The sequence below is a fragment of the Chiloscyllium plagiosum genome, unplaced genomic scaffold (genome assembly GCF_037043375.1).
Source record: "Chiloscyllium plagiosum isolate Xiang-an unplaced genomic scaffold, Cpla_swu_hap1 HiC_scaffold_35, whole genome shotgun sequence".
Taxonomy (NCBI): domain Eukaryota; kingdom Metazoa; phylum Chordata; class Chondrichthyes; order Orectolobiformes; family Hemiscylliidae; genus Chiloscyllium; species Chiloscyllium plagiosum.
Genome location: NW_028270173.1, coordinates 64710199 through 64779593, shown reverse-complemented (window position 1 = coordinate 64779593; position 69395 = coordinate 64710199). Strand labels below are relative to the sequence as shown.

Sequence of the window (69395 nt, the reverse complement as noted above, 5' to 3'; positions counted from 1 at the left end):
TGGCAATGAATTCCACAGGCCCACCACTCTCTGGCTGAAGAAATGTCTCTGCATTTCTGTTCTGAATTTACTCCCTCTAATTCTAAGGCTGTGCCCACGGGTCCTAGTCTCCTCACCTAACGGAAACAATTTCCTAACGTCCACCCTCTCCAAGCCATGTATTATCTTGTAAGTTTCTATTAGATCTCCCCTTAATCTTCTAAACTCCAATGAATACAATCCCAGGATCCTCAGCCATTCCTCGTATGTTAGACCTACCATTCCAGGGATCATCCGTGTGAATCTCCGCTGGACACGCTCCAGTGTCAGTATGTCCTTCCTGAGGTGTGGGGACCAAAACTGGACACAATACTCCAAATGGGGCCTAACCAGAGCTTTATAAAGTCTCAGTAGCACAACAGTGCTTTTATATTCCAACCCCCTTGAGATAATTCGCTTTCTTAATCACGGACTCAACCTGCATGTTTACCTTTAGAGAATCCTCAACTAGCACTCCCAGATCCCACACAGAATGTGCAAACTTCACACAGATAGTCACCCAAGGCAGGAAGGGAACCTGGGTCCCTGGCACTGTGAGGCAGCAGTGCTAACCACTGAGCCATCGTGCCATCCGTAAGTTCTTTATGCTGAGGGTGTTGGGTGCCTGGAATGCGTAGCCAACGGAGTTGGCAGAGGTGAGCACGATAGCACCATTTAAGATGTATCTAGACAGATACATGAATGGGCAGGGAGCAGAGGGATACAGACCCTTAGAAATTTGGCGACAGTTTCAGATAGAGGATCTGGATTGGCGCAGGCTTGGAGGGCTGAAGGGCTAGTTCCTGTGCTATAATTTTCTTTGCTCTTTGTCAGGTAGCTAGTAGGGCAGGATCATAGGATACAGGATCCTGCCCCACAGCTACCTAACGAAGGAGCGGTGCTCTGAAAGCTAGTGCTTCCAAATAAACCTGTTGGACTATAACCTGGTGTTGTGTGATTTTTAACATTGTCCACCTCTGTCCAACACTCGTACCTCCACACTGAGATATACTGATCCCCTGCTCTCTCTCCCTTTCGAGGGGTTGGTGTTTTGGGGTTCTTGTCCTGATCTCACTTACTGTCTTCCATTTCCCCCACTTTCTTGGTGGGGCTGACATATTAGGGTTTGACTATGGGTCTGGATGGGGAAGGGGACTGGTAATAGGGTGCGGGTGAATACAGAAGGATGGTTTTGATTCTTGTGTGCATGAGCGGTGAGGGAGAATCAGTTTAATTGTTGAAAACCTCATGCTGATCTTTGAGGTGGTTCAGATCTCAGGACCCACTCAAACCCTGACACAACAGGACCTCTCTCCCTGCCTTGACACTGTCCACTTTGTCACCCATTTCTGCTCAAAATAAGGGACAGAGCATTTTCATACAGGATAGTTCACCTCTCTTCCCTCCCTCAATCTCTCCTCTGTTGCCCCTCTCTCTGCCCTTTTCACTCTGGACAATTTTAGGTTCTGTCATCCTCTCACCACTCCGATCCCCCTTCCCTGAGCCCAAATCTCCGAACCCTGTCCCGATTTCTACTTGTGGGAGAATCCAGAATCAGGGGTCACTGTTTAAAACTCAAGGATTGCCCCCATTTAATAGGTTTGCAGATGGTATCAAAATAGACGAGCAGTGGACAGGGAAGAAGGTTCAACAGGGACCAGATCAGATGGGTCAGTGGGCCAAGGAGAGGCAGATGGAGCTTAATTTGGATAAATGTGAGGTGTTGCATGTTGGTAAGGCGAGTCATTATACACTTAGCAGTAGGTTCCTGGTCTTGCTGAGCAAAGAAACCTAATGGTGCAGAATCACAGAATAGAATCCCTCTTGTGCAGAAGCAGAACCATTTGGCCCATCAAGTCCACACTGAACCTCTGCAAAGCATCCCACCCATACCCACCCTCTCTACCCCATCCCTGTAACCCTGGCTAATCCACCTAACCTGCACACCCCGAGACACTATGGGCAATTTAGCATGAGCAATCCAACTAAACTCCCCGGACAGACATGGGGAGAATGTGCAAGACCACACAGACAGTCGCCCGAGGGTAGAATCGAACCCAGGTCCCTGGTGCTGTGAGGCGGCAGCTGTAACTACTGAGCCACCATGCCACCCATGAAGTTTCATAGTTCCTTGAAAGTGGAGATATTGTTGGGCAGGACACTAAAGAAGGGCTTATACCCGAAACGTCGATTCTCCTGCTCCTCGGATGCTGCCTGGCTTGCTGTGTTTTTCCAGCACCACATTTTTCAACTCTGGTCTCCAGCATCTGCAGTCCTCACTTTCTCCGGGCAGGATAGTGAAGAAGGCATTTGGTATGCTTACCTTTATTGGTCAGTGCATTGTGTACAGGAGTTGGGAGGTTATGTTGCAGCTGTACAGGATATTGGTTAGGCCACCTTTGGAATATTGTGTTCAGTTCTGGTCTCCCTGCTGTAGGAAGGATGTTATTCAACTTGAAAGAGCTCAGAAAAGATTTACAAGGAGGCACCAGAATTTGAGTTTTAGGGACAGGCTGAATAGGCTGGGGTTATTTTCCCTGGTGTGTTAGAGGCTGAGGGGTGTCCTTACAGAGGTTTATAAAATGAAGGGCATGGATAGGATAAACAGACAAGGTCTTTTCACTGGGGTGGGGGAATCTAGAACTTGTAAGCATAGGTTTAACGTGAGAGGGGAAAGATTTACAAGGGACCTAGTCGGTAACTTTTTCACATAGAGGGTGGTGCGTGTGTCGAATGAGCTGCCAGAGGAAGCGGTGGAGGCTGGTACAATTACAACTTTTAAAAGACATCTGGGTGGATACATGAACAGGAAGGGTTTAGGGGGATATGGGCCAAGTGCCAGCAAATGGGATGAGGTCACATTGGGATGACTGGTCAGCACTGATGAATTAGACCAAAAGATCTGTGTCTGTGCTATGTAACTGTACGAATCTAAGACAATATTTCAAACAGAGCTGGGGAGAAATCTGAAACAAATGCAGAAATTGCGGACAATACTCAGTAGATCTGGCAGCATCCATGACCTGCCCAGTTTCCCCAGTAATCTGTGTCTCTGTTTCAGATCTGCACCATCCTGCAGTTGGTCATTGATCCTGGGGACAGATCTGTTCTCTCACAGGGTCATGTGTCTTTACAGCTCTCCCTGTGCAGAGTCTTTCAGTCCTGTTTAAGACCAAGGTGAATTGATTCTTATTGAGGGATGGTTAAAAAGAGGTCTCCACCCTCTCTCCTCAATTTCAGGGATTCCGGGAAAATGCCGAACCCTCACTGGAACGGGGTGGGAACATATTGTGGTTCAGAGACCAATCGGATTAAGGAGCCAATTTCTGACGTCATGTGTTGCCGGGTAAAGTTCGTGATTTCAGGTTTGTTTCCAGTCTTCGAGCAGACGGCCAGGTTCTGCCGCCCCCTGTGGACAAAGGGGGATTTGCAGGTGGGCTCCTCACTGGAGAATGAGGAGGGGAGAGAAAGGGGGCAGGATTGAGGCCAGTGTCCTCTCAGGGAGGGTCACTAGTGGCACGGGGTTGGCGGGGAAGGGGAGACAAAGCACAGGGACAGATAAAAGTTTCTCCATTCTGAATCTACAAGGGAACCAGGAGCAATGCTACACTCAGTTATCTTTTACGACAAACATGCAGGCAAAAGATTCAAACTCCTAATTCCCTCTCTGAACGTCTCTCAAAGTTTTCTGCTAAATCCCCCTCTCTCTAATAAGGTGCCTCACAGCGCATCATCCATCGTCATTTCCGCCACCTCCAAACGGACCCCACCACCAAGGATATATTTCCCTCCCCTCCCCTATCAGCATTCCGTAAAAACCACTCCCTCCGTGACTCCCTCGTCAGATCCACACTCCCCACCAACCCAACCTCCACTCCCAGCACCTTCCCCTGCAACCGCAGGAGGTGCAAGAATTGCGCCCACACCTCCCCCCTCACCTCCCTACAAGGCCCCAAAGGAAACTTCCATATCCGCCACAGATTCACCTGCACCTCCACACACATCATCTATTGCATCCTTTGCACCCGATGTAGCCTCCTCTATATTGGGGAGACAGGCCGGCTACTTGCAGAGCGTTTCAGAGAACACCTCTGGGACACCCGGACCAACCAACCCAATCATCCTGTGGCTCAAAACTTCAACTCCCCCTCCCACTCCACCAAGGATATGCAGGTCTTTGGACTCCTCCATCGCCAGACCACAACAACATGACGGTTGGAGGAAGAGCGCCTCATCTTCCGCCTAGGAACCCTCCAACCACAGGGGATGAACTCGGATTTCACCAGTTTCCTCATTCCCGCTCCCCCCACCTTGTCTCAGTCAAATCCATCGAACTCAGCACTGCCTTCCTAACCTGCAATCTTCTTCCTGACCTCTCCGCCCCCACCCCAGTCTGACCTATCACCCTCACCTTGACCTCTTTCCACCTATCACATTTCCGACGCCCCTCCCCCAAGTCCCTCCTCCCTACCTTTTATCTTAGCCTGCTGGACAAACTTTCCTCATTCCTGAAGAAGGGCTTATGCCCGAAACGTCGATTCTCCTGTTCCCTGGATGCTGCCTGACCTGCTGCGCTTTTCCAGCAACACATTTTCAGCTCCATGGGACAAGGGGCAAGGAATGGGTACAGGATTGGTTGATTGGCAGAAGGCAGAGAGTGGGGATATTATTTAGGGAGACAGCCAATGACTCGTGAAGTCCTGCAGGGGTCAGTGTTGGCATCACAACAATGCATGATGTAAATAAACAATCCAGACAAAGGAACTGAGGGCATTGCTGCTAAGTTTGCAGATGACGCAAATATAGGTGAAGGAGCTGGGAGGTAAGGTTTGTGAAGGTTTGTAGCTCAGGTTGAGGTTTAGGGTGTAAGTTTGCTCACTGAGCTGTAGGTTTGATATCCAGACGTTTCATTACCTGGCTACGTAACATCATTGGTGGCGACCTCCAAGTGAAGCTAGCCAGGTAATGAAACGTTTGGATATCAAACCTACAGCTCAGCAAGCAAACCTACACTCTGGACTGGGAGGTAGCTGGAAGGCTGCACAAACACTTGGACAGGCTAGAGGAGTGATTAAATTGAATATAATGTGGCAAAGTATGAGGCTATGCATTTCAGTCAGTAGAATAGAGGCATAGACGATTTTCTAAATAGAGAAATGCTTTGGAAATCTGAAGCAAAAAGGGACTTGGGAGTCCTAATTCAAAATTCTCTTAAGGTTATCATGCAGATTCAGCTGGTGGTTAGGAAGGCAAATGCAATGTTAGCGTTCATTTCAAGAGGGCTAGAAAACAACAGCAGAGGTGGACTGCTGAGGCTGCAAGGGTCTGGTCAGATCGCATTTAGAATATTGAGAATAGTTTTAGGCCCTGTATCGAAGGAAGGATGTGCTGTCATGGGATGGGGTCCAGAGGAGGGTGACAAGAATGATCCCAGCCATAAAGGGCTTTCCATAGTTGGACTGCTGAGGACTCTGGGTCTGTAGTCAATGGGGTTCAGAAGGATGAGGGGGTATCTAACTGAGGCCTAAATAGTGTGGTTGTGGAGAAGATGTTTCAAGCCTGCACTGTACTTCAATGTCTCAACATGTTATAAATCTAATCCTTTCAGTACTTCAGTGATCTAACTTCCACAACTCTCAGAATTCCAGCTGTTCACTACTGTGTGGGAAAAGAAATTCCTTTGTTTCCTTTAAATAATTAGAGTCATAGAGATGTACAGCATGGAAACAGACCCTTCGGTCCAACCCGTCCACGCCGACCAGATATCCCAACCCAATCTAGTCCCACCTGACAGCACCCAGCCCATATCCCTCCAAACCCTTCCTATTCATATACCCATCCAAATGCCTCTTAAATGTTGCAATTGCACCAGCCTCCACCACATCCTCTGGCAGTTCATTCCATACACATACCATCCTCTGCGTGAAAAAGTTGCCCTTTAGGTCACTTTTATATCTTTCCCCTCTCATCCTAAATCTATGCCCTCTAGTTCTGGACTCCCCGACCCCAGGGAAAAGACTTTGCCTATTTATCCTATCCATGCCCCTCATAATTTTGTAACCTCTATAAGGTCACCCCTCAGCCTCCGACACTCCAGGGAAAACAGCCCCAGCCTGTTCAGCCTCTCCCTATAGTTCAAATCCTCCAACCCTGGCAACATCCTTGTAAATCGTTTCTGAACCCTTTCACATTTCACAACATCTTTCCGATAGGAAGGAGACCAGAATTGCACGCAATATTCCAACAGTGGCCTAACCAATGTCCTGTACAGCCACAGCATGACCTCCCAACTCCTGTACTCAATACTCTGACCAATAAAGGAAAGCATACCAAACGCCTTCTTCACTATCCTAACTACTGCGACTCCACTTTCAAGGAGCTATGAACTTGCACTCCCAGGTCTCTTTGTTCAGCAACACTCCCTAGGACCTTACCATTAAGTGTATAAGTCCTGCTAAGATTTGCTTTCCCATTTATCTCGCATTTATCTGAATTAAACTCCATCTGCCACCTCTCAGCCCATTGGCCCATCTGGTCCAGATCCTGTTGTAATCTGAGGTAACCCTCTTCGCTGTCCACTACACCTCAGGAATGAGGAAAGTGTGTCCAAGAGGCTAAAATAAAAGAAAGGGGGAAGGGACCTGGGGGAGGGGCGTTGGAAATGCAATAGATGGAAGGAGGTCAAGGTGAGGGTGATAGGTGGAAGTGGGGAGGGGTGGGGCGGAGAGGTCAGGAAGAAGATTGCAGGTTAGGAAGGCGGTGCTGAGTTCGAGGGATTTGACTGAGACAAGGTGGGGGGAGGGGAAATGAGGAAACTGGAGAAATCTGAGTTCATCCCTTGTGGTTGCAGGGTTCCTAGGCGGAAGATGCATGTCCTTGGTGGAGTGGGAGGGGGAGTTGAAGTGTTGAGCCACGGGGTGGTTGGGTTGGTTGGTCCGGGTGTCCCAGAGGTGTTCTCTGAAACGTTCCATTTCTATTCCCCTTCCCACTCCCTCTTCAACATATCCATCCTCTGTCTCTTCCACTGCCATAGTGAATAGCCTGCAAATTGGAGGAATACCTCCTCATTTTCTGCCTGGGTAGCCTACAGCCTGGAGGACTCAACATTAACTTCTTCAATTTCAAATAACCTCCCCACCCATCCTCCAACTCCCTTTCCAGGTCTGCACTCTCCCCCCACCCCACCCCAATCCCTCTAACTGATCATTCCTTCCAGCTACTACCTGCATTCATCCCTCCCATTGACCAACCAGGTCATACCCTTTACCCTGTGTTCACCTATCCCCACACCACTCCCCCCCCCCCCCTCCACCTTTATCTACAGCTCCCCCTACACCCACCCTGAGTCCTGAAGAAGGGTTACACTGGAAACATCCATTTCTCCACCTCCTGATGCTGCCTGGCTTGCTATGTTTGGATTAGATTAGATTAGGTTAGATTAGATTACTTACAGTGTGGAAACAGGCCCTTCGGCCCAACAAGTCCACACCGACCCGCCGAAGCGTTCCCACCCAGACCCATTCCCCTACATTTATCCCTTCACCTAACACTACGGGCAATTTAGCATGGCCAATTCACCTAACCTGCACATTTTTGGATTGTGGGAGGAAACCGGAGCACCCGGAGGAAACCCACGCAGACACTGGGAGAATGTGCAAACTCCACACAGAGAATCGCCTGAGGCGAGAATTGAACCCGGGTCTCTGGCGCTGTGAGGCAGCAGTGCTAACCACTGTGCCACCGTGCCGCCCATGTTCTTCCAGCCTCCTGCCTGTCTACCTTGGATTCCAGCTTCTGCAGCTTTTTTGTCTCTCACAAACATCCTGGCAAGCTACAGCAAGACATCCCAACTCCTATACTCAGCGCTAGCATGCCAAAAGTCTTATTCACAGCCCAGTATACTTGTTATAACCCTGTTCCCAATCAATCTCTTTATTCTATAACCCTCCCCAGGGCCACACCATTGACTGTGTAAATCCTGCCCTGGTTTGCTTTACTGAAATAAAGGACTTTGCATTTATGTCTGTAAACTCTGTTTGCCATTCCTCAGCTCATTGCCCAGTTGATCAAGATTTTGCTGCATTGGCAGGAAACCTTCACTGTCCACTATTCACCCACTCTTTGTGTCTTCCACAAATTTACTAGGAGGAGAAAATGAGGTCTGCAGATGCTGGAGATCAGAGCTGAAAATGTGCTGCGCTTTTCCAGCAACACATTTTCACCACAAATTTACTAACCATACCTCCTATATTCTCATCCAAATCATTTATAAAAATAACAAATAATAGTGGACCCAGCACCTAGCCATGTGGCACACAGGCCTCCGGTGTGAAAAACAAACTCTCCACCATCACCATCAATCTTCTATTGTCAAGCCAATCTTGTATCCAATTGGCTAGTTCTCCCTGGCTCCAGTGAGATTTAATCTTACTCAATAAGCTACCATGCAGTATCTTGTCAAAGGCTTTTCTAAAGTGCATGCAGACATCGTCTACCGCACTGCCTTCACCCAGCTGCTTGGTCACCCCTTCCAGTGATTCCTGGGGTAAAAAAAAGTAATCAAACAAAAATGGCTGTCCTTGACTCTGTCCCCACCAAAGACTCTTGGAATGGAGGTAATAATGGTCAGAATGCAGAATAAACATTCCTTGACTCCGTCCAACACAAAAGGAAACAAATAATAAAATCCCCTCAGTTCCATCCACCTTGAACATTCCTAGGATAGAACCAAAAATGGTCTAAACATCAGAGGGAAAGGTTCCTCCACCCATTGCAGATGAAAATAAAGTTCCCCTTAGACCAACCCCATCAAGCACTTCTGGGACAACGAACACTTGGGGTTAAAATAAAAGTCCCCTTGGCTCTTTCAAGGGGTCCAATGTTGGTACGAAGGGAAAATAAAACAGCTCTCTTCCTAGAGCATAGAACAATACTGCACAGTACAGGCCCTTCAACCCACAATGCTGAGCCGAGCGTTTGTCTTAAATTAACGTCAACTAACCAACACACCCCTCACTCAATGTATTGCCATCCATGTGCTTATTCCTCCAACATTGCCAAGAATCCTGTCTTTAACCCTGTATTCAGTATTCAAATTTGAACTTCCAAAATGAATCGTTCCATAATTATCTGTGTTGAACTCCATATCCACTTCTCAGCCCAGCTTTGCATCCTGTCAATGTCATTTTGTAGCCTGCAACAGCCCTCGACACTATCTACAACACACTGACCTTGGTGTCATCGGCAAACTTACTAACCCACCCTTCCACTTCTTCATCCGAGTCATTTATAAAAACTACAAAGAGCAGAGACCCAAGAACAGATCCCTGTGGCACACCACTGGTCACCGATCTCCAGGCAGAATATTTTCCATCCACTGCCACTCTCTTCCTTTTTTCAGCCAGTCAGTTCTGTATCCAGACATCCAAATTTCCCTCTATCGCATGCCTCCTTACTTTCTGAATGAGCCGACCTTATCAAAAGCCTTGCTGAAATCCATATACGCCACATCCATTACTTGACCTTTGTCAACTTGTCTCATGACATCCTCAAAGAACTCAATAAGGCTTGTGAGGCATGACCTGCCCCTCACAAAGGCAAAAGTGAGGACTGCAGATGCTGGAAACCAGAGTCTAGATTAGTGTGGTGCTGGAAAAGCACAGCAGATCAGGCAGCATCCGAGGAGCAGGAAAATCGCGATTCGGGCAAAATTCCTGATGAAGGGCTTTTGCCCGAAATGTCTATTTTCCTGCACTTTGGATGCTGCCTGACCTGCTGTGCTTTTCCAGCACCACTCTAATCTAGTCTCTACCCCTCACAAAACCATGCTGACTATCTTTAATCAGACTATGTTTTTCCGTGATTCGGAGATGCCGGTGTTGGACTGGGGTGTACAAAGTTAAAAATCACACAACACCAGGTTATAGTCCAACAGGTTTAATTGGAAGCACTAGCTTTCGGAGCGACGCTCCTTCATCACAATCACCTGATGAAGGAGCGTCGCTCCGAAAGCTAGTGTGCTTCCAATTAAACCTGTTGGACTATAACCTGGTGTTGTGTGATTTTTAACTATGTTTTTCCAAATAGTCATCAATCCTATCTCTCAGAATCCTTTCCAGTATCTTGCTTACCATTGAAGTAAGACTGACTGGTCTGTAATTCCCAGGGACTTCCCTGTTCCATTTCTTGAACAGAGGTACAACTTCTGTCCAATCATCCAGTACTACCCCCGTGGAGAGTGAGGATGCAAAGATCATCACCAGAGGTGCAGCAATCTCATTGCTCGCTTCCCATAGTATCATTGGATATATCTGGTCCGGCCCTGGGGCCTTATCTAACTGATGCTTCCCAGAATTTCCAGCACATCCACTCCCTTAATATTAATCTGCTCAAGCCTACTATCCTGGTCCACGTTCCTATCAACAAAGGTCCCTCTTTCTAGTGAAATACTGAAGCAAAAAACTCATTTAGGGCCTCCCCTACCTCTTTAGACTCCCGGCACAAGTTCCTTCCACTATCCCTGATCGGCCCTACCCTCTCTCTGATTATTCTATTATTTGTTGTGGTTCTGTTTGCCGAGCTGGGAATTTGTGTTGCAGACGTTTCATCGCCTGTCTAGGTGACATCCTCAGTGCTTGGGAGCCTCCTGTGAAGCGCTTCTGTGATCTTTCCTCCGGCATTTATAGTGGTTTGTCTCTGCCGCTTCCGGTTGTCAGTTCCAGCGGTCTGCTGCAGTGGCCGGTATATTGGGTCCAGGTCGATGATTTATTGATTGAATCTGTGGATGAGTGCCATGCGGAACTGCTGGAACTGACCACAACATCATAGCCCCAAGTACTGATCCATGCTCTAAGTTCATCACTCATATTTCTGACATTGCATTGAAACAGATGCACTTTAACCCATCCCTTTGCCCTAACAACTGCGTATCTTTCCTGACAGACTCTCCACATTCTACATCTGCCTGTTCAACAACTATCCTCTCCACTGATCTGTAGCTCTGGTTCCCATCCCCCCGCTGAGGGGGCATAATTTTAAGGTGATTGGAGGAAGGTTTCAAGATGATGTCAGAGGTAGGTTCTTTTGATAGAGAGTAATGGGTGTGTGGAATGCAGTGCCAGGGTGGTAGTAGAGACAGAGAGATTAGGGGCATTTAAGCGACATGGACTAGCACATGGATGGCAGTAAACTGAGGGGTGTGTAGGTTGATCTTAGATTAAGATAAATGCTCGGCACAACATCGAGGACCGAAGGGCCTGGATGGTGCTGTTCTATGTTCTAACATCAGTTTTTGCATTGGACCCCACATACCTGCCAGGGTCAGTCTTACTGAACTCATATATAGAAGTTTGATTATTGTTAATGTCAGTGACAAACTCTGGTGGACAGTAGGAGATTATTTGGAAAAATACGTCACTGGTATTGAACTGCTCCCAGAAAGATTACAACACAACTGGCTATCGCACAAAATTTTCGTTGCTGCAACAGATAGAAAAAGGCATTAACAAAATTGAAGTCTTTGGTGGGACTCAGATTTTGGAATTGGGGCACTAAGATAAAAACCCAGCATTGGCTATGTCTCCTCTGACACCTCGTAGTATTGTTCATTTTACTTGGTTTAATGAATATAATTGTCTTAGCAACGAAAGGTTTTAAGTGGAAACAGGAACTCACTTGAATGATACTGAGCAGGCGTGAGCACAGGCTCCTGGTCAGCCAACAGAGGTACCGTAATTTATCGTGTATAAGATCCCGCACAACTTGTAAATTATTTGATTACCACTGCTGTATGTAGAGTTATTTGTCCAATATTGAATAATTGACGAATGAATATTTTCTTTATTTCTTTTCCATTGCTATTTTATTCTTGATCGGTTAGCATTAGGTGTTTGAACCCATCACATGAAAACCTGTTTAATGGCTTGGGAAGTGTTGGGATCCAACTCACCTGATGCTTGCCCAATGAACAGGAGGGAATGTGGTATGGTGATTCATGACCTCCAGGATTTTTACACAAGTATTGACTTTTTGTTCATGAGCCTGATTTAAAAACTCGAAATGTGGAAGCTAAGTTGAAACCTTGCATGTCTGTGGAATTTGCAAACTACAAAGCTAATGTCCCTGCAATGTTCCAGCAGCCAGGCCTTCAACAATTGCATTCCCATCACAAACAGGCAACATATTGTCTAGCTATCACCATTGTTAACAGCTAACCTGGGAATGCAACTTTAAAAAAAAGTTTTGTGATTTACACATGAAAGAAGTGAAACTATCACTGTATTCTAACAGATGAAAGGCTTAACAGACAATCAATTTTTCAATGTATAATTTCAGTTACATCACACTAAATTTTTGCTATAAATTCTGTGTTACGATCAAGCCCTCCAGTATCACCTGATGAAGGAGCGTCGCTCCGAAAGCTAGTGTGCTTCCAATTAAACCTGTTGGACTATAACCTGGTGTTGTGTGATATTTAACTTTAGACAGGTCTGAAATTGCTTGGCCTGGAGCTAACAGCCATGTTGTTTCCACCTCCAGTGAACCTGCTTTGTGTGAAGAATGTTACACTGACCTGGTGGCACACAGCTCTTCAGGGGTCCAAGACACAGTATGACAGGGACAGCAATTGACATTTGAAGGTTCAAATCCATGTTCTGTTTTGATTTGCAGAAATGAAAAGTAGTCACCTCATTGGATCTTCCTGCTCCTGTCTGATGCTAGCATTAGGTATAGGCCACAGAATCTTTAAGAATCATTTAAAAATCTGTAAGAATCATGGGGGTAATAAAGTAGCAACCTGAAACTCCAGCTCTCTACCTTTATCACCTTCTTTAATGGCATCCAACGGGGACACCACCTCGGTGAGACAACCCAAACACCGGGAGCAGCCCGAGATGAGAAAAGAAGCTCAAATCAATGACTGCAGATCCTGAAATATCAGCCAAACCTCAAAGATTGAGGAACGGCCTGGTCCTAGTCTTATTGATCAGGTGTTGCAGTTCTTTCAGATGAGCAGTTCAAATCCAGTTGTAGGGACCTATGGATAGGGTGGAGTGAATCCTCAGACATGTGTGCCAGAAGTCAACAGCTAATGCAGATGGAGTCATAGAGATGTGCAGCATGGAAACAGACCCTTCGATCCAAACCGTCCATGCCAACCAGATATCCCAACCCAATCTAGTCCCACCTGCCAGCACCCAGCCCATATCCCTCCAAACCCTTCCTATTCATATACCCATCCAAATGCCTCTTAAATGTTGCAATTGTACCAGCCTCCACCACATCCTCTGGCAGCTCATTCCATACACGTACCACCCTCTGCGTGAAAAAGTTGCCCCTTAGGTCTCTTTTATATTTTTCCCCTCTCACCCTTAACCTATGCCCTCTAGTTCTGGACTCTCCGACCCCAGGGAAAAACTTTGCCTATTTATCCTATCAATGCCCCTCACAATTTTGTAAACCTCTATATGTTCACCTCAGCCTCCGATGCTCCAGGGAAAACAGCCCCAGCCTGTTCAGCCTCTCCCTGTAGCTCATATCCTCCAATACTGGCAACATGCTTATAAATCTTTTCTGAACCCTTTCAAGTTTTACAACATCTTTCCAATAGGAAGGAGACCAGAATTGCACTTAATATTCCAACAATGGTCTGACCAATGGCCTGTACAGCCACAACATGACCTCCCAACTCCTGTACTCAATACTCTGACCAATAAAGGAAAGCATACCAAATGCCTTCTTCACTATCCTAACGACCTGCGACTCCACTTTCACGGAGCTATGAACCTGCACTCCAAGGTCTCTTTGTTCAGCAACACTCCCTAGGATCTTATCATTAAGTGTATAAGTCCTGCTAAGATTTGCTTTCCCAAAATGCAACACCTCATATTTATCTGAATTTGAGACTGTTTGGAAATTTAAGACTGTTCACTGAAGAGATTGATAGAGTTTGACAGAGATTAATTGAAGTACAATAATAGAGTCTGATAAATGTTTTTTTCCCTAATAAAGTGTTTAATAAAGATGTGTTGGACCTTCCCCGACTCTTCTTTTGTTTGACTCTCTCACTGCATATTATGCCTGAGCCAATAAGGGTTACTGCAAACTGGTCAGGGTTAGTCAGGTACATTTAGTCACCTTTCACTTTACAATAAAATTGTTAATGTGACCAGTAAGGTGACAGCATTACTTTTAAATCAACAAAGTGATGACACTTACTCCTTAGAGAAACTGACCTCAACATAATTAGGATATTGTTAAACATTTTGATACCTGCTAACATGAGAAAAGATAAAGAAAGGAGGAACATTTGGATTGAAACAACCAAGGGATTTAGAATAGATATGCTTTGTAAGGTACAGATGGATGCAGATTGAGCGCTGGAGAATCTTTGTGACGTTATTTTGTGATCTGTGAGTGGGGAATTTGAGAATAACAATGAAATTAAGGAGCATAATTCTGAGTTGATATAATTCAGTTTATGGATAATAGAACATAAGCTGTTGAACAGATTATGGAAGTAGATTGACTGAAAGAAAATACAATGTAGACAATATGGATGCATCATCGCACTCAACAATTAAAAGATGAGTGAAAAAGTACAATTATAAGGCAAGAATAAAATATTAAAGAGAACATTCTCTAAAAGCTTAAGATTCCAAGGAAGTTTCTTTTCAATGACTCATTTAAGCTCCAAATAATATTTATAGCTCAGGAAATGATTGAATTGTTTCTATGATGTTAGGATGAGACACTTGTCTAATAGTTATGATAACACCAGTGAAGTAATAGAATATGTGATAGAGAACTAATATGAAAAATACTTAAAGTATAATCAGTGGGACCAAACTGAAATGTTCTGCATCAGTCCCCCCAATTTTAATTGAATAGAAAGCATGGGAATACGTGGAATCAGAGTCAGCCATTATCAGGGAACAGAACTTGTGTTTTAAGTCAATTTAGAAAATTCAAATAGAAGACAAAATGTTGGGAAGTGAAGGTTGAAATTACAGCACAAGACTGAGATACTGCATTTATTTGACCTTCCAAGGTCAAATAAGAGAAACCATATTCTCAAACTTATCATTTTATCAAAAAATTAAGGTGTGGTAATTGACAAAATATCATATTGGAATTGATGTGGAAGACTTGACAACAGTCTGTAGAATTTAAAATTCTTGCTGATCTTTTTATTATAGCAGACAAAGAATATAAACTGTTTTATAGAGTGCGTAGAGCAGAATCAAACCAGTCAAAGACAAACTATTTGTGAAAGGAATGACTAATTTAATGGAAACTTCAATAGTTCAGTTAGGATTGAGAAATAAGCTCAAGACATCAATCATTGAGTCCAGACCAAAAAGAAGCAAAACATTTATCTGAGCAAAGTCACAATAACAAATGTGTCAAGATGGATGGACCCATTGATAATTGACAAATTGAGGAACCTGTCGGGAAATTGTGGGACGTGACTTTGGTGATTGTCCATCACCCTTAATTCATGTTCGGCTCAGGCCAATCAGAATGTAATTATGTAGTTGATTATACTGGAGGTTATGGCTTGGCAAGAATTAATAAACAATGGCTTTCGGTGACCAAGATACTCCCGGTGAGAGAGATTAAAGTCATCCCATTTCCAACGGTGAAACGAAAGCCCTCAAGGTGTCAAAGCTGTATTTGGCCTATTGGACATTTGCCAAGGGCCAATAGGAGGCACTGAAAGGTAAAATAGATAGTACAGATAATAGGAGGGACTGTTAGGGAGAGAAAAATCACCAGTTCGTTGATGGTATATCACACAATTAGGCAATCCAGAAATGTGGCTGGTGCATTTTTCTTACCAAATGGCATGACTTTAAATTAGCATCATCCTTTCGGTGTCATGAAAGTCAAAATTATCTTCGCTGTTTCGGATAAAGATACCTGCCAGTATCCACTGAGTAAGTCCAACTTAGAAATTGAAGTTGCTTGCCTCACCTCTCAATAAAGTCTTCCAAATGTGGAATCAGACATGAATTAGACTTTGTAATTTTATTGACTTTGAGATAGTGCACACTAATTGTTGTGTACCATCTGGTTTTGGCACCATTACTATGGGTGAGCTCCAGTCACTGTTTTGGCACCATTACTATGGGTGAGCTCCAGTCACTGTAACTAACTTGGTTTATGTCATCTTTGAGTACATGTTCAATCTCCTTTTGAGTGCGTTTTGAGAAGATTTGTAGCTCAGGTTGAGGTTCTGGATATAGGTTTGCTCGCTGAGCTGGAAGGTTCATTTCCAGACGTTTCGACACCCTACTAGGTAACATCTTCAGTGGGCCTCAGGCGAAACACTGCTGAAAATTCCTGCTTTCTATTTACCTATATATGTTTGGGTTTCTTTGTGTTGGTGATGCCATTTCCTGTAGTTATGTCATTTCCCATGGTGCCATTCCACTGGAAATTACATCACTGCAGGAAATGACATCACCAACCCAAAGAAACTCAAATATATAAATAGAAAGCTAGAATTATCAGCAGTGCTTTGCCTGAGGCCAACTGAAGATGTTACCTAGTAGGGTGATGAAACATCTGGAAATGGACCTTCCAGCTCGGCGAGCAAACCTACATCCATCTCCTTTTGAATCTGTGCCAAATTTCGAGAATTAAGTCTATAAGAATGTTGCTTAATTGGAACAACATTTCCTATATCAACATCATGTGATTAGTACTTCTCAGCTTATTCCCATATATCTCCCTATGAGATAGCAATAGCTTTTTCAGGTTATTTCAATGCCCCTCTGGAATGGAACTCAGTAATTTATCCCAATTTTTCTGAATTTTCTCATTATTCAATTTATTTTGAGGTATGTCCAATTCAGAATCCTCTGAATGTGGTTCTTCACTCTGTGTTGTAACCAGTAATACATTCTCCTTTTGCTTTCCTTCCCTGTCAAAATACCTACTGAGCATATTCACATGACACACTCTGTGATATTTCTTTCTGTCTGGAGTCCTTATCAAATAGTTCACCTTACTCAATTTTCTTTTAATTTGATAAAGTTCACTAAAGGAGAAAGTGAGGACTGCAGATGCTGGAGATCAGAGCTGAAAATGTGTTGCTGGAAAAGCGCAGCAGGTCAGGCAGCATCCAAGGAACAGGAGAATCGATGTTTCGGGCATAAGCCCTTCTTCAGGGCTTTCCTAAAGAAGGGCTTATGCCCGAAACGTCGATTCTCCTGTTCCTTGGATGCTGCCTGACCTGCTGCGCTTTTCCAGGAACACATTTTCAGCTCAGTAAAGTTCACTAAACCCTATTTTTAAAGGTTCACCTATCACTGGAAGTAACACTAATACTTTATCTCCATTAGCAAACTTACAAATTGTTGATTTCTTATCTGCTGTGATACTTTTAAATGCTGTCTAGCCAACTAACCTGCTTTATTTGATCTTTCCCTGAAATTTGACACATAATCCAAACGTATGGTCTCTGAGTTCTGACTCACTAAGTTCTGCTTAATTAATTTCAGTGGTCCTCTCACCTCACACCAAAAACGAATTCAAGTAGACTGAATTTGGTCAATTTATTTGGTGCATCCCTAGAACTTGACAAGTTTCTGTTCATTTCTCATCTGCCTGAATATGTGATGATATCCATTTCCTCAACAAGACATACTTTTTAAAGCAATAACACTCTGAGATACAGTCAGATTATTGTAAGCTTTTCAATGGCAACTGCTTCAATTTTTCATCTTTCTGTTGTAACTCAGTTAATTTCTCTGAACTAAAATTACCTTTGCCCTCCACTTTCAATCATTCGAGCGAATATGGTCTCTGATAATTCTACTTCAACCTCCTTATCTATATTCTTTGATTTCTCCTCCTGCTTCAAACTATGATGTTGTGGCTTTGTTATCAAGAAAGGTCACGGATATATTTCCTGTAATATCTCAGTTGCCTGATTCTCCACTGGCTTTTCAACCATAGTAGGCAACACTCCAAACCTGTGACCCAGCAAATCATTACAAAGGACAAATTGTGTCCCTGGAGCTAAAATTTCTTTTGGTACTCCTACTATCATTTCTCCAGTTTTCACCGGACACTCCAAACTCACTTTCCATAATGGAGAATTTCTCATCTCATGATTAATTTCATATATGACCATGTTTTCTGGCAAAACTTCATGTGAATTATACGTCTCCTCATCTCTCATCAGCAAAGATTGACCTGCTCCTCTATCTATTAAAATTTTAATTTTTTTAACATGCTCCTCCTGATATGTATGAGTAAACCTTACCCTCAGAAGTAAATTGTTTCAGGAGATCTGACACTTCCTTCTCAACCAACCTCCAACCAGGTTGTATAGACTTTTAGCTTCTACTGTGCTTTTCTTTACCACTCCAACAAAAATCACTAGCTTATCCTGTTTTCCGACATCTATCTTCCCAGGGCTCCTTCTAACCCACCAAAACCTGAGTATTTTCTGACTTCTCTTTCCCCTTCATGGGTTTCCTTTTTACCCTGTGGCAACTATCTTTGTTATCTTCAATAAGCTCTCCTTTCCCCTTACCACCTGAGAATTTCTCCATTCCCCAGTTTCTACCCCTCAATTGACATTGGCAGCCAAACTTTGATTTATGAACGAACTCATAATCATCAGCCATTTCAGCTGCTAACCTTGCAGTTTAAACTGTCCATTCTTCTACATGAGTTCGCACTACTTCAGGATGTGAATTTTTGAATTTCTCCAAAAAAATCATCTCTCTAAGAGCATCGTAGGTTTGCCCTACTTTTAATGCCCTTATCCACCGAACAAAATTACTTTGTTTGATCTTTTCAAACTCAATGTAGGTTTGACCAGGGTCCCTCCTTAGAGTCCTGAAACATTGTGCGTAGGCTTCTGGCATAAGCTGATGTGCATTTAAGATGGTTGTCTTCACCTCCTCATACTCCCCAGGTACCTCTCTGATAGTGATACGTATACTTCACTAGCTCTACCTACCAGCTTTGTTTAGATCAGTAAAACCCACATGGTCACCAGTCACTTCATTTGTTTAGCCACGTTCTGTAATGAAACAAAACACCTTTTACATCCTTCTCATCGAATTTAGGCAATGCTTGCATATTTTGGGGGAGGTGATGGCCTAGTGGTATTATCACTGGACTGTTAATTCAGAGACCCAGATAATATTCTGGGGATCGGGATGTGAACCCCACCATGGCAGATGGTGGAATTTGAATGTAATAACTATCTGGAATCCAAGAATCTAATAGAACATGGAACAGTATGGCACAGTACATGCCCTTTGGCCCACAATGTTGTGCTGACATATTATCCTACAGTAAGATCAGACTAACCTACATACCCTTCATTGTACTATCTTCCATGTGCCTATCCAAGAGTCGCTTAAATGTCTCTAATGTATCTGACTCTACTACCACCGCTGGCAGTCCATTCCACACACCCACCACTCTCTGTGTAAAGAACCTATCTCTGACATGTCCCCTAAACCTTCCTCCAACTACCTTCAAATTATGTTCCCTCGTGATAGCCATTTCTGCCCTGGGAAAAAAAATCTCTGGCTATCCACTCTGTCTGTGCCTCTCAACATCTTGTACAGTTCTATCAAATCACATCTCATCCTTCTTCGCTCCAATGAGAAACCCTAGATCCTAAACCTTTCTTCATAAGACATGCCCTCCAGTCCAGGCAGCATCCTGGTAAATCTCCTCTGCACCCTCTCTAAAGCTTCCACATCTTTCCTATAATGAGGCAACCAGAACTGAACATAATATTCCAAGTGTGGTCAAACTATGATTCTATAGAGTTGTAGCATAACTTCACCATTCTTAAGCTCACTCTCCCTGCTAATGAAAGCCAACACACCATACACCTTCTTGACAACCTTATCAACTTGAGTGGCAACACTGACCCCAAAATCTCTCTATTCCTCCATACTGTGAAGACTCCTGTCTTTAAACCTGTATTCTGCATTCAAATTTGACCTTCCAAAGTGAATCACTTCACACTTTTCCACATTGAAATTCATCTGCCCAGCTCTGCATCCTTTCAATGTCTCATTGCAATTTACAACAGCTCTCCACACCAACCACAACTCTACCAACTGTCATGTCAGTGGCTAACTTACTAACCCACCCTTCCACTTCCTCATACAAGTTATTTATAAAAATCACAAAGAGCAGAGGTCCCAGAACTGATCCCTATGGAACACCATGAGTCACTGAGCTCCAGGCTGAATACTTTCCATCTATTACCACCTTCTATGGGCCAGCTAATTCAGTATCCAAACAATCAGGTTTCCCTGTATCTCATGCCTCCTTACTTTCTAAATGAGCCTACCATGAGGAACCTTATCAATTGTCTTGCTAAAATCTATGTACACTACATCCTCAAAGAATTCAGTCAGGTTTGTGAGGCATGACCTGTCCCTCACAAAGCCATGCTGACTATCTCTAATCAAACTATAGCTTTCCAAAGAATCATAAATCCTGTCTCTCAGAATCCTCTCCAATACTTTGCCCACCATAGATGTATGACCGACTGGTCTGTAATTCCCAGGATTATCCCTATTCCCTTTCTTGAACAAGTGAATAACATTTGCCACCCTCCAATCATCTGGCACTACTCTAGTGGACGGTGAAGTCGCAAAGATCATTGCCAAAGGCACAGCAATCTCTTCCCTCACTTCCTGTAGTTACCTAGGATATATTCTGTCTGGCCCAGGGGATTTATCTATCCTCATGATTTTCAAAACTTTCAGCACATCCTCCTTCTGAACATCCACCTGCTCTAGCATCTCAATCTTTTTATCGCAGTCCTTAGAAACGTCAAGGTCCCTCTCAGGAGTGAATATCGAAGCATTCATTAAGGACCCCCCTACCACCTCTCACTCCAGGAAAAAGTCCCCTCCACTATCCCTGATCAGCCCTACCCTCACTCTGACCATCCTCTTGTTCCTCACATAAGTGTAGAATGCCTTAGGGTTTTCCTTAATCCTACCCGCCAAGGTTTTCTCACACCCACTTCTAGCTCTCCAAAGTCCATTAGACTTCCTACAGTTTGGAACTGGGCCCTTCAGGCCAACAAGTCCACACTGACCCTCCAAAGCATAACCCACCCAGACTCGTTCACCTACCCTATATTTACCCGTGACTAATGCACCTAACACTTTGGGGAATTTAACATGGCCAATCCACCTGTCCTACACATCGTTGGACTGTAGGAGGAAACTGGACCACCTGGAGGATATGCAAATTCCACACAGACAATCACCCAAGGTTGGAATCAAACCTGGGTCCCTGGTGCTGTGAGGCAGCCATGCTAACCACTGAGCCATTGTACCACCCCCATTCTTCAATTCCTTCCTAGTTACCTTGTCACCCTCTAGAGGGTTTGATCCTTGCCTCCTCAACATTAAGTAAGCTTCCTTCTTCCTCTTGAATAGATGTTTATATCCCTTGCCAACCACAGTTCTTTCAACAAGGTTACAACACAGCAGTGAACCCTTCTGGTAATTAAACTAAACTCCTAAATTTCACTATCAAAAGAAAGTATCAATCTATCCTTTAACTCTACAAGTAAACAGTAACAACAACTATTCACAACTCCCGTTTCTCTTAACTGCTCATTATCCACCTCCAATGCTATAACAATATACTGTTCCAGTAAAATACTTATTAAAATCACATTAACTTCACTTCAAAACCACACAGCAGCTGTCATCATTGGTGTCTTTCCTCTTTCGGTTGAAGATCTGCCTGTGTCATCGCTTTCTAAAAAAAATTATGAAAGGATACTTTTGATAGAGAGAATGTTTCAATGGCAGTTATTCTGTCTGATTTCCAAAATGTCTGTTTTTTTAATATCCCCACCATTGGATCATCTCTGCCTCACAGCACCAGAGACCTGGGTTCAATTCCCGCCTCAGGTGACTGACTGTGTGGAGTTTGTACGTTCTCCCCGTGTCCGCGTGGGTTTCCTCCGGGTGCTCCGGTTTCCTCCCACAGTCCAAAGATGTGCAGGTCAGGTGAATTGGCCATGCTAAATTGCCCGTAGTGTTCGGTAAGGGGTAAATGTAGGGTATGGGTGGGTTACGCTTCGGCGGGTCAGTGAAGACTTGTTGGGCCGAAGGGCCTGTTTCCACACTGTAATGTAATCTAATAATGTAATCTAATCTCATTAGTTCAATGTTGGCAAAGCAATAAATTCAAACTTGATTGGGTTTTAGTGTCCTAGGACACAATTTAAACCAATTGGTTAAATTTGACTTATTGTCAAAACAGCAACCAACTCAGGTATCTAGTTCACAGCTATATGTTACATATTTTCAATTTTCCTATACACTCTGAAACTGGTAGCTAGTCAAATGACAGGTGATTATTAATATTTTCTTGAGGACTCAAGGAGGTCTGAAGGATTGTTAATACTGGTTCATTTGAAGTGTTGAGATATCTGGATTTGGCTATTTTAAGGTCACTGAAATGGCATTCTGCACTGCTCTTGTATTCTCACCCTCTTGAAATGAATGCCAACATTGGTATTTGCCTTCCTGGCTGCATGTTAACCTTAAGAGAATCCTGAACTAGGACCCTTAAGTTCTTTTGTGCTTCTGATTTCTGAAGACTTTCTCCATTTAAAAACTCATCCTTGCCTCTACTCTTCCAAACAAAGTCCATAACCTCACATCTTTTCACATTGTATTCCACTCTCTGAGCATGTACAAGTCCTTCTGCAGACTCCCCATTTCCTCATCACTACCTACCTGTCAACCTATCTTTGTGTCATCTGCAAACTTATCTGCTTGGCATGCCCAGTTTGTATTCTGCCAGAGCCACTCAGCTACTGACTTCATGACAGCCTTGGTTCAAAACATGGACAGAAGAGCTGAATTGCAGATGGGAGGGGAGAGTGACAGCCCTTGACATTAAGGCTGCATTACACCAAGTGTGGCATCAAGCAGCCAGAGCAAAACTGGAATCAATGGGTATCAGGGGCAAACTCTCTGGTGGTTGGAATCATACCTGACACAAAGGAAGGTTGTGGTTGTTAATAGTCAGTCAGCTCAGCTCCAGGAAATACAGTCATACAGCATGGAAACAGACATTTTGTTCCAACCAGTCCATGCTGACCATAATCCCAAACAAACCTACTCCCACTTGTCTGCACTTGGCCCATATTCCTCCAAACATTTCTAATTCACTACTTATCCAAATGTTTTACAGACATTGTAACTGTACTTGCATCCACAAATTCCTCTAACCCTATCGCAAGCAGTGAAGACAGACAGCAGCACCTCTTCCATGATAATCCTCAACAGTGGTGCCCCACAAGAATGCATTCTCAGTTCCCTGTTGTACTCCCTGTACACCCACGACTGTGTTGCCAAATTCCAAACAACCCCCATCTACAAGTTTGCTGACGCCATCACTATGGTAGGACGGATATCAAGCAACAATGAGTCAGAATACACAAAGGGGAGAGAGAGGGCTTGGTATCATGGTGTAATGATAACAACCTCTCTCTCAATGTTACAAAACTAAACAACTGATCATGGATTTCAAAAAGAAAGGAGGATGACATCCATGTCAACAAAGCTGAGGTTGAGAGGATGGACAGTGTCAAGTTCCTAGGAGTGCCATTAACCGACAACCTTTCCTGGTCTTCCCATGTGGATACGATGGTGAAGAAGACTCAACAATGCCTCTCAGGTGGCTCAGAAAATTCAGCATGTCCATAAAGACTCTCATCTTTTACAGATGCACCAAAGAAAGCATTCTATCTGGGTGTGTAATGGCCTAGTACAGCAACTGCCCTGCCCAGGACTGTTAGAAACTGCAGAAAGTTGTGTGAACAGCCCAGACCATCACACAAGCCAACCTCCCATCCTTGAGCTCCATTTACACTTCTCATGGAAAGGCTGTCAACATGATCATAGACCCCGTTCATCCCGGTAATGCTCAATCCCAACCTCTTCCATCAGGCAGAAGATACAGAAGCTTAAACATACAAATCAACAGGAACAACCTTTTCCCTGCTGTTATGAGACTGCTGAATGGACCTCTCTAACTTCAAGTAATGATGATCTTGCGAATGTTGATCTTGCTTTGCACAACTTCTGTGCAGTGTAATCTGTATGCCTCACTCTGTCTGATCTGTATGTCCTTGTTCACTATGACCTACCTGTACTTCTCATAAAGCACTGTACACAGGTACATGTGACTACAATAAATCAAATCAAATCAAAGTTCATTCCACACACGAACCACTCTCAATATAAAAACTTTGACCCGATGTCTTTCTTACAACTTTCGCCTCTCACCATAAAAATAAGACTGTACACCTTGATACACCGTATACCTTATGTATACCCTTCATTATTTGATAAACCTCTCAATCTCCTGCACTCCAATGAAAAGAGTCCCAGCCTATCCAGCCTCTCCTTATAACTCAAATCCTCCATTCTCAGCAACATTCTGGTAAATCTGTTCTGAACCCTCACCAGCTTAATAATATCCTTCTTATAATAGGGAGTCTAGAACTGGACACAATATTCCAGAAGAGGCCTCATCAATGTCCGATACAATCTCAACATAATGTCCCAACTCCTATATTCAAAGATCTGAGCAGTGAAGGACTGGTTAGACCAAAGAGTCTGTCTCCACGCCGGTTCATTCTACTGCTCTAAATACTCTGCATCAGTTGACACACGAGAAAATATTAATATCATTCCAAAATTACAAAATAATCAAAGGGCAAATGGAGGAGACAAAATAAATAGAATAAATATCGCTAGGGAAAACATGCTCAGGAATCTAATGGGGCGAAGGTTATATAAGGCCCCTGGTCCTGATGGGTTGCATTCCAGGAAGTTAAAATAAAAGTAGCTGCAGAAATAATGGATGCACTGGGAATAATCTTCCAATAATCCTTGGATTCTGGAAATGGCCCAGAGGATGGGAAAACTGTCAGTGTAGTGCCTTTATTTATAAAAGGAGGGAGTCGAAAAACAGTTGACAACAGATCAGTTAGGTTAGTGCCTATTATTGAGAAAATGTCTATTATAAAGGATGTAATGTTAGAGCATTTACAAAGAGATAGTATTTGATGAAGCAGAGTCAACATGACTTCATTAAGGGGAAATGATGCCTGACAAATTTATTAGCATTCTATAAGGAGGTAATAAGCAGGATAGATAAAAGGGAAGCAGTGGATGTAATATTTTTGCATTTCGATAAAAATCGGCACAATACGCAATTTAATTAGATAAGAGCTGATGATAGTAATATATTAGCAGTGACAGAGGATTGGCTAATTAATAGAAGGCAGAGAGTTGGCTTAAAGGGAACATTTTCAAGATGGCAACCTGTACCTGAGTGCCAAGGGATTAGTGCTGTGTCCACAATTACTGTCAATATAAATGAATGACTTGGATGATGGAAGTGAATGTACCATCACCAAGCTTGCAGATGATACAATAATAGGTGGGTAGTGATGAGTATGAAGGATTTGGATAGGTTTAATGAGTGGGGAAAAAGCTTGGCAGATGGAATAAATGTGGAGAAAATGTGAGGTTATGAACTTCGGCAGGAAAACTAAAGAAACTGAGTATTATTGAACAGGAAAAGTGAACCAAAAACTATGACACAGGGATTTGGGTTTGTAATCATTGTAATACAGAAAAATTCAAAAGAGGAATATTGGAGCCATACCAGATACATAGGAAGATGATTGTGGTTTCTGCAGGTCGGTCACCTAAGCTCCAGGACATTCCTACAGGATTCCCTGAGGGGAGTGTCCTAGGCCTAACCATCTTCAGCTGCTTCATCAATTACCTTCCCTCCATCATAAGGTCAGAGGTGGGGTGTTCACTGACGATTTGCACAATGTTCAGCACCATTCACAACTCCTCAGATGCTGAAGCAGTCCGTGTCCAAATGCAACAAGATCTGGACAATATCCAGGCTTGGGCTGTCAAGTGGCAAGTAACACTCGCACCATATAAATGCCAAGCAATAACCAACTCCAATACATCCCCAGCACGTTCCCCTCCAAACCAAACACCCTCTTTCCATGGAAATTTTTCGCTATTTCTTCACTGTGATTGGGTGACCAGCAAGATGAAGTCCTTTCACTGCAAGGACGGCAGTGTACCTTCAGTCTTGATAACAATATTTTAATTTACTCAGTTTATGTGTCATTCTATAAGTTTCCTTTTGACTGTTAATGTCCAGTTTTCTTTTCATACAGTGCCCCAGCCCTGATCGATTCACTCTGAATCTAACCCAGTGTAGTCCCAGTCCTGGGAGTGTTGGATGGGGGGACAGTGTAGATGGAGTTTGACACTGAATCTAACCCAGTGCAGTCCCTGTCCTGGGAGTGTTGGGCATGGGGACAGTGTAGACGGAGTTTGACTCTGAATCTAACCCACTTTGGTTCCTGTCCTGGGTGCATTGGGTGGGGCGGACAGTGCAGAGGAAGGTTCTCTCTGAATCAAACCCAGCGCAGTCCCTGTCCTGGGAGTGTTGGATGTGGGGACAGTGTAGAGTTAATTTGACTCTGAATCTATCCCAGTGTAGTCCCTGTCCTGGGATTGTTGGATGTGGGGAGAGTGTAGAGGGATTTTGATCTGAATCTAACGCAGTCAGTCTCTGTCCTGGGAGTGTTGGATGGGGGGACAGTGTAGAAGAGGATTCGCTCTGAATCTAACCCAGTGCAGTCCCTTTCCCGGGCTTTTTGGATGGAGGTACAGTGTAGAGGGAGTTTGTCTCTGAATCTAATCCAGTGCAGTCCCTGTCCTGGAAGTGTTGGATGGGGGGACAGTGTAGAGAGAATTTGACTCTGAATCTAACCCGGTCCAGTCCTTGACCTGGGAGTGTTTTGTTGGCGGACATTGTAGACGAGATTTTCACTCTGAATCTAGCCCAGTGTAGTTCCAGTCCTGGGAGTGTTGGATCGGGGGACTGTGTAGAGGAAGTTTGACTCTGAATCTAACCCAGTGCAGTCGCTGTCCTGGGATTGTTGAATGGGGGAACAGTGTAGAGGGAGTTTGACTCTGAATCTAACCCAGTGCAGACCCTGTCCTGGGATTGTTCGATGGGGCGACAGTGTAGAGAGAATTTCAATCTGAATCTAACCCAGTGCAGTTGCTGTCCTGGGATTGTTGAATGGGGGAACAGTGTAGAGGGAGTTTGACTCTGAACCTAACCCAGTGTAGTCCCTGTCCTGCGAATGTTGGATGGGGGGACAGTGTAGAAGGAGTTTGACTTTGAATCTAACCCAGTGTAGTCCCTGTTCTGGGAGTGTTGGATGGAGGGACAGTGTAGAGGCAGTTTGACTCTGAATCTAACCCAGTGCAGACCCTGTCCTGGGATTGTTCGATGGGGCGACAGTGTAGAGAGAATTTCAATCTGAATCTAACCCAGTGCAGTTGCTGTTCTAGGAGTGTTGGATGGGGGGACAGTGTAGAGGGTGTTTGACTCCGAATCTAACCCAGTGCAGTGCCTGTCCTGGGAGTGTTTTGTTGGCGGACAGTGTATAGGGAGTTTGACTCTGAATCTAACCCAGTGCAGTCGCTCTCCTGGGAGTGTTGGATGGGGGGACAGTGTAGAGGGAGTTTGACACTGAATCTAATCCAGTGCAGTCCCTATTGTGGGAGTGTTGGATGGGGGGACAGTGTAGAGAGAGTTTCACTCTGAATCTAACCCAGAGCAGTCGCTCTCCTGGGAGTATTGGATGGGGGGACAGTGAAGAGGGGGTTTGACACTGATTCTAATCTAGTGCAGTCCCTGTCCTGGAAGTGTTGGATGGAGGACAATGTAGAGGGAGTTTCACTCTGAATCTCACCCAGTGTAGTACTTGTCCTGGGAGAGTTGGCCTGGGGCACAGTGTAGAGGTTGTTTGACACTGAATCTAACCCAGAGCAGTCGCTCTCCTGGGAGTATTGGATGGGGGGACAGTGCAGAGGGGGTTTGAGTCTGAATCTAACCCCAGTGCAGTCCCTGTCCTGGGCCTTTTGGATGGAGGGACAGTGTAGAGGGAGTTTGACTCTGAATCTAACCCCAGTGCAGTCCCTGTCCTGCAAGTGTTGGATGGGGGTCAGTGTCGAGGGAGTTTCACTCTGAATCTTACCCAGTGCAGTCCATGTGGCAGGATTGTTTGTTGGTGGACAGTGTAGAGGGATTTCTACTCTGAATCGAACCCAGTCAGTCCCTGTCCTGGGATTATTGGATGGAGGACAGTGCAGAGGAGGTTTCACTCTGAGGCCAACCCAGTGAAGTCCCAGTCTTGGGATTGTTAGATGGAGGACAGTATAGAGGGAGTTTCACTCTGAATCTCACCCAGTTTAGTCCTTGTCCTGGGAGAGCTGGCCTGAGGCACAGTGTAGAGGGAGTTTGATTCTGAATCTAAGCCAGGGCAGTCGCTCTCCTGGGAGTGTTGGATGGGGGGACAGTATGGAGGGAGTATTTCACTCTGAATCTAACGCCATTGCAGTCCCTTTCCTGGGTGTGTTGGATGGTGGGACAGTGTAGAGGAGTTTAACTCTGAATCTAACCTAGTGTAGTCCCTGTCCTGGGGGAGTTGGCCTGGAGTACAGTGTAGAGGGAGTTTGATTCTGAATCTCACCCAGTGCAGTGGCTGTCCTGGGAGTGTTGGATGGGGGGACAGTGTAGAGGGAGTTTCACTCTGAATCTAACCCAGTCAGTCCATGTCCTGGGATTTTTGGATGGTGGGTCAGTGTCGAGAGAGTTTGACTCTGAATCTAACCCAGTGTAATCCCAGTCCTGGGAATGTTGGATCGAGGGACTGTGTAGAGGGAGTTTGATTCCGAATCTAACCCAGTGCAGTCCCTGGGAGTGTTGGACTGGGGGCACAGTGTAGAGGAAGTTTGACTCTGAATCTAACCCAGTGTAGTCCTTGTCCTGCGAGTTTTGGATGTGGGGGCAGTGAACAGGGAGTTTAACCCTGGATCTAGTGCAGTGCAGTCCCTGTCCTGGGTGCATTGGTGGGGGGGGAGGGGGGTGGGGAGGTGACAGTGTAGAGGGAGTTTCACTCGGAATCTGACCCAGTGCAGTCCCTGTCCCGGGAATGTTTTATTGGGAGTGTTCGATGAGGGGAGAGTGTAGAGGGAATTTCAATCTGAATCTAACCCAGTGTAGTCCTTGTCCTGGGAGTGTTTTGTTGGTGGACAGTGTAGAGGAAGTTTGACTCTGAATCTATCCCAGTGCAGTTCCTGTCCTGAGAGTGTTGGATGGGTGGAGAGAGTAGAGGCAGTTTCACTCTGAATCTAACCCAGTCTAGTCCCTATCCTGGGATTGTTGGATGTGGGGACAGTGTAGAGGGATTTCGATCTGAATCTAACGCAGTCAGTCCCTGTCCTGCGAGTGTTGGATATGGGGACAGTGTAGAAGAGGATTCACTCTGAATCTAACCCAGTGCAGTCCCTGTCCCGGGCTTTTTGGATGGAGGGACAGTATAGAGGGAGTTTGTCTCTGAATCTAATCCAGTGCAGTCCCTGTCCCGGGCTTTTTGGATGGAAGGACAGTATAGAGGGAGTATGTCTCTGAATCTAATCCAGTGCAGTCCCTGTCCTGGAAGTGTTGGATGGGGGGACAGTGTAGAGGGAATTTGACTCTGAATCTAACCCAGTCCAGTCCTTGTCCCGGGAGTGTTTTGTTGGCGGACATTGTAGACGAGATTTTCACTCTGAATCTAGCCCAGTGTAGTTCCAGTCCTGGGAGTGTTAGATCGGGGGACTGTGTAGAGGGAGTTTGACTCTGAATCTAACCCAGTGCAGTCGCTGTCCTGGGATTGTTGAATGGGGGGACAGTGTAGAGGCAGTTTGACTCTGAATCTAACCCAGTGTAGTCCCTGTCCTGGGAGTGTTTTATGGGGGAGAGTGTAGAGGGAGTTTGACTCTGAATCTAACCCAGTGTAGTTGGAGTGGGGGACAGTGTAGAGAGAGTTTCACTCTGAATCTATCCCAGTGCAGTCCCTGTCCTGGGAGTGTTTGATGGGGGGAGAGTGTAGAGGGAGTTTTTCACTCTGCATCTAACCCAGTTTAATCCCTGTCCTGGGAATGTTGGATGGATGGACAGTGTAGAGGGAGTTTCACTCTGAATCTAACCTAGTGCATACCGTGTCCCGGGCTTTTTGGGTGGAGGGACAGTGTAGAGGGAATTTGACTCTGAATCTAACCCAGTGTAGTCCCTGTTCCGGGAGTGTTTCGTTGGCGGACAGTGTAGACGAGATTTTCACTCTGAATCAAACCCAGTCAGTCCCTGTCCTGGGAGTGTTGGATGAGGGGACAGTGTAGAGCGAGTTTCATTTCCAGTTTGGCAGCATCTGTGGAGAGCAAGCAGCGTTGAAGTTTCGGATCCAGTGACCCTTCCTCAGAACAATTGTTTCCAACAATTTCTGTTTTTGTTTCTGATTTCCGGTATCTGAGGTTCCCCCGGTTTTTCTACTCTCAATTTACTTTTTCACAGTATGGGGTGCTTTATTTTGAATCTAACCAGGTTCTGTCGCTCACATGAGTATTTCCTCAAAGAAACTGAACTGAGCAATAACACACATTTGATGGAAATGATATCCATTTGATAAAATTACTAGCGTTGATTCTTTTGTGAAACTTGAATTGCAGTATTGTTTAGCAATGCTGTGAGTCTGGATGGTTGTAATGTGCCTGAGTGTCTGACTGGAGACAGTATGAGGCTAAATGGAACCTGCAGGGCGAGACTTTACCCAGAGATTCCTGATGTAGACACAGGCGCTCAGTGCTTATTGGGTCACTGTTGATGAAACAGAGAGATCAATCAGTGTTCACTAAGAAAGACTGTTTGAAAGCAATAGGAGTTTTGATAATTTAATTCCTGATTTTTCATTATTGGGCTGAGTTATCTCCAAGTTCAGACTGAAAACCCCAGTTGGAATACTCAGCCCTGAGGGAAATTGAGTGGCACGGTGGCTCAGTGGTTGGTGTGGCCGCCTCACAGCACCAGGGCCCCAGGTTTGATTCCAGCCTCGGGTGTGGAGTTTGCACATTCTCCCCGTGTCTGTGTGGGTTTCCTCCGGGTGCTCCGGTTTCCTCCCACAGTCACAAAGATGTGCAGGTTAGGTGAATTGGCCATGGGAAATTGTCCATAGTGTTAGGTACATTAGTCAGAGGGAAATGGGTCTGGGTGGGTTACTCTTTGGAGGGTCAGTGTGGGCCTCCAAAGAGTTGGGCCGAAGGGCCTGTTTCCACACTGTAAATAATCTAACCTAAAGATATCGGCAGTGAGAATCATCAACATTCAGACCCCCAATCCCCATCCCAATTTAATTCCTGTGATCCTGCATTTTTTTCCTGTGCGACCCCCTGTCCTGGTACGATGGCATTATTCCGCTGTGATCCAGTATGATCTCCTGACCCACTTTGATCCAGTGTTGCCCTCTTTGACCCGAATGTGATTCTGGTTTGATTCAGTCCCCAGATGTGATCTGTTGTAATCCCTGATAATGTGCCCTGCTGTGATTGCATGTCTCTCTCTCTCTCTGATCCAGTGTGACCTCCCCATGTCCCAGTGCGATCCCGTCATGATCCAGTGTGACCATCTCCCTATCCGGCTGTGATGCCCTCTCCTGGATTGATTGGCCCTATCCAGATGTGATCTCGCATGATATTCTACCCCTTTGTGATCTCGTTTGATCTCTTGTCCTACGGTGATCCCTCTGTGGTGCTGTGATCTAGTGTGACCCTCTCTGTTCCAGTTTGATCCAATGTGACCCAGTTTCCAAATGTGATCTGTCATGATTCCCTGCCCTGATGTGATCTGGTGTGACAGTCGGTCCCTCTGTACCTGTGTGATCTACTGTGACCCCCTAATCCGCTGTGATCCAGTCTGGGTGCTGCTGGCTCTCTCTCTCTCTCTCTCTCGGATCTGAAGTTACTTTCAGTTGCACTTTCGGAGCTGGGGCTGAGGAAGTGAGCTGCAGAGATGGCGCTGATGGAGGTGTGTGGATATCAGGACTGGAATCAGGATGACCTCCCTCTCGGGGAACAGAAAGCCCGTTTGGGGAAAGCGAAGGAGTTCGGTCTCGGTGCCGGGGACGGACAGTTGGCGGTGCCGCTCGGTCTGGATGTGAGTAATTGTAGCTTGGTGCCTGACTTCCGTCCCTGTCGGTTCCGGGGAGTTCAGCGAAGCTCCGGTTTCGGTCAAAAAACGATCAGCGAAACAGGGGACAAGCGGGGACAGGCAGAGTGCGCCAGGCAGACAGGAGCACATTGATGAGAGAGTGTCTAACAAAACTGGACAGCAGACAGACAGACACTCTTCAGTGTGTGCGAGTAAGAGTGAGAGAGGGCAGTGTGTGTGTGTGTGTGAGTGAGAGAGGGCAGTGTGTGTGTGTGTGTGTGAGAGAGAGAGGGCAGTGTGTGTGTGTGTGAGAGAGAGAGGGCAGTGTGTGTGTGTGTGTGAGAGAGAGGGCAGTGTGTGTGTGTGTGTGAGAGAGAGGGCAGTGTGTGTGTGTGAGTGAGAGAGGGCAGTGTGTGTGTGTGTGAGAGAGAGAGGGCACTGTGTGTGTGTGAGAGAGAGAGGGCAGTGTGTGTGAGAGAGAGGGCAGTGTGTGAGAGAGAGAGAGAGGGCAGTGTGTGTGAGAGAGAGAGAGGGCAGTGTGTGTGTGTGTGAGAGAGAGAGGGCAGTGTGTGTGTGTGAGAGAGAGAGGGCAGTGTGTGTGTGAGAGAGAGAGGGCAGTGTGTGTGTGAGAGAGGGCAGTGTGTGTGTGAGAGAGAGAGAGGGCAGTGTGTGTGTGAGAGAGAGAGAGGGCAGTGTGTGTGTGAGAGAGAGAGGGCAGTGTGTGTGTGAGAGAGGGCAGTGTGTGTGTGAGAGAGAGAGAGGGCAGTGTGTGTGAGAGAGAGAGAGAGGGCAGTGTGTGTGTGTGTGAGAGAGAGAGGGCAGTGTGTGTGTGTGAGAGAGAGAGGGCAGTGTGTGTGTGTGTGTGTGAGAGAGAGAGGGCAGTGTGTGTGTGAGAGAGAGAGGGCAGTGTGTGTGTGAGAGAGAGAGAGGGCAGTGTGTGTGTGTGTGTGAGAGAGAGAGGGCAGTGTGTGTGTGTGAGAGAGAGAGGGCAGTGTGTGTGAGAGAGAGAGAGAGGGCAGTGTGTGTGTAAGAGAGAGAGGGCAGTGTGTGTGTGTGAGAGAGAGAGGGCAGTGTGTGTGTGAGAGAGAGAGAGGGCAGTGTGTGTGTAAGAGAGAGAGAGAGAGGGCAGTGTGTGTGTAAGAGAGAGGGCAGTGTGTGTGTGAGAGAGAGAGAGGGCTGTGTGAGAGAGAGAGAGCTGTGTGTGTGTGATAGAGAGAGGGCAGTGTGTGTGTGTGTGAGAGAGAGAGGGCAGTGTGTGTGTGTGTGAGAGCGGGCAGTGTGTGTGAGAGAGAGAGGGCAGTGTGTGTGTGTGTGAGAGCGGGCAGTGTGTGTGTGATAGAGAGAGGGCAGTGTGTGTGTGATAGAGAGGGCAGTGTGTGTGTGAGAGAGAGAGGGCAGTGTGTGTGTGTGAGAGAGAGAGGGCAGTGTGTGTGTGTGAGAGAGAGGGCAGTGTGTGTGTGTGAGTGAGAGAGGGCAGTGTGTGTGTGTGTGTGAGAGAGGGCAGTGTGTGTGTGTGTGAGAGAGAGAGAGGGCAGTGTGTGTGTGTGAGAGAGAGAGGGCAGTGTGTGTGAGAGAGAGGGCAGTGTGTGTGAGAGAGAGAGAGGGCAGTGTGTGTGAGAGAGAGAGAGAGAGGGCAGTGTGTGTGTGTGAGAGAGAGAGGGCAGTGTGTGTGTGTGAGAGAGAGAGGGCAGTGTGTGTGTGTGTGAGAGAGAGGGCAGTGTGTGTGAGAGAGAGAGGGCAGTGTGTGTGTGAGAGAGGGCAGTGTGTGTGTGAGAGAGAGAGAGAGGGCAGTGTGTGTGAGAGAGAGAGAGAGGGCAGTGTGTGTGTGTGTGAGAGAGAGAGGGCAGTGTGTGTGTGTGAGAGAGAGAGGGCAGTGTGTGTGTGTGTGTGAGAGAGAGAGAGAGGGCAGTGTGTGTGTGAGAGAGAGAGGGCAGTGTGTGTGAGAGAGAGAGAGAGGGCAGTGTGTGTGTGTGTGAGAGAGAGAGGGCAGTGTGTGTGTGTGAGAGAGAGAGGGCAGTGTGTGTGAGAGAGAGAGAGAGGGCAGTGTGTGTGTAAGAGAGAGAGGGCAGTGTGTGTGTGTGAGAGAGAGAGGGCAGTGTGTGTGTAAGAGAGAGAGAGAGAGGGCAGTGTGTGTGTGTAAGAGAGAGGGCAGTGTGTGTGTGAGAGAGAGAGAGGGCTGTGTGAGAGAGAGAGAGCTGTGTGTGTGTGAGAGAGAGAGGGCAGTGTGTGTGTGTGTGTGAGAGAGAGGGCAGTGTGTGTGTGTGTGAGAGCGGGCAGTGTGTGTGAGAGAGAGAGGGCAGTGTGTGTGTGTGTGAGAGCGGGCAGTGTGTGTGTGATAGAGAGAGGGCAGTGTGTGTGTGAGAGAGAGAGGGCAGTGTGTGTGTGTGAGAGAGAGAGGGCAGTGTGTGTGTGATAGAGAGAGGGCAGTGTGTGTGTGAGAGAGAGAGGGCAGTGTGTGTGTGTGAGAGAGAGAGGGCAGTGTGTGTGTGTGAGAGAGAGGGCAGTGTGTGTGTGAGAGAGAGAGGGCAGTGTGTGTGTGAGAGAGAGAGGGCAGTGTGTGTGTGTGAGAGAGAGAGGGCAGTGTGTGTGTGATAGAGAGAGAGGGCAGTGTGTGTGTGATAGAGAGAGGGCAGTGTGTGTGTGAGAGAGAGAGAGGGCAGTGTGTGTGTGATAGAGAGAGAGGGCAGTGTGTGTGTGAGAGAGAGAGAGGGCAGTGTGTGTGTGATAGAGAGAGAGGGCAGTGTGTGTGTGATAGAGAGAGAGGGCAGTGTGTGTGTGATAGAGAGAGGGCAGTGTGTGTGTGAGAGAGAGAGAGAGGGCAGTGTGTGTGTGAGAGAGAGAGAGGGCAGTGTGTGTGTGATAGAGAGAGAGGGCAGTGTGTGTGTGATAGAGAGAGGGCAGTGTGTGTGTGTGAGAGAGAGAGAGGGCAGTGTGTGTGTGATAGAGAGAGGGCAGTGTGTGTGTGTGAGAGAGAGAGGGCAGTGTGTGTGTGATAGAGAGAGAGGGCAGTGTGTGTGTCATAGAGAGAGGGCAGTGTGTGTGTGAGAGAGAGAGAGGGCAGTGTGTGTGTGATAGAGAGAGAGGGCAGTGTGTGTGTGAGAGAGAGAGAGTACAGTGTGTGTGTGATAGAGAGAGAGGGCAGTGTGTGTGTGATAGAGAGAGAGGGCAGTGTGTGTGTGATAGAGAGAGGGCAGTGTGTGTGTGAGAGAGAGAGAGAGGGCAGTGTGTGTGTGAGAGAGAGAGAGGGCAGTGTGTGTGTGATAGAGAGAGAGGGCAGTGTGTGTGTGATAGAGAGAGGGCAGTGTGTGTGTGTGAGAGAGAGAGAGGGCAGTGTGTGTGTGATAGAGAGAGAGGGCAGTGTGTGTGTGATAGAGAGAGAGGGCAGTGTGTGTGTGTGAGAGAGAGAGGGCAGTGTGTGTGTGATAGAGAGAGAGGGCAGTGTGTGTGTGATAGAGAGAGGGCAGTGTGTGTGTGTGAGAGAGAGAGAGGGCAGTGTGTGTGTGATAGAGAGAGAGGGCAGTGTGTGTGTAAGAGAGAGAGAGAGAGGGCAGTGTGTGTGTGTAAGAGAGAGGGCAGAGTGTGTGTGTAAGAGAGAGGGCAGTGTGTGTGTGAGAGAGAGAGAGAGGGCAGTGTGTGTGTGTGAGAGAGAGAGAGGGCAGTGTGTGTGTAAGAGAGAGAGAGAGAGGGCAGTGTGTGTGTGTAAGAGAGAGGGCAGTGTGTGTGTGTAAGAGAGAGGGCAGTGTGTGTGTGAGAGAGAGAGAGGGCTGTGTGAGAGAGAGAGAGCTGTGTGTGTGTGAGAGAGAGAGGGCAGTGTGTGTGTGTGTGAGAGAGAGAGCGGGCAGTGTGTGTGTGTGTGAGAGCGGGCAGTGTGTGTGAGAGAGAGAGGGCAGTATGTGTGTGTGTGAGAGCGGGCAGTGTGTGTGTGATAGAGAGAGGGCAGTGTGTGTGTGAGAGAGAGAGGGCAGTGTGTGTGTGTGAGAGAGAGAGGGCAGTGTGTGTGTGATAGAGAGAGGGCAGTGTGTGTGTGAGAGAGAGAGGGCAGTGTGTGTGTGTGAGAGAGAGAGGGCAGTGTGTGTGTGTGAGAGAGAGGGCAGTGTGTGTGTGAGAGAGAGTGGGCAGTGTGTGTGTGAGAGAGAGAGGGCAGTGTGTGTGTGTGAGAGAGAGAGGGCAGTGTGTGTGTGATAGAGAGAGAGGGCAGTGTGTGTGTGATAGAGAGAGGGCAGTGTGTGTGTGAGAGAGAGAGAGGGCAGTGTGTGTGTGATAGAGAGAGAGGGCAGTGTGTGTGTGATAGAGAGAGAGGGCAGTGTGTGTGTGATAGAGAGAGGGCAGTGTGTGTGTGTGTGAGAGAGAGAGGGCAGTGTGTGTGTGAGAGAGAGAGAGGGCAGTGTGTGTGTGATAGAGAGAGAGGGCAGTGTGTGTGTGATAGAGAGAGGGCAGTGTGTGTGTGTGAGAGAGAGAGAGGGCAGTGTGTGTGTGATAGAGAGAGAGGGCAGTGTGTGTGATAGAGAGAGAGGGCAGTGTGTGTGTGAGAGAGAGAGAGGGCAGTGTGTGTGTGATAGAGAGAGAGGGCAGTGTGTGTGTGATAGAGAGAGGGCAGTGTGTGTGTGTGAGAGAGAGAGAGGGCAGTGTGTGTGTGATAGAGAGAGGGCAGTGTGTGTGTGTGTGAGAGAGAGGGCAGTGTGTGTGTGAGAGAGAGAGGGCAGTGTGTGTGTGAGAGAGAGAGGGCAGTGTGTGTGTGTGTGAGAGAGAGGGCAGTGTGTGTGTGTGAGAGACAGAGGGCAGTGTGTGTGTGTGATAGAGAGAGGGCAGTGTGTGTGTGTGAGAGAGAGAGGGCAGTGTGTGTGTGTGTGAGAGAGGGCAGTGTGTGTGTGTGATAGAGAGAGGGCAGTGTGTGTGTGAGAGAGAGAGAGGGCAGTGTGTGTGTGTGGGAGAGAGAGGGCAGTGTGTGTGTGAGAGAGAGGGCAGTGTGTGTGTGTGAGAGAGAGAGGGCAGTGTGTGTGTGAGAGAGAGGGCAGTGTGTGTGTGAGAGAGAGAGGGCAGTGTGTGTGTGTGTGAGAGAGAGAGGGCAGTGTGTGTGTGATAGAGAGAGGGCAGTGTGTGTGTGTGTGAGAGAGGGCAGTGTGTGTGTGTGAGAGAGAGAGGGCAGTGTGTGTGTGATAGAGAGAGAGGGCAGTGTGTGTGTGATAGAGAGAGACGGCAGTGTGTGTGTGATAGAGAGAGGGCAGTGTGTGTGTGTGTGTGAGAGAGAGAGGGCAGTGTGTGTGTGAGAGAGAGAGAGGGCAGTGTGTGTGTGATAGAGAGAGAGGGCAGTGTGTGTGTGATAGAGAGAGAGGGCAGTGTGTGTGTGATAGAGAGAGAGGGCAGTGTGTGTGTGATAGAGAGAGGGCAGTGTGTGTGTGTGTGAGAGAGAGAGGGCAGTGTGTGTGTGAGAGAGAGAGAGGGCAGTGTGTGTGTGATGGAGAGAGAGGGCAGTGTGTGTGTGATAGAGAGAGGGCAGTGTGTGTGTGTGAGAGAGAGAGAGGGCAGTGTGTGTGTGATAGAGAGAGAGGGCAGTGTGTGTGTGATAGAGAGAGAGGGCAGTGTGTGTGTGAGAGAGAGAGAGGGCAGTGTGTGTGTGATAGAGAGAGAGGGCAGTGTGTGTGTGATAGAGAGAGGGCAGTGTGTGTGTGTGAGAGAGAGAGAGGGCAGTGTGTGTGTGATAGAGAGAGAGGGCAGTGTGTGTGTGTGTGAGAGAGAGGGCAGTGTGTGTGTGAGAGAGAGAGGGCAGTGTGTGTGTGAGAGAGAGAGGGCAGTGTGTGTGTGTGTGAGAGAGAGGGCAGTGTGTGTGTGTGAGAGAGAGAGGGCAGTGTGTGTGTGTGATAGAGAGAGGGCAGTGTGTGTGTGTGAGAGAGAGAGGGCAGTGTGTGTGTGAGAGAGAGAGAGGGCAGTGTGTGTGTGAGAGAGAGAGGGCAGTGTGTGTGTGTGAGAGAGGGCAGTGTGTGTGTGTGTGTGATAGAGAGAGGGCAGTGTGTGTGTGTGTGAGAGAGAGAGGGCAGAGTGTGTGTGTGAGAGAGAGAGGGCAGTGTGTGTGTGAGAGAGAGGGCAGTGTGTGTGTGTGAGAGAGAGAGGGCAGTGTGTGTGTGAGAGAGAGGGCAGTGTGTGTGTGAGAGAGAGAGGGCAGTGTGTGTGTGTGTGAGAGAGAGAGGGCAGTGTGTGTGTGATAGAGAGAGGGCAGTGTGTGTGTGTGTGAGAGAGGGCAGTGTGTGTGTGTGAGAGAGAGAGGGCAGTGTGTGTGTGAGAGAGAGAGCAGTGTGTGTATGTGAGAGAGAGGGCAGTGTGTGTGAGAGAGAGGGCAGTGTGTGTGTGAGAGAGAGAGGGCAGTGTGTGTGTGAGAGAGAGAGAGGGCAGTGTGTGTGTGTGTGAGAGAGAGGGCAGTGTGTGTGTGAGAGAGAGAGGGCAGTGTGTGTGTGTGAGAGAGAGAGGGCAGTGTGTGTGTGAGAGAGAGAGGGCAGTGTGTGTGTGTGAGAGAGAGAGGGCAGTGTGTGTGTGAGAGAGAGAGAGAGGGCAGTGTGTGTGTGATAGAGAGAGAGGGAAGTGTGTGTGTGATAGAGAGAGGGCAGTGTGTGTGTGAGAGAGAGAGAGGGCAGTGTGTGTGTGATAGAGAGAGAGGGCAGTGTGTGTGTGTGAGAGAGAGAGGGCAGTGTGTGTGTGTGAGAGAGAGAGGGCAGTGTGTGTGTGAGAGAGAGAGGGCAGTGTGTGTGTGTGTGTGAGAGAGGGCAGTGTGTGTGTGTGAGAGAGAGAGGGCAGTGTGTGTGTGTGATAGAGAGAGGGCAGTGTGTGTGTGTGAGAGAGAGAGGGCAGTGTGTGTGAGAGAGAGAGAGTGGGCAGTGTGTGTGTGTGTGATAGAGAGAGGGCAGTGTGTGTGTGTGATAGAGAGAGGGCAGTGTGTGTGTGTGAGAGAGAGAGAGGGCAGTGTGTGTGTAAGAGATAGAGAGAGAGGGCAGTGTGTGTGTGTAAGAGAGAGGGCAGTGTGTGTGTGAGAGAGAGAGAGGGCTGTGTGAGAGAGAGAGAGCTGTGTGTGTGTGAGAGAGAGAGGGCAGTGTGTGTGTGTGTGAGAGAGAGAGCGGGCAGTGTGTGTGTGTGTGAGAGCGGGCAGTGTGTGTGAGAGAGAGAGGGCAGTGTGTGTGTGTGTGAGAGCGGGCAGTGTGTGTGTGATAGAGAGAGGGCAGTGTGTGTGTGAGAGAGAGAGGGCAGTGTGTGTGTGTGAGAGAGAGAGGGCAGTGTGTGTGTGATAGAGAGAGGGCAGTGTGTGTGTGAGAGAGAGAGGGCAGTGTGTGTGTGTGAGAGAGAGAGGGCAGTGTGTGTGTGTGAGAGAGAGGGCAGTGTGTGTGTGAGAGAGAGTGGGCAGTGTGTGTGTGAGAGAGAGAGGGCAGTGTGTGTGTGTGAGAGAGAGAGGGCAGTGTGTGTGTGATAGAGAGAGAGGGCAGTGTGTGTGTGATAGAGAGAGGGCAGTGTGTGTGTGAGAGAGAGAGAGGGCAGTGTGTGTGTGATAGAGAGAGAGGGCAGTGTGTGTGTGATAGAGAGAGAGGGCAGTGTGTGTGTGATAGAGAGAGAGGGCAGTGTGTGTGTGATAGAGAGAGGGCAGTGTGTGTGTGTGAGAGAGAGAGAGGGCAGTGTGTGTGTGAGAGAGAGAGAGGGCAGTGTGTGTGTGATAGAGAGAGAGGGCAGTGTGTGTGTGATAGAGAGAGGGCAGTGTGTGTGTGAGAGAGAGAGAGGGCAGTGTGTGTGTGATAGAGAGAGAGGGCAGTGTGTGTGTGATAGAGAGAGGGCAGTGTGTGTGTGTGTGAGAGAGAGAGGGCAGTGTGTGTGTGATAGAGAGAGAGGGCAGTGTGTGTGTGTGTGAGAGAGAGGGCAGTGTGTGTGTGAGAGAGAGAGGGCAGTGTGTGTGTGAGAGAGAGAGGGCAGTGTGTGTGTGTGTGAGAGAGAGGGCAGTGTGTGTGTGTGAGAGAGAGAGGGCAGTGTGTGTGTGTGATAGAGAGAGGGCAGTGTGTGTGTGTGAGAGAGAGAGGGCAGTGTGTGTGTGAGAGAGAGAGAGGGCAGTGTGTGTGTGAGAGAGAGAGGGCAGTGTGTGTGTGTGTGAGAGAGAGATGGCAGTGTGTGTGTGTGTGAGAGAGAGGGCAGTGTGTGTGTGTGAGAGAGCAGGGGCAGTGTGTGTGTGTGTGAGAGAGGGCAGTGTGTGTGTGTGAGAGAGGGCAGTGTGTGTGTGTGAGAGAGAGGGCAGTGTGTGTGAGAGAGGGCAGTGTGTGTGTGTGTGAGAGAGAGGGCAGTGTGTGTGTGAGAGAGAGAGGGCAGTGTGTGTGTATGAGAGAGAGGGCAGTGTGTGTGTGTGAGAGAGAGGGCAGTGTGTGTGAGAGAGGGCAGTGTGTGTGTGTGTGAGAGAGAGAGAGGGCAGTGTGTGTGTGAGAGAGGGCAGTGTGTGTGTGTGAGACAGAGAGGGCAGTGTGTGTGTGAGAGAGAGAGGGCAGTGTGTGTGTGAGAGAGAGGGCAGTGTGTGTATGTGAGAGAGAGGGCAGTGTGTGTGTGTGAGAGAGGGCAGTGTGTGTGTGTGTGTGAGAGAGAGAGGGCAGTGTGTGTGAGTGAGAGAGAGGGCAGTGTGTGTGTGTGAGAGAGGGCAGCGTGTGTGTGTGAGAGAGAGGGCAGTGTGTGTGTGTGAGAGAGAGGGCAGTGTGAGTGTGTGAGAGAGGGCAGTGTGTGTGTGTGTGTGAGAGAGGGCAGTGTGTGTGTGAGAGAGAGAGAGGGCAGTGTGTGTGTGAGAGAGAGAGAGATGGCAGTGTGTGTGTGTGAGAGAGGGCAGTGTGTGCGTGTGTGAGAGAGAGAGGGCTGTGTGTGTGTGTGAGAGAGAGAGGGCAGTGTGTGTGTGTGTGAGAGAGGGCAGTGTGTGTGTGTGAGAGAGAGGGCAGTGTGTGTGTGTGAGAGAGAGAGGGCAGTGTGTGTGTGTGTGAGAGCGGGGGCAGTGTGTGTGTGTGAGAGAGAGAGGGCAGTGTGTGTGTGTGTGAGAGAGAGATGGCAGTGTGTGTGTGTGTGAGAGAGAGGGCAGTGTGTGTGTGAGAGAGAGCAGGGGCAGTGTGTGTGTGTGTGAGAGAGAGGGCAGTGTGTGTGTGTGAGAGAGAGAGGGGGCAGTGTGTGTGTGTGTGTGAGAGAGAGAGAGGGCAGTGTGTGTGTGTGAGAGAGAGAGGGCAGTGTGTGTGAGAGAGAGGGCAGTGTGTGTGTGGAGAGAGAGGGCAGTGTGTGTGTCAGAGAGAGAGAGAGGGCAGTGTGTGTGTGTGAGAGAGAGAGGGGGCAGTGTGTGTGTGAGAGAGAGAGGGGGCAGTGTGTGTGTGTGAGAGAGAGGGGGCAGTGTGTGTGTGTGAGAGAGAGGGGGCAGTGTGTGTGTGTGAGAGAGAGGGCAGTGTGTATGTGAGAGAGAGAGAGGGCAGTGTGTGTGTGAGAGCGCGGGCAGTGTGTGTGTGTGAGAGAGAGAGGGGGGCAGTGTATGTGTATGAGAGAGGGCAGTGTGAGTGTGTGAGAGAGAGGGGGGCAGTGTGTGTGTGTGTGTCTGAGAGAGGGCAATGTGTGTGTGAGTGTGTGAGAGAGAGGGCAGTGTGTGTGTGTGAGAGAAGGCAATGTGTCTGTGTGTGTGTGAGAGAGAGAGGGCAGTGTGTTTGTGTGAGAGAGAGGGGGACAGTGTGTGTGTGTGTGTGTGTGTGAGTGTGTGAGAGAGAGGGCAGTGTGTGTGTGAGAGAGAGAGGGCAGTGTGTGTGTGCGTGAGAGAGAGAGGGCAGTGTGTGTCTGTGAGAGAGGGCAGTGTGTGTGTGTGAAAGAGAGATAGGGCAGTGTGTGTGTGTGAGAGAGGGGGCAGTGTGTGTGTGTGTGTGAGAGAGAGGGCAGTGTGTGTATGAGAGAGAGAGGGCAGTGTGTGTGTGTGAGAGAGAGAGGGCAGTGTGTGTGTGTGTGAGAGAGAGAGGGCAGTGTGTGTGAGAGAGAGGGCAGTGTGTGTGTGTGAGAGAGAGGGCAGGGTGTGTGTGTGAGAGAGGGAGGGCAGTGTGTGTGAGAGAGAGGGCAGTGTGTGTGTGTGTGAGAGAGAGAAGGGGGCAGTATGTGTGTGTTAGAGAGGGCAGTGTGTGTGTGTGTATGTGTGTGTGAGAGAGAAGGCAATGTGTGTGTGTGTGAGAGAGAGAGGGGGCTGTGTGTGTGTGAGAGAGAGAGAGAGCACAGTGTGTGTATGAGAGAGAGGGGGCAGTGTGTGTATGTGTGTGAGAGAGAGGGCAGTGTGTTTGTGTGAGAGAGAGAGGGGGCAGTGTGTGTGAGAGAGAGAGAGGGCAGTGTGTGTATGAGAGAGAGAGGGCAGTGTGTGTGTGTGTGAGAGAGGGCAGTGTGTGTGTGTGTGAGAGAGAGGGCAGTGTGTGTGAGAGAGAGGGCAGTGTGTGTGTGTGTGAGAGAGAGGGCAGTGTGTGTGTATGAGAGAGAGAGGGCAGTGTGTGTGTGTGTGAGAGAGAGGGCAGTGTGTGTGTATGAGAGAGATAGGGCAGTGTGTGTGTGTGAGCGTGAGAGAGGGCAGTTTGTGTGTGTGAGAGAGAGAAAGGGCAGTGCGTGTGTATGAGGGAGAGGGGGCAGTGTGTGTGTGTGTGTGTGTGAGAGAGAGGGCAGTGTGTGTATGAGAGAGAGAGGGCAGTGTGTGTGTGTGAGAGAGCGAGGGCTGTGTGTGTGTGTGTGCGTGTGTGTGTGTGTGTGAGAGAGAGAGAGAGGGCAGTGTGTGTGTGTGTGTGAGAGAGAGGGCAGTGTGTGTGTGTGTGTGAGAGAGAGGGCAGTATGTGTGAGAGAGAGGGCAGTGTGTGTGTGTGAGAGAGAGGGGGCAGTGTGTGTGTGAGAGAGAGAGAGGGCAGTGTGTGTGTGAGAGAGAGAGAGGGCAGTGTGAGTGTGTGAGAGAGAGAGGGCAGTGTGTGTGAGAGAGAGGGCAGTGTATGTGTGTGTGTGAGAGAGGGCAGTGTGTGTGTATGAGAGAGAGGGGGCAGTGTGTGTGTGTGAGAGAGAGAGGGCAGTGTGTGTGTGTGTGTGAGAGAGAGGGCAGTGTGTGTATGAGAGAGAGAGGGCAGTGTGTGTGTGTGTGAGAGAGAGAGGGGGCAGTGTGTGTGTATGAGAGAGAGAGGGCAGTGTGTGTGTGTGAGAGAGAGAGAGGGCAGTGTGTGTGTGTGAGAGAGAGAGGGCAGTATGTGTGAGAGAGAGGGCAGTGTGTGTGTGTGAGAGAGAGAGAGGGCAGTGTGTGTGTGTGTGTGTGTGAGAGAGAGAGAGGGCAGTGTGTGTGTGTGAGTGAGGGAGAGGGCAGTGTGTGTGTGTGAGAGAGAGAGAGGGCAGTGTGTGTGAGAGAGAGAGGGCAGTGTGTTTGTGTGAGAGAGAGAGGGCAGTGTGTGTGTGTGTGAGAGAGAGAGAGGGCAGTGTGTGTGTGTGTGAAAGAGAGAGGGCAGTGTGTGTGAGAGAGAGGGCAGTGTGTGTGTGTGAGAGACAGAGTGGGCAGTGTGTGTGTGTGTGTGAGAGAGAGGGCAGTGTGTGTGTGTGTGAGAGAGAGAGGGCAGTGTGTGTGAGAGAGAGGGCAGTGTGTGTGAGAGAGAGGGCAGTGTGTGTGTGTGTGAGAGAGAGGGCAGTGTGTGTGTGAGAGAGAGAGAGGGCAGTGTGTGTGTGTGTGTGAGAGAGAGAGGGCAGTGTGTGTGTGTGTGAGAGAGAGAGGGCAGTGTGTGTGAGAGAGAGGGCAGTGTATGTGTGTGTGAGAGAGGGCAGTGTGTGTGTGAGAGAGAGAGAGGGCAGTGTGTGTATGTGTGTGTGAGAGAGAGAGTGCAGTGTGTTTATGTGAGAGAGAGAGGGCAGTGTGTGTGTGTGTGAGAGAGAGAGGGCAGTGTGTGTGTGTGAGAGAGAGAGGGCAGTATGTGTGAGAGAGAGGGCAGTGTGTGTGTGTGTGTGTGAGAGAGAGGGCAGTGTGTGTGTGTGTGAGAGAGAGGGCAGTGTGTGTGAGAGAGAGGGCAGTTGAGTGTGTGAGAGAGAGAGGGGGGCAGTGTGTGTGTGTGAGAGAGAGAGGGGGGCAGTGTGTGTGTGTGTGAGAGAGGGCAGTGTGTGTGTGAGTGTGAGAGAGAGAGGGCAGTGTGTGTGTGTGAGAGAAGGCAATGTGTGTGTGAGAGAGAGAGAGGGGGCAGTGTGTGTGTATGAGAGAGAGAGGGCAGTGTGTGTGTGTGTGAGAGAGAGAGAAAGGGCAGTGTGTGTATGAGAGAGAGAAGGCAATGTGTGTGTGTGAGAGAGAGAGGGGGCAGTGTGTGTGTGTGTGAGAGAGAAAGGGCAGTGAGTGTGAGAGAGAGAGGGCAGTGTGTGTGTGAGAGAGAGAGTGAGGGCAGTGTGAGTGTGTGTGAGAGAGGGCAATGTGTGTGTGTGAGAGAGAGGGCAATGTGTATGTGTGTGTGTGAGAGAGAGAGAGGGCTGTGTGTGTGTGTGAGGGAGAGGGCAGTGTGTGTGTGAGAGAGGGCAGTGTGTGTGTGTGAGAGAGAGGGCAGTGTGTGTGTGTGAGAGAGAGAGGGCAGTGTGTGTGTGTGTGAGAGAGAGGGCAGTGTGTGTGTGTGTGAGAGAGAGGGCAGTGTGTGTGTGTGTGTGAGAGAGAGGGCAGTGTGTGTGTGTGTGAGAGAGAGGGCAGTGTGTGTATGAGAGAGAGAGGGCAGTGTGTGTGTGTGTGAGAGAGAGGGCAGTGTGTGTGTGTGAGAGAGAGAGGGCAGTGTGTGTGAGAGAGAGGGCAGTGTGTGTGAGAGAGAGGGCAGGGTGTGTGTGTGAGAGAGGGAGGGCAGTGTGTGTGAGAGAGAGGGCAGTGTGTGTGTGTGTGAGAGAGAGGGGGGCAGTGTGTGTGTGTTAGAGAGGGCAGTGTGTGTGTGTGTATGTGTGTGTATGTGTGTGTGTGAGAGAAGGCAATGTGTGTGTGTGTGAGAGAGAGAGGGGGCTGTGTGTGTGTGAGAGAGAGAGAGCGCAGTGTGTGTATGAGAGAGAGAGGGCAGTGTGTGTGTGTGTGAAAGAGAGGGCAGTGTGTGTATGAGAGAGAGGGGGCAGTGTGTGTATGTGTGTGAGAGAGAGGGCAGTGTGTTTGTGTGAGAGAGAGAGGGGGCAGTGTGTGTGAGAGAGAGAGGGCAGTGTGTGTATGAGAGAGAGAGGGCAGTGTGTGTGTGTGTGAGAGAGGGCAGTGTGTGTGAGAGAGAGGGCAGTGTGTGTGTGTGAGAGAGAGAGGGCAGTGTGTGTGTGTGTGAGAGAGAGGGCAGTGTGTGTGTATGAGAGAGAGGGGGCAGTGTGTGTGTGTGAGAGAGAGAGGGCAGTGTGTGTGTGTGTGTGAGAGAGAGGGCAGTGTGTGTATGAGAGAGAGAGGGCAGTGTGTGTGTGTGTGAGAGAGAGAGGGGGCAGTGTGTGTGTATGAGAGAGAGAGGGCAGTGTGTGTGTGTGAGAGAGCGAGGGCTGTGTGTGTGTGTGTGCGTGTGTGTGTGTGTGTGAGAGAGAGAGAGAGGGCAGTGTGTGTGTGTGTGTGAGAGAGAGAGGGCAGTGTGTGTGTGTGTGTGAGAGAGAGAGGGCAGTATGTGTGAGAGAGAGGGCAGTGTGTGTGTGTGTGTGAGAGAGAGGGCAGTGTGTGTGTGTGTGAGAGAGAGAGGGCAGTATGTGTGAGAGAGAGGGCAGTGTGTGTGTGTGAGAGAGAGGGGGCAATGTGTGTGTGTGAGAGAGAGAGAGGGCAGTGTGTGTGTGTGAGTGAGGGAGAGGGCAGTGTGTGTGTGTGAGAGAGAGAGAGGGCAGTGTGTGTGTGTGAGAGAGAGAGAGAGGGCAGTGTGTGTGTGTGTGTGAGAGAGAGAGAGAGGGCAGTGTGTGTGTGTGAGTGAGGGAGAGGGCAGTGTGTGTGTGAGAGAGAGAGAGAGGGCAGTGTGTGTGAGAGAGAGAGGGCAGTGTGTTTGTGTGAGAGAGAGAGGGCAGTGTGTGTGTGTGAGAGAGAGAGAGAGGGCAGTGTGTGTGTGTGTGTGTGAGAGAGAGAGGGCAGTGTGTGTGAGAGAGAGGGCAGTGTGTGTGAGAGAGAGGGCAGTGTGTGTGTGTGTGAGAGAGAGGGCAGTGTGTGTGTGTGAGAGAGAGAGGGCAGTGTGTGTGTGAGAGAGAGAAAGGGCAGTGTGTGTGTGTGAGAGAGGGGGCAGTGTGTGTGTGAGAGATTGAGAGGGCAGTGTGTGTGTGTGAGAGAGAGGGCAGTGTGTGTGTGTGAGAGAGCGAGGGCAGTGTGTGTGTGTAAGAGAGAGGGGGCAGTGTGTGTGTGTGAGAGAGAGAGAGGGCAGTGTGTTTGTGTGTGTGTGTGTGAGAGAGAGAGGGCAGTGTGTGTGTGTGAGTGAGGGAGAGGGCAGTGTGTGTGTGTGTGAGAGAGAGGGGGGCAGTGTGTGTGTGTGTGAGAGAGGGCAGTGTGTGTGTGAGTGTGAGTGTGAGAGAGAGAGGGCAGTGTGTGTGTGTGAGAGAAGGCAACGTGTGTGTGAGAGAGAGAGAGGGGGCAGTGTGTGTGTATGAGAGAGAGAGGGCAGTGTGTGTGTGTGAGAGAAGGCAGTGTGTGTGTGAGTGTGAGTGTGAGAGAGAGAGGGCAGTGTGTGTGTGTGAGAGAAGGCAATGTGTGTGTGAGAGAGAGAGAGGGGGCAGTGTGTGTGTGTGAAAGAGAAAGAGGGCAGTGTGTGTATGAGAGAGAGAGGGCAGTGTGTGTGTGTGTGAGAGAGAAAGGGCAGTGTGTGTGAGAGAGAGAGGGCAGTGTGTGTGTGAGAGAGAGAGTGAGGGCAGTGTGAGTGTGTGTGAGAGAGGGCAATGTGTGTGTGTGAGAGAGAGGGCAATGTGTGTGTGTGTGTGTGTGTGAGAGAGAGAGGGCTGTGTGTGTGAGTGAGGGAGAGGGCAGTGTGTGTGTGAGAGAGGGCAGTGTGTGTGTGTGAAAGAGAGAGAGGGCAGTGTGTGTGTGTGAGAGAGAGGGCAGTGTGTGTGTGTGAGAGAGAGAGGGCAGTGTGTGTGTGTGTGTGAGAGAGAGAGGGCAGTGTGTGTGAGAGAGAGGGCCGTGTGTGTGAGAGAGAGAGAGGGCAATGTGTGTGTATGAGAGAGAGAGGGCAGTGTGTGTGTGTGAGAGAGAGAGGGCAGTGTGTGTATGAGAGAGAGAGGGCAGAGTGTGTGTGTGAGAGAGAGAGGGCAGTGTGTGTGTGTGTGTGAGAGAGAGAGAGGGCAGTGTGTGTGAGAGAGAGGGCAGTGTGTGTGAGAGAGAGGGCAGGGTGTGTGTGTGAGAGAGGGAGGGCAGTGTGTGTGAGAGAGAGGGCAGTGTGTGTGTGTGAGAGAGAGAGGGGGGCAGTGTGTGTGTGTTAGAGAGGGCAGTGTGTGTGTGTGTATGTGTGTGTGTGAGAGAAGGCAATGTGTGTGTGTGTGAGAGAGAGAGGGGGCTGTGTGTGTGTGAGAGAGAGAGAGCGCAGTGTGTGTATGAGAGAGAGAGAGGGCAGTGTGTGTGTGTGAGAGAGAGAGGGCAGTGTGTGTGTGTGTGAGAGAGAAAGGGCAGTGTGTGTATGAGAGAGAGAGGGCAGTGTGTGTGTGAGAGAGAGAGGGCAGTGTGTGTGTGTGTGAAAGAGAGGGCAGTGTGTGTGAGAGAGAGGGCAGTGTGTGTGTGTGAGAGAGAGAGGGCAGTGTGTGTGTGTGTGAGAGAGAGGGCAGTGTGTGTGTGTAAGAGAGAAAGGGCAGTGTGTGTGAGAGAGAGAGGGCAGTGTGTGTGTGAGAGAGGGCAGTGTGTGTGTGTGAGAGAGGGCAGTGTGTGTGTGTGAAAGAGAGAGAGGGCAGTGTGTGTGTGTGAGAGAGAGAAAGGGCAGTGTGTGTGTGAGAGAGAGGGCAGTGTGTGTGTGAGAGAGAGAGTGAGGGCAGTGTGAGTGTGTGTGAGAGAGGGCAATGTGTGTGTGAGAGAGAGAGGGCAATGTGTGTGTGTGTGAGAGAGAGAGAGGGCTGTGTGTGTGAGAGAGAGAGCTGTGTGTGTGAGAGAGAGAGAGGGCAGTGTGTGTGAGAGAGAAAGAGGGCAGTGAGTGTGTGAGAGAGAGGGCAGTGTGTGCGTGTGAGAGAGAGGGCAGTGTGTGTGTGCGTGTGAGAGAGAGAGGGCAGTGTGTGTGTGCATGAGAGAGAGGGCAGTGTGTGTGTGAGAGAGAGGACTGTCTGTGTGGGAGAGAGGGCTGTGTGTGTGTGTGTGTGAGAGAGAGGGATGTATGAGTGAGAGTGAGAGGGCAGTCTGTGTGTGTGTGAGAGAGAGAGAGGGCAGTGTGTGTGTGAGAGAGAGTGCGGGCAATGTGTGTGTATGAGAGAGAGAGAGAGGGCAGTGTGTGTGTGAGAGAGAGGGCAGTGTGTGTGAGAGAGAGAGTGAGGGCAGTGTGTGTGTGTCTGTGTGTGAGAGAGACAGACGGAGAGAGAGGGCAATGTGTGTGTGTGAGCAAGAGAGAGACAGAGAGAGAGGGCAGTGTGTGTGTGAGAGAGAGGGCAGTGTGTGTGTGTGTGTGTGTGTGAGAGAGAGAGCTGTGTGTGTGTGTGTGAGAGAGAGAGCAGTTAGTGTGTGTGAGAGAGAGAGAGGGCAGTGTGTGTGTGAGTGTGTGAGAGAGAGAGCTGTGTGTGAGAGAGAGAGAGAGGGCAGTGTGTGTGAGAGAGAAAGAGGGCAGTGTGTGTGTGAGAGAGAGGGCAGTGTGTGCGTGTGAGAGAGAGAGAGGGCAGTGTGTGTGTGCGTGTGAGAGAGAGAGAGGGCAGTGTGTGTGTGCATGAGAGAGAGGGCAGTGTGTATGTGTGTGTGAGAGAGAGGACTGTGTGTGTGGGAGAGAGGGCTGTGTGTGTGTGTGTGTGTGTGAGAGAGAGGGATGTATGAGTGAGAGAGAGAGGGCAGTGTGTGTGTGTGTGTGAGAGAGAGAGGGCAGTGTGTGTGTGTGAGAGAGCGAGGGCAGTGTGTGTGTGTAAGAGAGAGGGGGCAGTGTGTTTGTGTGTGTGTGTGTGAGAGAGAGAGGGCAGTGTGTGTGTGTGAGTGAGGGAGAGGGCAGTGTGTGTGTGTGTGAGAGAGAGGGGGGCAGTGTGTGTGTGTGTGAGAGAGGGCAGTGTGTGTGTGAGTGTGAGTGTGAGAGAGAGAGGGCAGTGTGTGTGTGTGAGAGAAGGCAACGTGTGTGTGAGAGAGAGAGAGGGGGCAGTGTGTGTGTATGAGAGAGAGAGGGCAGTGTGTGTGTGTGTGAGAAGGCAGTGTGTGTGTGAGTGTGAGTGTGAGAGAGAGAGGGCAGTGTGTGTGTGTGAGAGAAGGCAATGTGTGTGTGAGAGAGAGAGAGGGGGCAGTGTGTGTGTGTGAAAGAGAAAGAGGGCAGTGTGTGTATGAGAGAGAGAGGGCAGTGTGTGTGTGTGTGAGAGAGAAAGGGCAGTGTGTGTGAGAGAGAGAGGGCAGTGTGTGTGTGAGAGAGAGAGTGAGGCCAGTGTGAGTGTGTGTGAGAGAGGGCAATGTGTGTGTGTGAGAGAGAGGGCAATGTGTGTGTGTGTGTGTGTGTGAGAGAGAGAGGGCTGTGTGTGTGAGTGAGGGAGAGGGCAGTGTGTGTGTGAGAGAGGGTAGTGTGTGTGTGTGAAAGAGAGAGAGGGCAGTGTGTGTGTGTGAGAGAGAGGGCAGTGTGTGTGTGTGAGAGAGAGAGGGCAGTGTGTGTGTGTGTGTGAGAGAGAGAGGGCAGTGTGTGTGAGAGAGAGGGCCGTGTGTGTGAGAGAGAGAGAGGGCAATGTGTGTGTATGAGAGAGAGAGGGCAGTGTGTGTGTGTGTGAGAGAGAGGGCAGTGTGTGTATGAGAGAGAGAGGGCAGAGTGTGTGTGTGAGAGAGAGAGGGCAGTGTGTGTGTGTGTGTGAGAGAGAGAGAGGGCAGTGTGTGTGAGAGAGAGGGCAGTGTGTGTGAGAGAGAGGGCAGGGTGTGTGTGTGAGAGAGGGAGGGCAGTGTGTGTGAGAGAGAGGGCAGTGTGTGTGTGTGAGAGAGAGAGGGGGGCAGTGTGTGTGTGTTAGAGAGGGCAGTGTGTGTGTGTGTATGTGTGTGTGTGAGAGAAGGCAATGTGTGTGTGTGTGAGAGAGAGAGGGGGCTGTGTGTGTGTGAGAGAGAGAGAGCGCAGTGTGTGTATGAGAGAGAGAGAGGGCAGTGTGTGTGTGTGAGAGAGAGAGGGCAGTGTGTGTGTGTGTGAGAGAGAAAGGGCAGTGTGTGTATGAGAGAGAGAGGGCAGTGTGTGTGTGAGAGAGAGAGGGCAGTGTGTGTGTGTGTGAAAGAGAGGGCAGTGTGTGTGAGAGAGAGGGCAGTGTGTGTGTGTGAGAGAGAGAGGGCAGTGTGTGTGTGTGAGAGAGGGCAGTGTGTGTGTGTGAAAGAGAGAGAGGGCAGTGTGTGTGTGTGAGAGAGAGAAAGGGCAGTGTGTGTGTGAGAGAGAGGGCAGTGTGTGTGTGAGAGAGAGAGTGAGGGCAGTGTGAGTGTGTGTGAGAGAGGGCAATGTGTGTGTGAGAGAGAGAGGGCAATGTGTGTGTGTGTGAGAGAGAGAGAGGGCTGTGTGTGTGAGTGAGGGAGAGGGCAGTGTGTGTGTGTGTGAGAGAGAGAGGGCAGTGTGTGTGTGAGTGTGTGAGAGAGAGAGCTGTGTGTGTGAGAGAGAGAGAGGGCAGTGTGTGTGAGAGAGAAAGAGGGCAGTGAGTGTGTGAGAGAGAGGGCAGTGTGTGCGTGTGAGAGAGAGGGCAGTGTGTGTGCGTGTGAGAGAGAGAGGGCAGTGTGTGTGTGCATGAGAGAGAGGGCAGTGTGTGTGTGAGAGAGAGGACTGTCTGTGTGGGAGAGAGGGCTGTGTGTGTGTGTGTGTGAGAGAGAGGGATGTATGAGTGAGAGTGAGAGGGCAGTCTGTGTGTGTGTGAGAGAGAGAGAGGGCAGTGTGTGTGTGAGAGAGAGTGCGGGCAATGTGTGTGTATGAGAGAGAGAGAGAGGGCAGTGTGTGTGTGAGAGAGAGGGCAGTGTGTGTGAGAGAGAGAGTGAGGGCAGTGTGTGTATGAGAGAGAGAGGGCAGTGTGTGTGTGAGAGAGAGAGGGCAGTGTGTGTGTGTGTGAAAGAGAGGGCAGTGTGTGTGAGAGAGAGGGCAGTGTGTGTGTGTGAGAGAGAGAGGGCAGTGTGTGTGTGTGAGAGAGGGCAGTGTGTGTGTGTGAAAGAGAGAGAGGGCAGTGTGTGTGTGTGAGAGAGAGAAAGGGCAGTGTGTGTGTGAGAGAGAGGGCAGTGTGTGTGTGAGAGAGAGAGTGAGGGCAGTGTGAGTGTGTGTGAGAGAGGGCAATGTGTGTGTGAGAGAGAGAGGGCAATGTGTGTGTGTGTGAGAGAGAGAGAGGGCTGTGTGTGTGAGTGAGGGAGAGGGCAGTGTGTGTGTGTGTGAGAGAGAGAGGGCAGTGTGTGTGTGAGTGTGTGAGAGAGAGAGCTGTGTGTGTGAGAGAGAGAGAGGGCAGTGTGTGTGAGAGAGAAAGAGGGCAGTGAGTGTGTGAGAGAGAGGGCAGTGTGTGCGTGTGAGAGAGAGGGCAGTGTGTGTGCGTGTGAGAGAGAGAGGGCAGTGTGTGTGTGCATGAGAGAGAGGGCAGTGTGTGTGTGAGAGAGAGGACTGTCTGTGTGGGAGAGAGGGCTGTGTGTGTGTGTGTGTGAGAGAGAGGGATGTATGAGTGAGAGTGAGAGGGCAGTCTGTGTGTGTGTGAGAGAGAGAGAGGGCAGTGTGTGTGTGAGAGAGAGTGCGGGCAATGTGTGTGTATGAGAGAGAGAGAGAGGGCAGTGTGTGTGTGAGAGAGAGGGCAGTGTGTGTGAGAGAGAGAGTGAGGGCAGTGTGTGTGTGTCTGTGTGTGAGAGAGACAGACGGAGAGAGAGGGCAATGTGTGTGTGTGAGCAAGAGAGAGACAGAGAGAGAGGGCAGTGTGTGTGTGAGAGAGAGGGCAGTGTGTGTGTGTGTGTGTGAGAGAGAGAGAGAGCTGTGTGTGTGTGTGTGAGAGAGAGAGCAGTTAGTGTGTGTGAGAGAGAGAGAGGGCAGTGTGTGTGTGAGTGTGTGAGAGAGAGAGCTGTGTGTGAGAGAGAGAGAGAGGGCAGTGTGTGTGAGAGAGAAAGAGGGCAGTGTGTGTGTGAGAGAGAGGGCAGTGTGTGCGTGTGAGAGAGAGAGAGGGCAGTGTGTGTGTGCGTGTGAGAGAGAGAGAGGGCAGTGTGTGTGTGCATGAGAGAGAGGGCAGTGTGTATGTGTGTGTGAGAGAGAGGACTGTGTGTGTGGGAGAGAGGGCTGTGTGTGTGTGTGTGTGTGAGAGAGAGGGATGTATGAGTGAGAGAGAGAGGGCAGTGTGTGTGTGTGTGTGTGAGAGAGAGAGGGCAGTGTGTGTGTGCGTGTGAGAGAGAGAGAGGGCAGTGTGTGTGTGAGAGAGAGAGAGGGCAGTGTGTGTGTGCGTGTGAGAGAGAGAGAGGGCAGTGTGTGTGTGCATGAGAGAGAGGGCAGTGTGTATGTGTGTGTGAGAGAGAGGACTGTGTGTGTGGGAGAGAGGGCTGTGTGTGTGTGTGTGTGTGAGAGAGAGGGATGTATGAGTGAGAGAGAGAGGGCAGTGTGTGTGTGTGTGTGTGAGAGAGAGGGCAGTGTGTGTGTGAGAGAGTGCGGGCAATGTGTGTGTATGAGAGGGAGAGAGAGGGCAGTTTGTGTGTGTGAGAGAGGTGTGTGTGTGTGTGAGAGAGACAGAGAGACAGAGAGAGAGGGCAGTGTGTGTGTGAGAGAGAGGGCAGTGTGTGAGAGAGAGACAGAGAGAGGGCAATGTGTGCGTGAGAGAGAGAGTGAGGGCAGTGTGTGTGTGTCTGTGTGTGAGAGAGACAGATGGAGAGAGAGGGCAATGTGTGTGTGTGTGAGCGAGAGAGAGACAGAGAGAGAGGGCAGTGTGTGTGTGAGAGAGAGGGCAGTGTGTGTGTGAGAGAGAGTGAGAGAGAGGGCAGTGTTGTTAGCTGTCTGTTGTCATTGATAACTAGTTACTAGCCCACAAACCAATCAGCTGGTTAATTCTCCATTCAGCCCTTAGCTCCAGCTTATCTACAAACGCTCTCTGCAGTGAATTAGCAGTGTAGACAGTGCACACAGTCAGTGTCAGTTGCTTCCTTTTAAAAAGTGCAACGTTCCTTCAGCTATCATAGGCTTTTTTGAAACAGCCCATTATGGACGTCTTAAGTATAATCTGTCAGGGTTGTCTAGGTATAGGAGTCATTTCTCTGTTTTGGATAATTGCATGTATCACCACTTGTTCAGAGAAAAACCAAGGTGGGCGGCACGGTGGCACAGTGGTTAGCACTGCTGCCTCACAGCGCCAGAGACCCGGGTTCAATTCCCGACTCAGGCGACTGACTGTGTGGAGTTTGCACGTTCCCCCCGTGTCTGCGTGGGTTTCCTCCGGGTGCTCCGGTTTCCTCCCACAGTCCAAAGATGTGCAGGTCAGGTAAATTGGCCACGCTAAATTGCCCGTAGTGTTAGGTAAGGGGTAAATGTAGGGGTATGGGTGGGTTTCGCTTCAGCGGGTCGGTGTGGACTTGTTGGGCCGAAGGGCCTGTTTCCACACTGTAAGTAATCTAATCTAATTACAGACTGGTTAGTGAAACATCTGTGTTGGAGAAATTGTTGGGAGTCACTAATCAAGTAGCGGGTTACTATTCACCTTGAAAATTAATCAGGAAAAGCCAGCACGGGCTTATGGTGGGTAGGTCATGAATTTTTGAAGAGATTTGAAGTGATTAAGGTAGAGGAATGTCAATGGATGTTGTTTATGTGGACCTTCAGGTAAGAGTCCACAGAACTGAGGACAAATTACTGACATGACTGGGAAATTTGTTGAGTGGCAGGTGATACAAAGTATAGTAAATGGGGAGGTAGTCAAATTGGCAGGATGTGTCCAGTGGTGTCCCATAAAAGCCCTAATTATTTACAATGTTCAGTAATGCCATTGATAATGGTATAGAAAGTCATTCACCCAAACTTGCTAATGACACAAAGTTAGGTGGCATTGTAGACAGTGCAGATGATAACATAAAATTTCAAAAGGATATTGAAGTGAATTAGCAAATCTGTGGCAGATAGAAAGCAATATAAATACTTATGTGAGTTTATCTATCTTTGACTGAAAATGAAGATAGATTAGGATACATCAAGTGAATCCTTAGAAGAGTATAAAGGAAGTCGGAGTATACTTAAGAGGGAAATCAGGAGGGCAAAAAGGGGACATGAGATAGCTTTGGAAAATAGGGTTAAGGAGAATCCAAAGGACTTTTACAAATACATTAAGGACAAAAGGGTAACTAGGGAGAGAAGAGGCCCCTCAAAGATCAGCAAGGTGGCTTTTGTGTGGAGCTGCAGAAAATGGGAGAGATACTAAACGAGTATTTTGCATCAGTATTTACTGTGGAAAAGGATATGGAAGATATAGACTGTAGGGAAATAGATGGTGACATTTTGCAAAATGCCCAAATTACAGAAGAGGAAGTGCTGGATGTCTTGGAACAGATAAAGATGGATAAATCCCCAGGACCTGATCAGGTGTACCCGAGAACTCTGTGGGAAGCTAGAGAAGTGATTGCTGGGCCTCTGGCTGAGATATTTGTATCATCAATAGTCACAGGTGAGGTGCCGGAAGACCGGAGGTTGGCAAACGTGGTGCCACTGTTTAAGAAGGGTGGTAAAGACAAGCCAGGGAACTATAGACCAGTGAGCCTGACCTCGGTGATGGGCAAGTTGTTGGAGGGAATCCTGAGGGACAGGATGTACCTGTAGTTGGAAAGGCAAGGACTGATTAGGGATAGTCAACATGGCTTTGTGCGTGGGAAATCATGTCTCACAAACTTGATTGAGTTTTTTGAAAAAGTAACAAAGAGGATTGATGAGGGCAGAACAGTAGATGTGATCTATATGGACTTCAGTAAGGCGTTCGACAAGGTTTCCCATGGGAGACTGATTAGCAAGGTCAGATCTCATGGAATACAGGGAATACTAGCCATTGGATACAGAACTGGCTCAAAGGTAGAAGACAGAGGGTGGTGGTGGAGGGTTGTTTTTCAGACTGGAGGCCTGTGACCAGTGGAGTGCCACAAGGATTGATGCTGGGCCCTCTAATTTTTGTCATTTACATAAATGATTTGGATGCGAGCATAAGAAGTACAGTTAGTAAGTTTGCAGATGACACCAAAATTGGAGGTGTAGTGGACAGCGAAGAGGGTTACCTCAGATTACAACAGGATCTGGACTAGATGGGCCAATGGGCTGAGAAGTGGCAGATGGAGCTTAATTCAGATAAATGTGAGGTGCTGCATTTTGGGAAAGCAAATCTTAGCAGGACTTATACACTTAATGGTAAGGTCCTAGGAAGTGTTGCTGAACAAAAAGACCTTGGAGTACAGGTTCATAGCTCCTTGAAAGTGGAGTCGCAGGTGGATAGGATAGTGAAGAAGGCGTTTGGTATGGTTTCCTTTATTGGTCAGAGTATTGAGTACAGGAGTTGGGAGGTCATGTTGTGGCCGTACAAGACATTGGTTAGGCCACTGTTGGAATATTGCGTGCAATTCTGATCTCCTTCCTATCGGAAAGATGTTGTGAAACTTAAAAGGGTTCAGAAAAGATTTACAAGGATGTTGCCAGGGTTGGAGGATTTGAGCAATAGGGAGAGGCTGAACAGGTTGGGGCTGTTTTCCCTGGAGCGTTGGAGGCTGAGGGGTCACCTTATAGAGGTTTACAAAATTATGAGGGGCATGGATAGGATCAATAGGCAAAGTCTTTTCCCTGGGGTTGGGGAGTCCAGAACTAAAGGGCGTAGGTTTAGGGTGAGAGGGGAAAGATATAAAAGAGACCTATGGGTAACTTTTTCACACAGAGGGTGGTACGTGTATGGAATGAGCTGCCAGAGGAAGTGGTAGAGGCTGGTGCAATTGCAACATTTAACAGGCATTTGGATGGGTGTATGAATAGGAAGGGTTTGGAGGGATATAGGCCGGGTGCTGGCAGGTGGGACTAGATTGGGTTGGGACATCTGGTCGGCATGGATGGGTTGGACCGAAGGGTCTGTTTCCGTGCTGTACATCTCCATGACTCTATCTAGATAATATGAAGTTAGATACAGTGGCTAGTTTAGGTGCCTCGATCTTTAAAATGTCACAAAAACAATCAAGAAAGTGAGTGGAATGCTAGCCTGTGGACTGGAGTACAAGAACACACATGCTACTGTTCTATAAAAACCCTGGGTAAATCCCACTAGGAGAACAGTGAGCAGATCTGGGCACCACACCTTCTGTATATGTTGGCTGTGGAGTCTTCAAGATATTAACAGGAAAAGACAAGATAGATAAAGACAAATTATTTCCACTGGTTGTATATTCCAGAATAAGGGGCACAGTCTGTGAAGTAGAAGAGATATTAGGAAGCGGTTTGACAGAATGGGTGGTAGGTGTTTGGAACGTCTTTACACAATGGCGATGGAAGCTGGATCAGTTGGTAATTTTAATTCTGAGTTAGATACATTGTTTGTTCAGCTAAGGTATATGGGCCAAAGCAGGTAAATAGAGTTAGGCCACAGATCAGACATGATCCCTTTGAATTGTAAAACAGACTTGATGGGCTGAATGGCCTCCTCATGTTCCTATGTTCCGGTAAATGGTCCTCCAGATTTCCTGATGTCAAATTCAACAAAAGAACAAAAACCAATCTGTTTAACAGTAAAGTGTCAATTATCTTAAATTATTATGTTCTCAATGTGAATTACATCCATTGGTCAACCAATCAGCATTCTCCTCTCATCTAATTAAATGCCCACATCCTGTGAATCAATACAAATAAAATTATTCATTAATGTTTATCTTTTTGCAGCCAGTGAGATTCCTTAAACCATACATTGACGGTGATGATGGGGTTGAGATTAAACTCCATCACGGTACAACCACCCTGGCTTTTAAGTTTGAGCATGGAGTGATGGTTGCCGTGGATTCCAGAGCTTCAGCAGGCTCCTATGTTAGTAAGTAAACAAACATTGCCACAGGTCTGTCGGAGCTTAAGCTTAAGTATTTAAGTATGGTGCCTGGAGGAGTTGAAATGTCCTGGCTAGTCCCCACTCTAAGTTCTGAGTGAATTATCCAAATCAGAGATATATAAACCTGTTTTACTGATTGTTCCTGTCAGAGATTCATGGGCCAATGATCGAACTCCCTTTCCTAAGAAGTCGCCTTTTCCCTTGAAGACTTCACACACTCTGTTTCACAAAGTAGGGGAATGGAGAAAGTTCTGATAGCACAGATACATGACATTCGTTTCTGATACTCATAAAATATTCATTTGCTGGCTGGGCCAACATTTATTGCCTCAAGAAGGTGGTGGTGAGCTGCCTTCTTGGACCGCTGCAGTGTTAATATACCGAATAAGATTGTTTTCAATAAAGCTCTTTTCTGTTAATAATTAAGTAAAAAGGTAAAAACAATGACTGCAGATGCTGTAAACCAGATTCTGGATTAGTGGTGCTGGAAGAGCACAGCAGTTCAGGCAGCATCCGAGGAGCAGTAAAATCGACGTTTCGGGAAAAAGCCCTTCATCAGGAATAAAGGCAGTGAGCCTGAAGGGTGGAGAGATAAGCTAGAGGAGGGTGGGGGTGGGGAGGAAGTAGCATAGAGTACAATGGGTGAGTGGGGGAGGGGATGAAGGTGATAGGTCAGGAACGAGAGGGTGGAGTGGATAGGTGGAAAAGGAGATAGGCAGGTAGGACAAGTCCAGACAAGTCATGGGGACAGTGCTGAGCTGGAAGTTTGGAACTAGGGTGAGGTGGGGGAAGGGGAAATGAGGAAACTGTTGAAGTCCACATTGATGCTCTGGGGTTGCAGTGTTCCGAAGCGGAAGATGAGGCGTTCTTCCTCCAGGCGTCTGGTGGTGAGGGAGCGGCGGTGAAGGAGGCCCAGGACCTCCATGTCCTCGGCAGAGTGGGAGGGGGAGTTGAAATGTTGGGCCACGGGGCGGTGTGGTTGATTGGTGCGGGTGTCCCGGAGATGTTCCCTAAAGCGCTCTGCTAGGAGGCATCCAGTCTCCCCAGTGTAGAGGAGACCGCATCGGGAGCAACGGATACAATAAATGATATTAGTGGATGTGCAGGTAAAACCTTGATAGATGTGGAAAGCTCCTTTGGGGCCTTGGATGGAGGTGAGGGAGGCGGTGTGGGCGCAGGTTTTGCAATTCCTGCGGTGGCAGGGGAAAGTGCCAGGATGGGAGGGTGGGTTGTAGGGGGGCGTGGACCTGACCAGGTAGTCACGGAGGGAACGGTCTTAGGGGTAAGCAGAAAGGGGTGGGGAGGGAAATATATCCCTGGTGGTGGGGTCTTTTTGGAGGTGGCGGAAATGTCGGTGGATGATTTGGTTTATGCGAAGGTAGGTAGGGTGGAAGGTGAGGACCGGGGCTTTCTGTCCTTGTTACGGTTGGAGGGGTGGGATCTGAGGGTGGAAGGGCGGGATGTGGACAAGATGCGTTGGAGGGCATCTTTAACCACATGGGAAGGGAAATTGCGGTCTCTAAAGAAGGAGGCCATCTGGTGTGTTCTGTGGTGGAACTGGTCCTCCTGGGAGCAGATACGGTGGAAGCGGAGGAATTGGGAATACGGGGTGGCATTTTTGCAAGAGGTAGGGTGGGAAGAGGTGTAATCCAGGTAGCTGTGGGAGTTGGTGGGTTTGTAAAAAATGTCAGTGTCAAGTCGGTCGTCATTAATGGAGATGGAGAGGTCCAGGAAGGGGAGGGAGGTGTCAGAGATGGTCCAGGTAAATTTAAGGTCAGGGTGGAATGTGTTGGTGAAGTTGATGAATTGCTCAACCTCCTCGCGGGAGCACGAGGTGGCGCCAATGCAGTCATCAATGTAGCGGAGGAAGAGGTGGGGAGTGGTGCTGGTGTAATTACGGAAGATCGACTGTTCTTCGTAGCCAACAAAGAGACAGGCATAGCTGGGGCCCATACGTGTGCCCATGGCTACCCCTTTGGTTTGGAGGAAGTGGGAGGATTCAAAGGAGAAATTGTTAAGGGTGAGGACCAGTTCGGCCAAACGAATGAGAGTATCGGTGGAGGGGTACTGTTGGGGACGTCGGGAGAGGAAAACACGGAGGGCTTGGAGGCCCTGGTCATGGTGGATGGAGGTGTAGAGGGATTGGATATCCATGGTGAAGATGAGGTGTTGGGGGCCGGGGAAACGGAAGTCTTGGACTTTTGCCCGAAACATCGATTTTACTGCTCGTTAGATGCTGCCTGAACTGCTGTGCTCTTCCAGCACCACTAATCCAGAATCTGTTAATAATTAAACCTACTGTGAATTTCTGAATTGCAGTTGGTCAGGTAAATTGCATTGGTACACATTTTGGGAAGGCTTGTGCAAAAGTAGAGCTTGATTATCGGCCACTCTTCCCAGTTAAACTGTGATAACCCATACATGTAGACACAGACATTTGTGCATGTGCAATGTAAGTGTGTATATGTTCAAACACAGACAGCTATACACGAGCGCACACACACACATATACTCATATGCACAGAGACAAGGACATACAAACAAACAGATGTAAAGATGTAAATGCACACATACATATATCATACACATTTTCACATCAAAACAGGTAGATAAGCAGCTGCACACAAAGTTACAGAGATAAGATCATCTGAGGCACAAAGAGTATGATTGAAGTATCTCTGTGCTCTTTTATTTAGGCACTTAGATGTTCAAGAAGGTGATTGAGATAAACCCCTACCTGCTGGGTACAATGTCGGGCAGTGCTGCAGACTGTGTCTTCTGGGAGAGAATGTTGGCCAAACAGTGCAGGTAATCATCCAGTTCAGAAAAGGCTCTTTGGCCCATTGAGTCTGTCCCAATAAATAACTCCCTGAGTCTACTTGTCCTACATGAGAACATGCTGAGCTGTTCAGTGAATGGGAGATATCACAATCTAAGATCATGAGTTTAAACTGCTTACATGACTAGATTAAATACGCCAGTACACAAATAATGCCAGATGAATGTCATTCAAACATGTCATCACTTTGTCTCACTGTAATTCTCTGTTTTGCAGGATTTACAAATTACGGAACAAGAAACGTATCTCAGTGTCTGCTGCATCCAAACTGTTGGCTAACATGGTGTCTGAGTATAAAGGCATGGGGCTCTCGATGGGAACCATGATCTGTGGCTGGGATGAGAAGGTGAGTCGCAGCAGGGAGGGATGGGGAAGGAATGAGGGGCAGGGTGTGAGCAGCAGGAATGGAGGGAGGAGGCAGAGAGGGACAGAATGGTATGAGGAGCATGGAGGGTAAGTATGGATGGGAGTGAGGTGCAGACTATTTAGGACCTGGAATTGTGGGTACAGGAGTTGGGGTGTGCAAGTGAGGGGGACAGAGTGAAGGATAGGGAGCGAAGGGGCAGGAAGTGAGTTCCACAGTCTCCCCCACTCTTTAGTGTTCGGATTTCTTAGTGACTGTCTTATACTGATGATCTTTAGTTACCTTCCTCCGCAGGAGAGGAAACCTTTCCACTTCGGGAAAACTCTCTCCTCATTTCAAAGTAGGCCACTGGTTCAGCCATCTCTCTGTGAGGGAGAAGGGACCCGATCTGTCAGTCCTTTCCTGGTCTGTACACTCCACGTTTCTGGTCTCATCCTTATAAATACCACAGGGACAGGGATTGGCATTGTCACAACCAAGGCCAGAGGAGGGTACGGAGCTCACACCATGGTTGTCAGTGGCTAAGCAGCAACTTGAATATAGCCTGACAGTTTTATCATTCTGTATTCCTTCTCTAGGGCCCAGGTCTTTACTATGTGGGTGATAACGGGATGAGACTCTCTGGCAGCATGTTCTCCACGGGCTCAGGCAGCAGTTACGCATACGGTGTTATGGACAGCGGATATCGATATGACCTGTCGGTGAAGGAGGCCTATGATTTGGCGCAGCGTGCCATCTATCATGCCACCCACCGCGATGCGTACTCTGGAGGCACAGTTAACAGTGAGTGCAATCATCCGGCACTAAATGTGTGGCCGATTACTGTATAACGTGGATCGATGGGAGGTTATTCACTTTGGTAACAAAAATGAGAAAGCGGGTTATTATCAGATTTGGAAAGGCAGTCGCTGAAAATTAGCATGCAGGTGCGGCGGTGATGAAGAAGGCCAACAGTATGTTAGTTTTCATAGCAAGAGGATTCGAGTCCAGGCACAGGGATGTCTTACTGCAATTGCACTGAGTCTTGGTGAGGCGACACCTGGAGTATTGTGTGCAGTTTTGGTCTCCTTATCTGAAGAAGGATGTTCTGGCTAAGGAGGGAGTGCAATAAAGGTTTACCAGTATCAGGAGAGATTGGATTGGTTAGAACTATATTTACTGGAGTTTAGAAGAGGCAGGAGGGATCAGACAGGGTAAACACAGGAAGGATGTTTCCAATGACCAGCGCATCCAGAACTGGGATCACCATCTGAGGTTTAAGGGTCGGCCATTCAGGACCAGGCTGAGGAGAAATTTCTTCACCCAGAAAGTGGTGAGCCCATGGAATTGGTTGAGGCCAAAATATTAAATGTTTTGAATGAGTTCTGAGGGCTAAAAGGACCAGGAGATTGAGTTGGATAACCAACCATTGAATGGAGAAAGCACGGTTGAAGGGCCTATTTTCTCTGTTTCTAAATCTGTGCGCATGGATCTCACAAGGATTCTGGGTAATCCAAGATGGAGGACGGGAAAACTTTCTGGCTGTAAGAGCTGCTCCTTTTTTGGGGGTATTTTATGTATTGGAGGTGATTTCCTCGAATTCCAAGAGCAGCAATTACTCTTTTATGTGCTGTTGCATTGTTTTGGAACTTTGGAAAAAAAAGTCAAAACAACAGCAGTTTAAAAGGGAGAAGGGCAGACAAAGGAAGCACATGGTGAGGACAGTGCAGGCGAGAGAGAGAGAGAGAGAGAGAGAGAGAGAGAGAGAGAGAGAGAGAGAGAACACAGTTGAATTCGTGTATCGCTGGACATCGGAGTGCATCTGGGAAAATTAACAAACAGTGAAATTCACAATTAATCTTGGAGGACCTGTTGGGCGAAGTTCACAGCACAGAATCAGATACGTTAATTGTTGTTTTAAGTCTGTCCAAGAGAAAGGCTGCAGTCGTGAGTATAGTGGATTCTTTCCTGATTATATATTTTTGGAGATAAGTTTCTTGATTAAACTTAAAATATAAGCCATAGCCATTAACTTAACCTGGAGCAGTGTTTGTAGAGGAATAAGACGGTGTTATTTTCTGGGTCTGTAGATTGTGAAGGAGCAAAAATGGCCTTTACAGCGATATGTACTTCTTGTCAGATGTGGGAGTTTAAAGAGAGTTTAAGGGTTACTGCGGATTATATCTGTCATAAATGCTGTTGGATGCAAATCTTATCAGATTGAGTGGATCGGTTGGAGACACAGTTAGAAGCGATGAGGAATTTGCAACAGCAACAGTATGAGATGGATGGCAGTTATAGAAAGGGGGGAAAGTTTCAGATACAGTCACATAGATGGGTTAACTCCAGGAAGGGTAAGAGAGGTAGGCAGCTAGAGCAGGATATACCCTTTTGTGGATATACCCATTTCAAACAGGTATGCTGTTTTGGAAAATGTAGGGGGTGATGGATTCTCAGGGGAACGTAGCACGAATTGCCAAGTTTCTGGTATGGAGACTCTAATGCAACGAGGGGTACGTCGGGTTCCAAGAGATCAATTGTGTTAGGGGATTCTCTAGTTCGAGGTACAGACAGACGTTGCTGTGGCCAGCAGCGAAAAAGCAGAATGGTGTGTTGTTTCCCTGGTGCCAGGATCAAGGATGTCTCAGAGAGGGTGCAGAATGTTCTCATGGGGGAGAGGGGCCAGCAAGAGGTCATTGTCCACATTGGAACCAACGACATTGGAAGGGAAAAGGTTGAGATTCTGAAGGGAGATTACAGAGAGTGAGGCAGAAATTTAAAAAGGAGGTCCTCAAGGGTAGTAATATCTGGATTACTCCCAGTGCTATGAGCTAATGAGGGCAGGAATAGGAGGATAGAGCAGATGAATGCATGGCTGAGGAGCTGATGTATGGGAGAAGGATTCACATTTTTGGATCATTGGAACCTCTTTTGGGGTAGAAGTGACCTGTACAAGAAGGACGGATTGCACCTAAATTGGAAGGAGACTAATATACTGGCAGGGAAATTGGCTAGAGCTGCTTGGGAGGATTTTAACTAGTAAGGTGGGGGGGTGGGACCCAGGGATATAGTGAGGAAAGAGATCGATCTGAGACGGGTACAGCTGAGAACAGAAGTGAGTCAAACAGTCAGGGCAGGCAGGGACAAGGTAGGACTAATAAATTAAACTGCATTCATTTCAATGCAAGGGGCCTAACAGGGAAGGCAGATGAACTCAGGGCATGGTTAGGAACATGGGACTGGGATATCATAGCAATTACGGAAGCATGGCTCAGGGATGGGCAGGACTGGCAGCTTAATGTTCCAGGATACAAATGCTACAGGAAGGATAGAAAGGGAGGCAAAATAGAAAGGGAGGCAAAAGATGAGGGGGAGTGGTATTTTTGATAAGGGATAACATACAGCTGTGCTGAGGGAGGATATTCCCGGAAATACATCCAGGGAAGTTATTTGGGTGGAACTGAGAAATAAGAAAGGGATGATCACCTTATTGGGATTGTATTATAGACCCCCTAATAGTCAGAGGGAAATTGAGATACAAACTTGGAAGGAGATTTCAGCTATCTGTAAGAATAACAGGGTGGTTATGGTCGGGGATTTTAACTTTCCAAACATCGACAGGGACTGCCATAGTGTTAAAGGTTTAAATGGAGAGGAATTTCTTAAGTGCGTACAAGACAATTTTCTGATTCAGTATGTGGATGTACCTACTAGAGAAGGTGCAAAACTTGACCTACTCTTGGGAAATAAGGCAGGGCAGGTGACTGAGGTGTCAGTGGGGGAGCACTTTGGGGCCAGTGACCATAATCCAATTTGTTTTAAAATAGTGATGGAAAAGGATAGACCAGATCTAAAAGCTGAATTTCTAAATTGGAGAAAGGCCAATTTTGACAGTATTAGGCTAGAACTTTCAAAACCTGATTGGAGGCAGATGTTCGCAGGTAAAGGGACGGCTGGAAAATGGGAAGCCTTCAGGAATGAGGTAACAAGAATCCAGAGAAAGCATATTCCTGTCAGGGTGAAAGGGAAGGCTGATAACTATAGGTAATGCTGGATGACTAAAGAAATTGAGGGTATGGTTAAGAAAAAGAAGGAAGCATATGTCAGATACAGACAGGATAGATCGAGTGAATCCTTAGAAGAGTATAAAGGAAGTAGGAGTATACTTAAGAGGGAAATCAGGAGGGCAATACGGGGATATGAGATAGCTTTGGCAAATAGAATTAAGGAGAATCCAAAGGGCTTTTACAAATATATTAAGGACAAAAGGGTAACTAGGGAGAGAATAGGGCCCCTCAAAGATCAGCAAGGCGGGCTTTGTGTGGAGCCACAGAAAATGGGGGAGATATTAAATGAATATTTTGCATCAGTATTTACTGTGGAAACGGATGTGGAAGATATAGACTGTAGGGAAATAGATGGTGACATCTTGTAAAATGTCCAGATTACAAAGGAGGAAGTGCTGGATGTCTTGAAATGGTTAAAGGTGGATAAATCCCGAGGAGCTGATCAGGTCTCCCCGAGAACTCTGTGGGAAGCTAGAGAAGTGATTGCTGGGCCTCTTGCTGAGATATTTGTATCATCGATAGTCACAGGTGAGGTGCCGGAAGACTGGAGGTTGGCAAACATGGTGCCACTGTTTAAGAAGGGCGGTAAAGACAAGCCAGGGAACTATAGACTAATGAGCCTGACCTCGGTGGTGGGCAAGTTGTTGGAGGGAATCTTGAGGGACAGGATGTACATGTATCTGGAAAGGCAAGGATGTGGTGGAGGCTGGTACAATTGCAACATTAAGAGGCATTTGGATGGGTATATGAATAGGAAGGGTTTGGAGGGATATGGGCCAGGTGCTGGCAGGTGGGACTAGATTGGGATGGGATATCTGGTCAGCATGGCCGGGTTGGACTGAAGGGTCTGTTTCCATGCTGTACATCTCTGTGACTCTATGACTCTAAATGACCTATCAAATTGTCCAGCTTCACAACTGTAATTAGGCAGCAGAATGGACACCAGCATTGGCCCATAATGTCAGGGGGTTGGGCAGTGCACTAACAGGACTCAAAAAGCGCTATGAGGGCTACAGTTAGAGAATTGCAACGCCAAGATGGCAACTCTCAAGGTGTGGGGGGGAAAGGTAGAAGAGACATGGATAAGCTGTGAGCTGGTAAGAAGATGATGCTGGAGCATCATTAAGGGAAAGAATGACAGTATTCCCTTTGATCAGAAAAACAGAACAATCAGTGTTTTACAAGGTGAGAAATATTCTAGGAGAAAGTGAGGTCTGCAGATGCTGGAGATCAGAGCTGAAAATGTGTTGCTGGAAAAGCGCAGCAGGCCAGGCAGCATCCAAGGAGCAGGAGAATCGACATTTCAGGCATGAGCCCTTCTTCAGGAATGAGGAAAGTGTGTCCAGCAGGCTAAGATAAAAGATAGGGAGGAGGGACTTGGGGGAGGGGCGTTGGAAATGCGATAGGTGGAAGGAGGTTAAGGTGAGGGTGATAGGCTGGAGTGGGGGTGGGGGCGGAGAGGTCAGGAAGAAGATTGCAGGTTAGGAAGGCGGTGCTGAGTTCGAGGGATTTGGCTGAGACAAGGTGGGGGAGGGGAAATGAGGAAACTGGAGAAATCTGAGTTCATCCCTTGTGGTTGGAGGGTTCCTAGGCAAAAGATGAGGCGCTCTTCCTCCAGCCGTCATGTTGCGATGGTCTGGCGATGGAGGAGTCCAAGGACCTGCATGTCCTTGGTGGAGTGGGAGGAGGAGTTAAGTGGTTGGGTTGGTTGGTCCGGGTGTCCCAGAGGTGTTCTCTGAAACGTTCCGCAAGTAGGCGGCCTGTCTCCCCGATATAGAGGAGGCCACATCGGGTGCAGCGGATGCAATAAATGATGTGTGTGGAGGTGCAGGTGAATTTGTGGCAGATATGGAAGGAACTTGCGCCCACACCTCGCCCCTTACTTCCCTCCAAGGCCCCAAAGGATCCTTCCATATCCGCCACAAATTCACCTGCACCTCCATACACATCATTTACTACATCCGCTGCACCCGATGTGGCCTCCTCTATATTGGGGAGACAGGCCGCCTACTTGCGGAGCGTATCAGAGAACACCTCTGGGACACCCGGACCAACCAACCCAACCACTCCGTGGCTCAACACTTCAACTCCCCCTCCCACTCCACCAAGGTCATGCAAGTCCTTGGACTCCTCCATCGCCAGACAATAGCAACACGACGGCTGGAGGAAGAGCGCCTCATCTTCCGCCTAGGAACCCTCCAACCACAAGGGATGAACGCAGACTTCTCCAGTTTCCTCATTTCCCCTCTTCCACCTTGTTTCAGTCCCAACCCTCGAACTCAGCACCACCTTCCTAACCTGCAATCTTCTTCCTGACCTCTCCGCCCCCACTCCACTCCGGCCTATCACCCTCACCTTAACCTCCTTCCACCTATCGCATTTCCAACGCCCCTCCCCCAAGTCCCTCCTCCCTAACTTTTATCTTAGCCTGCTTGGCACACTCTCCTCATTCTTGAAGAAGGGCTCATTCCCGAAACGTCGATTCTCCTGCTCCTTGGATGCTGCCTGACCTGCTGCGCTTTTCCAGCAACACATTTTCAGCAAGGTGAGAAATATGTAAGGGTCAATGTTGAACAAACTCTGGAGAGTTATTAGGTGTAATGGTTAATGTTTAATGGCCAGTGAAAGGAAATGTTGGTTAGAGATAGAGAAAGGACAAAAGCTCAGAGTGGGGCCACTAATGCAATACAGAATTGAAGAAAGGGTGATCTTTAACAGGGATATGGCAGACTCCATTTGATTAAGGTTACAAAGAGGAAAGGCTCTGATCCCACTAGTGCTGATATTCTGTATGCTGAAAAGTTGTGAGACAGAGAGATCAGGAGATTAATCTGTATGTAAATCATAGAGCAGCTTCAAGACATATACAATGGCTTTTTGTTTGTGTACGTATATGCGTGGTTACCCCTCAGTCCCATTCCCCTGTGTCCTTTACCTGAGAAACCTCTCCCCACAATTCTACTCCCTATTCCCTAGTCTCTTCTCTTGCTGAGGGACCTCTTATCCCCCTCAATCCTTCTCCCTGTGTCGTCTCTCTGAGGGACATGTTCACCTCTTCATCCCATTCCCCTGTGCCGTGTAAAATTTGTTTTATTTGGTAACAGACAATGCAGTCTGTCAGCTCACTGGAGAGATGAGTGTGTCAGAATTTGGTATTCAGGTAAAAAGTGCCCCTTTTGATCCCTGTTTTGAGGGAGTGTGCTGTAGCAGAGTTTCCCCTGGACTGAATCCTCAGTAAAACCAGAGCTTGAGAAATGCTGTTGCTGCTAAATATATGTGTCTGACTGAAGTGTCAGAGAGCACTCACTGTGTGGGAATTTACATTCATGATTGTGGTATTTTCAGCATTTCAAAGGCCTTTTTGAACCTATTTTGTTTTTGATGTAAATCCACTCAAACATCTGGCTATTAAAGCAGGGGCTTTCCCTTTGGGATTCTCCTTGTTCTTTCCCAATATTCATCCCCATCATGTTTTTAGAACCTTTCTTTTTTGATGGTGCTATCTCTGCCCTTCATCAAATAATAGAATAACTGCAGGCCAGACGGAGGCCATTTGGCTCATCACTGCTGTACTGGCACTCTGAAGGAGCAGTTTACTTTCTGTCATTCCCCTGTCTTTTCTCAAGAAAGTCTTGATTGAATCTACTTCCACCACACTCTCAGACAGTATATTCTGAACGCTTCACGTTGTAAATTATTTCCCCATATCTTTTGTTGACTTGTGGGATGTGGGTGTCACTAGTTGGGACAGCCTCAAACTGCCCTTGAGAAGGTGGTGGTCGGCTGTCTTATTGGAACCAATGTAGCCTCTCTGCTAAGGTCCTTTGCCTAATGTCTAAAATCTGTGCCCTCTGTTTCTCAGCCCCTCCACACGTATAAATCCCTGAAATTGCCTATTTCTCACCGTACCCAGCAAGTTTCTGGTTGACACTGTTTCCTGAAATTAGATTAGTACAATTAATGACATGTCTGCTTTGTTTCACAGTGTATCATATGCGAGAAAATGGCTGGATCAAAGTGTCTCAGGAAGATGTTGGTGTTCTGCACCATAAGTACGCTGCAGAGACCCTGTGAGCTACTTGAGACCCATTTGAAATCAAATCTCAGCCAAGACCAGCAACTGAAGCAACCAAACATTTCCATTGGACCAGTAGGCTGTGTGAATGGTTCACTAAAGTAAACTTAAACTTCAGCTTACTGGATAAATAAATACAACTTTTTTACAAACAGAATTAGTCTATACTGACAGTTTGTATGGTTTACAGTAAAATGGTAAAGTGTGGATGTTGACTATTGAACCTTTCTACCTGCACAATATTCAGGCCAAATGGAATCTAGAGTCACAGAGATGTACAGCATGGAAATAGACCGTTCGGTCCAACCCGTCCATGCCGACCAGATATCCCAACCCTATCTGGTCCAACCTGCCAGCACCTGGCCCATATCCCTCCAAACCCTTCCTATTCATATACCCATCCAAATGCCTCTTAAATGCTGTAATTGTACCAGCTTCCACCGCATCCTCTGGTAGCTCACTCCATACACGTACCACCCTCTGTGTAAAAAACGTTGCCCCTTAGGTCCCTTTTATACCTTTCCCCTCTCACCCCAAACCTATGCCCTCTAGTTCTGGACTCCTGACCCCAGGGAAAAGACTTTGTCTATTTACCCTATCCATGCCCCTTATGATTTTGTAAGCCTCTATAAGGTCACCCCTCAGCCTCCGACGCTCCAGGGAAAACAGCCCCAGCCTGTTCAGCCTCGCCCTATAGCTCAAATCCTCCAACCTTGGCAACATCCTTGTAAATCTTCTCTGAAACCTTTCAAGTTTCACAACATCTTTCCGATAGGAAGGAGACCAGAATTGCACATGATATTCCAACAGTGGCCTAACCAATGTCCTGTACAGCCGCAACATGACCTCCCAACTCCTGTACTCAATATTCTGACT

At 48.2% G+C, this 69395-nt stretch overlaps 2 protein-coding genes across 3 annotated transcripts; both read left to right on the top strand.

Moving 5' to 3' along the window:
* The first annotated feature begins 31944 nt into the window (after positions 1–31944).
* LOC148141064 (proteasome subunit beta type-8-like) lies at positions 31945–68676 on the top strand. Of its 2 annotated transcripts, XM_087979760.1 has the most exons (6): positions 31945–32136; positions 57036–57180; positions 59892–60003; positions 60251–60380; positions 60977–61181; positions 68430–68676. In XM_087979760.1, exons 3-6 carry the CDS (start codon positions 59900–59902, stop codon positions 68516–68518), a joined length of 528 nt encoding a protein of 175 aa, XP_087835886.1. In that variant the 5' UTR covers positions 31945–32136; positions 57036–57180; positions 59892–59899; the 3' UTR covers positions 68519–68676. The 2 variants fall into 2 exon arrangements, with proteins under 2 accessions (XP_087835886.1, XP_087835885.1); XM_087979759.1 differs by lacking the exons at positions 31945–32136; positions 57036–57180 and having other exon boundaries at positions 59930–60003.
* LOC148141065 (proteasome subunit beta type-8-like) lies at positions 31993–57188 on the top strand. Its single transcript, XM_087979069.1, has 2 exons — positions 31993–32136; positions 57036–57188. Exons 1-2 carry the CDS (start codon positions 31993–31995, stop codon positions 57186–57188), a joined length of 297 nt encoding a protein of 98 aa, XP_087835195.1.
* Positions 68677–69395: the final 719 nt, after the last annotated feature.

Bases quoted from the DNA above. Each gene is read 5' to 3' on its own strand.
- LOC148141064 (XM_087979760.1), top strand. From the start codon at position 59,900: ATGTTCAAGAAGGTGATTGAGATAAACCCCTACCTGCTGGGTACAATG. The intron at 60,381-60,976 runs GTGAGTCGCAGC...TTCCTTCTCTAG, and splicing joins TCTGTGGCTGGGATGAGAAG to GGCCCAGGTCTTTACTATGT. The intron at 61,182-68,429 runs GTGAGTGCAATC...TTTGTTTCACAG, and splicing joins CTCTGGAGGCACAGTTAACA to TGTATCATATGCGAGAAAAT.
- LOC148141065 (XM_087979069.1), top strand. From the start codon at position 31,993: ATGGCGCTGATGGAGGTGTGTGGATATCAGGACTGGAATCAGGATGAC. The intron at 32,137-57,035 runs GTGAGTAATTGT...ATCTTTTTGCAG, and splicing joins CGGTGCCGCTCGGTCTGGAT to CCAGTGAGATTCCTTAAACC.